Raw genomic sequence first — 71,926 nt, 5'->3', positions numbered from 1 at the left:
GGTCCCTCCCCATGGCCGGCCCCAATCAGCCCCAATGGGCCCTGTTAGGGACTGGGCAAGAAGGCCCCAATTGGCCTGGATTGCTGGCCAAGCTGAGGGACCCCACCCGTGCATGAATTCATGCACTTGGCCTCTAGTATCTATATAAGCATGCTAAACCTGAACCCTCTTATTTCATTAATCATTTAGGTATAGATTTTAAATTAAGAGACAAGAGTCCTTCATGGAAATATTTGCATATGGAAGTATACCAAGATATATTCTGTTTTGCCAAAATAAATTTCTGCAAAAACAACAACAAACACATCTGTCCCGGCAGGTGGGACTCAGTGATTGAGCATCGACCCATGAACCAACAGGTCACCAGATCATTCCTGGTCAGGGCACATGACTGGGTAGCGGGTTTAGTCTCCAATAGGGGGTGTGCAGGAGGCAGCTGAAGGATGTTTCTCTCTCATCGATGTTTCTATCTATCCCTCTTCCTTCCTCTCTCTCTAAAAATCAATAAAAAATATATATTTTTAAAAATCACCTGATTTTAATTGTCAGCTTTTTCCATAACTTATTCATGACAAATATATACTTAACAGTTTAGAAAGTTTTCATCCTTCCAGGCAGAAAGTGTCTATGTTAAGATCACAATACTGAATCTTAAGTGAACTTATGAAATTCAATAATTGCCTATTTCTTCCACTACCACCACCCCTTGCAGCCCAAGCTAAGAATTCTGGACTATTCCTGACTCCCACTCACCCATCAGATAGCCAAACTCTTATATCTATCTTAATAACAGAAGGCTCTCACTCACCCAGCCAGTTCCTCTCTACACACACAGTTCTCACTGTTCTGAGGGTCATTACTATACCCTTTGGCTGCTGGATATCCTAACTACCCTTTCCCAGGATCGAAAAACTTAGGTGATCCTTACCCTGAGAGAGATTTCTCCTCAGGGTCCCCACAGCATGGCGCAGGCCTCCCAGCTAGCACAGAATAAGCACCTCGCAAGTGATGGCTGCCACGGCTCTATTATCTGACTATATTTGACCAAGTTTTAAATGGACCTCTAGCCCCAGAGTGATTCAAGCCCCTTGAGGACAGACACTATGTCTTGCTCAGTTTAATATCCTCCAGGCATAATACATCGTTTTTGTGTGTTTTTTTTTTTGAAACATAGAGTATTCTTGACAAGTGATTGTTGAATGAGCAGCCACTGAAACACCAGTTAGAAAATGCATTCATGGTATTTAATAGCTATGTAGTTTAGCTACCTCTTTGAAGCTCAGTTTTCTAACTATAAAGCAGGAAGAATGGCAGGCTATCTGGGTTGTTATGAGAAACACATAGTACACGCGCCAGAGATGTCTGCTGGGCTGGGCCACTATTCCCTGGATTACCTTTTACAGCTCTGCTAGAGGCACATGTCTGAGAAAGGGATTATCATAAAAGGCAGATGCTTTCCTTCTGCTTCCCCTCAGTTTCTGCAAAGCCAGAGCAATAAAGTTGATATTATTTATTGAAAACATATAATGTTTAACTATATGCATTAGATAGGGGTAAGAAGACGAGGGAATGAGAGAAGAGAAGGGGAGCATTCATCAAAGCCTCTTTGGTTAGTAACACCTTCTTGCTTAGGGTGGGTGGGTTGGGGAGGATAAGAAGATTCATTTGTCCCAATAAAAGTCTTACCTTAATGACCTGACTAAAATGTTGCCTTTTAACATAATCTCGGAAAGAATGTAAATACTTCATGATAGACACACTGATGATATTAAAAGGAGACATCCATCATTCATCCTAAATATGTATATTAGGATACTAGTTCTCAAGCTTTTTAATGTAAACCTCAGGTTAAAAAAATAACTATTTTACATCATAACCCAGCACAAAATAATATTTATCATTACACAGTAATGTATTGTGTGTTTGTGCTCAATTGAGAGTTTCCTAGAGTGTTGGCTGCAACCAGGACAGAGGGAGGTAAAGGTGAGGCGATCAGGTAAGTAGAGAAAGTCTGTATAAATTACCCAGGCCCTGTGGGCTAGACGGGGCAAACGCAAATCCTAAATAAAGATTTTCATCCAATTTACCCTGGCTGGAGGGAGAGCAGCTAAAGGAGTGTTGCACACCTTGGTTGTCCTGCTCTTCACCCACTAGTTGGTTTTATGGCATTAATGGGGGACGTGGCCCATGTATTGAAAACAAAAACAAAACAAAATGTTATAAGATAACACTCTCTATAGTCCCAGGAGATACTATTCCATGATGAATCCTGTAATTATTTTGGGCAACATGGAAGTATATTGTATTGTAATCTTGTGCAAAATAAATTCATTAAATGTACATTTTTAAAATACAGAATATCTGTGATACTATATTGGCATTTTCCCATTTTTACATGCTGAAAAATATTAAAAAGAAATAAAAACAAACAAAAGCAAAGTGGCCCAGCCTCTTGACCTCTAAGAGGTCCTTCTTATACCCAATGACTTTAAACAAAGAAACTAAGTCGTCCTCTGAAAATTAAACTTGCGCATTTGACATGTCCACTGGAAGAAGGTAGATGGTCTCTGAGGCCCAGAGGAGCAAAGGTTGACTATAGCTAATTAGCAGTAACGGCATATTTACAGAACAAAATGAGGAAAGTGGGGAGCTACCAAGCCACAGAAACCCAGCAGCAGTATACTAGTATATGTGCATGCACACACACCCTTTATTTTCTTTAAAGCTACACATATTGCTGCAGGTTGAGTTCTCTGGGAAGAAGACTGAAACAGAGTTGGATATGCAGGAGATTTGTCGGGAGTTGCCCTTGTGATCAATACCTGTAGAAGGGAAAGGAGGAGATAGGACTGGGCAAAGGAAAAAGTCCAGCTGGGATACAGGCCCATCAACAGCTCAGTAGATTACAAGCTCTAGAGCTAAATGACCCAGCAGGGTTGTGCTTCATTGACCAGGCCTTTACATCCCTACCTCCTTCATTTACCAGAGGTAGGCCAGCCTCTGAAGGATACAACCTAGGTTGAGACAGTTCTCTCTTTATAGCTGACGCAAACCCTGAAGGGGTTATTGGCCACAATGGCAGAGTGAAAGAGAGCCCTCAACAACCTCCAACAGGCAATGAAATGCTTCAGCCAAAAAGGAACCACATCACTTCTACTTGCATCTTATTTGCCAAATTGGAATCAGAGCTTCACCACAGACCAGTGGGACAGGCAGGGCAGAACAACCAGGTGCTCAGGGGGCAGAGAGTTGGACATCATTGTACACTGTATTCATGACTGCTATTATAGTTTGAATTGTGTCCCTCCCCCAAATTGCTATTGAAGTCCTAACCTCCATTATCTAAGAATGTGACCTTTTCCAGAAATGAGGTCACTGCATATGTCATTAGTTGTTAAGATGAGGTAAGGCACACCCCCAATCAAAGTGAAGTCATCCTTATAAAAAGTAGAAATCTGGATACAGACATGCATGCAAGGAGAATGCCCACCATGTGAAGAGGAGGGCAGAGTGATGCTTCTATAATCCAAGAAATGCCAGAGATGGCCAGCAAACTACCAGCCGCTCAGCAAGAAGCACAGAACAGACTCTTCCTCACAGCCCTCAGAAAGAACTAACCCTGCTGCCACCTTGATTTCAGACTTCCAGCCCCCAGAAGTACGAGACAATAAATTTCTATTGTTTAAGCCCCCCGTTTTTGGTAATTTGTCATGGCAGCCCTTGCACACAAATACAACTCCCACTGAATTCCATCTCAGTGTATAGTAATACTTGTCCACGGCAAGAAAAAAAGTGTCAGTGACTCTGTTAATTTATAGTGAATTAGAGCCTGTTTGCTCATGCCCTTGTCCCCACTGAATATTATCTTCCCCAGTCACAAAGGTTGCACTGTGATAAAGCAGCATGCCTTCACTATGAAGCCATGCTAAAGAATGAGAGGACTCTAGATAAAGCGTTCCCAGATAACTATGATTTATATTATAACCATTGTATTACCACAACTTTAAGATTGTTTTGTGGTCTGGCTAGCGTGGCTTGGTGGTTGAGTGTCCAACTATGAACCAGGAAGTCACAGTTTGTTTCCAGGTTGGGGCCCAGGCCCAGGTTGTGGGCTTGATCCTCCATGTGGGGCATGCAGGAGGCAGACAATCAATGATTCTCTCTCATCATTGATGTTTCTAGCTCTCTCTCCTTCTCCCTTCCTCTCTGAAATAAAAAAACAAAAAAATTAAAGGTTGTTTTGTGTATATGACAGTTTTAAAATGATCACATAACTTCATGCCTTGTTTGAATGATAATCAGACCCAGCTACTTAGAAAGAGTCCACTGGCCTTGTGGAGGCCTCTTCAAGTTTCTGGGACTAGAAGGGAAGTGCTCTAAGAGAGAAGAGTGAAGACAGTGGAAGTAATTGGTGGAGTAACGGTAAAGGACCTTCAGTCTAGTTAGGGAAAATTTTTTTAAAATGTAGAGTCTAATAGAGACATCTATGCCTCTGTGTCTCGATGAGGTAGGTGCTCTCTATTACTGTGGGAATTAACTCACTATATAATTCGTGACTCAGTAATACATTTTCCTTCCTGCACTTAGACTGTAAACTTTACCAGGACAGGGCTGAACCTGTCTTTCAACTTTTTAGCTTTAGCACTTGTCATAGTGCTTGACCCACAGTAGATGTTAAATAAGAGTTTATAGGAGAAATGCATGAGATAAAAAAAGGGTTGATAAATCATAAATGATAAAAAATTTGAAGGGCAAGTAGATTATAAGGAAGCTAAGGAGACAGGAAAAGCATCATGAAAGAAATGAAAATTGAGACTTAGTCATAATGAATGGTGTGTGTGAGGGGGAGAGAAAAATCATAGATCAAAAAGTTGAGGCTAGTGATATGGGGGAAATGAAGCCATATCTTAAATAACACTTGTAATAATAAATGATTCAGCTGCTAAAACAATGACTGGGGATGTTGGGTGTGCAGAGGAGGTGTTGATGCCTTACCTACAAGAGGTAAAGCAACTAAGCAAGACTCCAGCCAGTTGCTGTGGACACCATTGCCAAGTGCAAGATGCTTTTGTGGGAGACATGCCCTCAGATAAAATACGAATATTTATAGGACTTCAGTAAATAGGATTAAAATAGGGGCCTGGCTTTGAGTTCCTACGGGATTATCTCACCTTGGAAAGTCTGCTCATACCTAAACTAAGGGCAGGAAGAAAAAGAATGTGCTCTATCAAAGACAAAAACAGCCAGTAACTCAGAGCTAGGTCCCCTATGCTGCTCTTTGGTGAATCTCATAGCCTATTTGTCTTTGTGGTTCCTATTAGGATAGTCCTGGAGATGATATTTCCTTCATTGATTTTCTAGCAATCAAGAAATATTTGTAAAGTACCACAGTCTTGGATGGTACTAAAATATCTTTTTAAAATTACCTAATGTAAAGCAATCACCTAATTTACAACATTTTTTAATATTTAAAATTATAACTTGTTGTGTCACAATCCCAGGGGATAACTAACAGTAAGAGCACCCAGAAGAGAAATTACTGTAGAAATAGGCATTTTATGGTGGATTGGAAGGATTGGGTCATTTATAAAGTGGCTCATTAATCGTGCAGAGACTGGCACATCATTGGTAGTCAATAAAATATTTGTTGAATGAACAAAGGCAGGCAGGGACCTTGTCAGATTTACAGGTGTATACTCAACCCTTAGGCCATTGCCTGGCACATAAAAAACATTTATATTTCTGTGGAATAATAAGTAACTCATTATAACGTACTCATTTCTTCAGCAACCCTCACATTGTCGTTTCATACAAACTTGATGTGCAGATCAGTATTAAAACCTCAACTGCTGCCCTGGCCAGTGTGCCTCAATTGGCTGGGTGTCTGCCTATGCACCAAAAAGTTGCTGTTTCAATTCCTGGTAAGGGCACATGCCCAGGTTTCAGGCTTGATCCCAGTAGGGACCTGCAGGAGATAGCCCATCGATGTTCCACTTTCACATGAATGTTTCTCTTTCACTTTCCCTTCTTCTCTCTCTAAAAATCAATAAAACCGCATTAAAACAAACAAATAAACAAACAACAACAAACCATCTCAACAAGAGGTCAGGGTTTGGTTCCAAGCCAGTGCAGCATAATAACTTTTCTACTAGAGTGTAAGCTGCATGAAACACAACTTTGAGTTAGTTGTTCCTTATTGTCTTCAATAAAAATACATTAAATAAATGACTGCTAACTTCCAGCAGTCTATTCTTTAAAAAATTTGCCAAGAAAAGCTAAGTTCCCCTACTGTAATAACAAACATATTTTCAGACATTTTAGCTCATTTCCAGCCTGTGAGAAAATGGTACCATGTGAAGAAGACATCCATGCTACTGGGCCAGCACCTCTGATTAATTTTTAATACAACTTTTATGAGTTTTCTCAGTGTTAACCACAATCCAAATGGAGGGGGGGTATAAATTTTAAACAAAACAAAACAAAAAGATTGTCTTTCAGGAATGAAAAATAAATGTAACCTGAAATCAATATTTATGAAGTTGTGATTAATTGACTGATGACCAAATGATTACAAAACGTCTGTCTGAAACATCTACTCAAATTTATTAGCTTTGACCAAAAAAAATTAAAAAACAATCTGAACTGGGTCAATGAAAGAATAATGCATTCCTAATCAATTTTTAATAGCACTTAAGATTTTATATTTTTTTAAACTTGCTTTTAAATAATTTATCATAAAAATGATTCTGATTTAAACAAGGGGTAAAAGGTGTTCCATAGCTATTTGATGGTTTTCTTAGGAAAGAAATTCAATTATGACTGACTTTTTATTACTGAATTACTTTATTAATAAAAATACATTTTGCACTTACTCAAAGGCAGTGGGCCAACAATCTCAGTGCCCAAGTGAGATCTAGGATTTAGCTCCAATTCTACCATTACCTGCTGGTTTATTTTATTTGTGCCTCAATTTCCTCATCTGTGAAATGAAAGAACTACATAAAAAAAACCCTGAAGATCCTTTCTAGTTCTAAAAGTTTAGAGCTAAGGATTTAGATTTTACCCCATCCCAGGTGCTGTGGCTGATAGAATCCTCAGGTCACAGGACTGTGCCCTCATGCTACTAAGATTTGAGAAAGAAATGAAGCAGAAAGTCAATAAGCCATGTAATCTTTGTTTTCCTGGCAACATTATTTAACAATTTTGGTGAAATGATGACTAACAGTATTTGAAAGAAAAAAAAAGGAATGTTTTTCATAGAGCAGAGGGAAGACATAGTTCCTGGTCTTAACCATCTACATTATTAAAAGCAAAGCCTGGGAATTGGCTTGGTTTCAATCTGGAGAGAGAGTCCTAATCATCTGGTATTGCAAACAGTATTATTTAGAGGCATGTGCGCACGTGTGTGTGTGTGAGTGTGTGTGTGTGTGTGTACTCATCCACAAAGCATTAGTGAACAAAGGAACTATGATCCTATTTGTGCTTACGCACACAATAATATATGAATTAAAATGTTTGGAAGAATATGCTTTAGAATGTTAGCAGTGATTACTACACAGGTTAGAGAGGTGAGGCATGAGTGTAGAGGAACTTCCTCTTATTATTTTATATATATTTAGATGGCTTAATTTTCTTACAATGAGCCTTATTATTTTTATATTTAGCAAAAAGCAATACAGTCTTCCATTATGAAGTGAAAAACAAGTAAAGACAATATTTAAAACAGTGTGGGTCTATTTTTTTCAAGGTAGTTTGTAGCTAAAGAAAATGTGGTTTGTGGAATAGGCATTTAATACCAGATACTAGATAAATCAGATACAATCTGTGACCTCAAGATACAGTCTATTGTAAGGGCAAACACATAAACAACCAACTATAATGCAATGTGACCAGCACAAAAATAGATATATGGACAGAGCACTGAAACAGCACTGAGAAGCTGTAACAATGATAGTAAACATGGAAAAAGATGTTGGAAATATTCTCCATCCTAACATTCTACTTTACACGTATGTTATGATTTTTAAAATGTATCTTTGTGACTGAAGGTAAACACAAGGATGACTAACAAGAAATGAACTTGTCCCAGTAGCAATGGAAAAGTCTTTTTTTAAAAAATTGTGTTCAACACACCTTTCTGCTGCATTGTTTCCAGGGATGGGTACCAGAGGTAGAACATTCTGAGTCCTACATCCCACTCAGAGGATGGGATTGAAAGCCCTAAAATACCACCTTAGATATCAGAAAGGTGAGAACTGGGAATGGGCAAGATGAGAACATGGAAGAACACAGTAATATGGGGAAAGGAACTAAGTAAGATGGGGAAATGGAAGGACAGTGGGTAATGATCTACAGCAGTGATGGCGAACTTATGACACGCGTGTCAGAGGTGACACACGAACTCATTTTTTTTTTGATTGATTTTTCTTTGTTAAATGGCATTTAAATATATAAAATACACATCAAAAATATGTCTTTGTGCCAAAACCGGTTTGGCTCAGTGGATAGAGCGTCGGCCTGTGGACTGAAAGGTCCCAGGTTCGATTCCGGTCAAGGGCACGTACTTGGGTTGCGGGCACATCCCCAGTAGGGGATGTGCAGGAGGCAGCTGATCGATGTTTCTCTCTCATCGATGTTTCTAACTCTCTATCTCTCTCCCTTCCTCTCTGTAAAAAATCAATAAAATATATTTTAAAAAATATGTCTTTGTTTTACTATGGTTGCAAATATCAAAAAATTTCTATATGTGACACGGCACCAGAGTTAAGTTAGGGTTTTTCAAAATGCTGACACGCCGAGCTCAAAAGTTTCGCCATCACTGATCTACAGCTTTCTCCTTCTGAAGCATGAGGTCTGCAGTCAGGAATGGGAAAGATGCATAAGCAAACATGTGAATTCCAGTCCCCATATAAATATGACTTCAAACAGCCAGGAAATAGGCGAACAGTGCCAGGCACTCTGAAAAAGTGACCATTAAACAGACAATCAATATGACTATTTTGCCCAGTTCCCCAATTCCAAGTACATGGTAGTCTCCAATTCCTAGAAAATGAAGTTACTGAGCTGTTTGGGAGAATTCTCACTGTCACCTGTGAGCCTATTTTGAACTGGACTTGGGCTTCAAGTGAATTACTAGCTGCTTCAATCTCATTATTGTTCTTTTATAGATCTGAGAGCAAGATACATTGACATCATTTCACACACACACACACTTTACCAATGAGGAAGCTAAGAAGCAGAGGTTAAATAAACTGTCTGACGCCGGTAGAGCCAGGAAAATGTTCCTGCAAGGATTTATACCCTCACAGTCCAGATCCAGAGCCTCTTTCTTTTAACCACTAGGCTGCTTCTTGTAACTTACACTGTCTTTTTCAGGAATATTAGTCAAAGATATTCCATTGGATTTGTTTCTAAATCTCTCTACTCATGGATTGCTTTTGTTTGCATAAATTGATCACATTGGCTCTTCCTCACTTAAAGTTGCAGTTAAACTCCAAATCTGTTATAGTCACGATACATGTGGGAACATTCAGACTTTTTCTTTTCCATTGGAAGGAAACGGGGATGTATAACCTCACACAATCTCGTTTGTAGTTCAACAGCACCTTTTATTTCCAACTGTGCACCTGAAAGGAAGTCTTTAAACAAGTGCTTTTGGGGAGTGTGGATGGCACACTCACTTTGCAGCCTTCTCTCCTTGCGGATGTAATAGGTGTCCCGGTTAATAATGCGGACTTTTTCACTAGATGGAGTTACACATATGTTGATATATATGCGACTTGATGTGTATGCTATTTTGTTGTACTGACAACAAGCTTCAAAACTTCATATGTCAAATTTTCTGAAGGTGTTAACATCATAGATACTTTTATGCTTAAAAATGTTTAATTTCGTGCCAAAAAAAAGAGCATTTGCGGGAAGTTTTAATTCATTATTTTGAAGAAAAGTACTGCTGAATACTTCGGGAAGCTTATGGTGAACATGCTCCATCTCAAGATACTTGTGAACGCTGGTTTAAACTGTTTAAAAGTGACGATTTCGATGTGAAAGACAAAGAATGTCCAGGGCAACCGAAAAAGTTTGAAGACCAACAATTACAAGCATTATTGGATGAAGATGTGTGTCAAACTCAAAAACAACTTGCAGAAATATTAAATGTTGCTCAGCAAACAATTTCCAATTGTTTACAAGCAATGGGAACGATTTTAAAGGAAGGAAAATGGGTGCCACATCAACTGAACGAAAGACAAATGGAAAACCGAAAAGTCATCAGTAACATGTTGCTTCAACAGCACGAAAGAAAGTCTTTTTTGCATTGAATTGTGACTGGTGGTGAAAAGTGGATTTATTTTGAGAATCCCAAACGCACAAAATCATGGGTTGAGCCAGGTCAACCATCAACATTGACTGCAAGGCCAAATCGCTCCAGAAAGAAGACAATGCTCTGCGTTTGGTGGGATCATGAAAGTGTGGTGTATTATGACCTTCTAAAACCAGGTGAAACCGTTAATACTGATCACTACCGCAACAAATAATCAATTTGAACCACGCGTTGATCGTAAAATGGCCAGAATGGGCCAGAAGATACGGCAAAGTAATTTTGCTTCATGATGATGCACCATCACACACTTCAAAACCAGTTAAAAGATCTTGCCTGGGAAGTATTAACCCACCCGCCGTATTCACCAGGCCTTGCTCCTTCAGATTACCGCTTGTTCCAATCGATGGCACACGCACTTTCTGAGCAGCGCTTCAAAACATACGAAGAAGTGGAAAACTGGGTCTGTGAATGTATTGCAGATTAATTACTAATCGGTTAATAATTCGGATTAACTATCAACCGGTTAGTAATGCGGATTAATCATTAACCGGTTAATAATGCAGATTAATTATTAACCGGTTAATAATTCGTAATAACTATTAACTGGTTAAAAATGCGGATTAACTATTAACCGATTAATAATGCGGATTTTGTAATCAAAGAAAACACGATAATTTCAAGAGAAACATCAAAAGTGCTTTATTCAAAGTAATGTCCATCGCTAGCTACACATTTCCCCCATCTTGCAGATAATTGTGGATACGTCCCAACAGAACTTTTCTTGTTTTGAGGCAGACCTTTCAGAGACCCAATTTCCCACTTCTTTGTATGTTTTGAAGTGCTGCTCAGAAAGTGCGCGTGCCATCGATGGGAACAAGCGGTAATCTGAAGGAGCAAGGTCTGGTGAATATGGTGGGCGGGTTAATACTTCCCAGGCAAGATCTTCCAACGTGTCTTTGGCTCTGACCCTTAAACTTCATTTTAGATGAAAACGAGGGGCCCACAGTGACAGCGTGTCTTCAGGGAAAGCTGCGTCTCCACAACAGCCACAGAAATGAATAAAGAGGCGATCACAGTTGGTTGTTTTCAAGTGACATCACATCATTTACGAATTACAGACAGCTGAGCGTGGCAGAAAGTTGTTTTGAACCATTAAAACGTAGAGATCGCCTTTTCTCTTCCTGTTTTGACTGCCCGGTGCACCTGCAGACTGGTTAGGGTTTTTCTTTAGATGGAAAACTCTCCCCCCTACCCCACTCTTCGGTGAAGATTGGGGCATCAAATAGCTTTTATTTCTCTTCCTCTCCTCTCACCACGATTACTTTCACTTAAACTTTCAAGATCCTCCACCCGGTTCGTAAAACGGCTTCCCTTCCATTCTCGGGAATCTAGCAGTTCCCGCACAGGAGAAAGTTTTTATTATATGTAGATATATTTTTAATGGAAGGAAGGAAGGAAAGAAGGAAGGGGAAAGCCTTGGCGGCCGCGCGTTTGGAAAGCGCGTTTTCTCTGCCTCCTCCCCGGCTGGCTGTGGCCCTGCCCGGCTGCCGTAGCGGCCTCGCGCCGCCCCCGCCGCCGCCGGGCTCCGCGGTCGGCGGGACTTCCGTGTTGGCGGGATTCTGAACGCTGCCATGGCTCAGACCGTGCAGAACGTTACACTGTCCCTCACTCTGCCCATCACGTGCCACATTTGCTTGGGGAAGGTAATGGGCGATTCCGGGCACGGCTCCGAGACGGGATCGGGGCTGCAGTCGCTCGCGGGAGCCGGGTGCGGGCTCCGAGTGCAGCGGGGACGGGGCGTGAGCCGCTGAGCTGGGTGCGGGCGCCCACCCCCCTCTCCGCCGGCGCCCGGGGGCCGCCTCCCGGGGGACCCAGGGAGCGCGCGGTGACGGACGGGTTCATCCGTGCACCTTTCGGAGGAGGAGGAGGAGGATGACAGCGGCCTGGGGTCGGGAAGGAGGGCGGCGAGGGCTCCACCGCCGCCGGCGGCCTCCCAGGCCAGCGCCGCTGGAAGGAGGCTGGGTCGGACACGGGGCGCTGCAGTGCTCTGCGCCCCTGGCAGCCCGGCCGGTGGAGCGCTTGGTGAAGTCCGAGAAAGCACATTCCTGGAGCCCTCCCTTCGGCTCCTCCGTCCCCTGCACAGCGGCAGTGTCCATGCCCCGGCCCGCGGTGCTCCTCGGGGGGCCCCGTTTCCCGGGTCCTTCTTTGGCGTCACCGGCCTGCAGCGCCCTTCGCTCCGGGTTCAGCACTTGAACAGTAACTAGCACGTGCCCCGCGTGGTGTTTGGAATGAGAGGCTCGGCCTTCCGTTCCAAGAAGGGGTTCGCCAGGACATGCAATCCCCACTCTTTATGATGCAAGAGGTGCCTGGAGCGTTTACAGAGCAAGGTGGAGAGAGTAAATCTGAATTCGACATTGGGTTTTGAATGTTCTGATGCATCCATCTATTTCCGTTTGTGCCTCGTTTTCTGTTTTTAAAAGAGCCTCTCGTCACCTCGTCCATAGATCCAGAAGGGGGAGGATACTGTGAAGACTTAGATTTCTTTCCCCACCCGAACGGTTGTCACGCCTGTGGTGTGTGTATGTGCATGTGTGTGTTTACCCCCAAGTGCAGACTGAACCTACAGGTGCAGGGTTAGCATTGAGAAGTATAGTCTGTCTCATAGAGCGAATATTTGAGGGCTGGCCAATGTGGATCAACTGCCATAGGTGTTTGGGGTTCCGTGTGAATTTACTGAGTTCAAGAAGAGTAGGAAGTCAGGCTGGGAAGCAACTGGTAACTCTTGATGCCCATCAGGATGAAATGCCAACAAAGTAGCAACTGTGCTGTGGGAGCATCACTTCTGATTGGAGAGATGAAGGGTGCTGTCTTGGAGGGTGGTATTTGAACTGGTATTTGCTACCAGTGCCTCCTACATGACTGGGAGGAGGAGGAGGAGATGGTGTCTAATTTAGTAACTCTACATTTGGGCCTTGACATGAAGTTCCCACAAGTACGTGGTAAATTCTGAGTGGATTTCCTCCAACAGTAGTCTTAAAGGCTGATAAAAAATATCCTTGGGAAATAAGTTTTACTTGGTCTTAGTTGTATAGTTATAGCGAGTTTCCATTAGTTAATAGGCTGTCTTTTGCACTTGTGTTGAAAACGGGTTCTGCCTGGCTGATTTTCCCATACCTATGCTTTCCGTGTTTAACAAAAACTATGCCTACTAGAACATAGTGATTTGCAGATTACAGGTTGCTTTTGCATGTGTTTAATTATTTCACTTACTCCTCTCACCAGGGCTGTGAGCTAGAGTAGACTGATTTCCCCATTTTTTGAAATAAGAAAACTAATGCTTAGAGTCTTTGGGATTTGAACCTCTATTGCTGCCATTTTTTAAAAATATATTTTATTGATTTTTTTACAGAGAGGAAGTGGGAAGGATAGAGAGTTAGAAACATCGATAAGAGAGAAACATCAATTCAGCTGCCTCCTGTACACCCGCTAGTGGGGATGTGCCAGCAACCAAGGTACATGCCCTTGACCGGAATCGAACCTGGGACCCTTGAGCCCACAGGCCGATGCTCTAGCCACTGAGCCAAACCAGTTAGGGCAACTGCCATTTGTCTTGAGTAGATTGCTTCCTAAAAACTCACTGTAGCTCATTCATGACAATAGAAACTTTTGGTGCCTCTTATTTCCCTGTATTAGTTAAGCTGTATTCTAAAATTACATCTATAGAATAAAAGCCAAAGCTACGGCATGACCGGTTGACCAGTCGCTGTGACATGCACTGACCACCAGGGGGGGCAGATGCTCAATGCAGGAGCTGCCCCCTGGTGGTCAGTGAGCTCCCACAGCCAACCTCTCGTGGTCTCTCCCTCCTGGCCGGCCGCCTGATGACCCCGATGAGGGCCAGTGGGCCAACCTCCCACTGTCCCTCCCGCTGGCCAACTGGCCCCCGATGGCCCTGATGGGGGCTGGACAGCCCACCTCCCGCAGCCCTGATCAGCCTCATTGCTGGCCAGGTAGAGGGACCCCACCCATGCATGAATTCGTGCACTGGGACTCTAGTTTGATAATAAAAGATTCACGATTTGTAAACAGGCATTTTTTTTTTCTGTCTACTATGGAGGCAAAAAAGTGCAGTGATTGAGGGCCTGAGTTCTATGTTCAGATTGCTTGAGTTCTAATCTAGGCTCTTCCACTTACTAGTTATGTGATCTTATATAGGACAAGTTGCGTAATCTCTTTCAGAGCCGTTACCTTATCTGTAAAATGGGAATGGTAACAATATCAATACTCATGCTGTGGTTATTGGAGGATTACATGTAGTAATTCATATGCAGTGCTTAGCATAGAGTCTGGCACATAGTAATTAATATTCAGTAAACGATCTTTACTATGGCACAGAGGCAGGCCAGCAAACTAAGGAAACCAGCCTTTTCTAGCAACTGGTTCTTCCCAGTTGCTTTGTGAGGCTAGCACTTACTAGATGATTTGCATTCCCAACAGAGTGGTACCTGTTTGTTCTGGAAATTGCCATGGGATGTTCGGGCGTTTTAACTGGTTCCCTAGGCTTTTGTATAGTTGAAGCAAATCTGATCTGCTTTTGCTACTCACCCTCCCATTCATACCTCTACTTGTGGGTTACTGGAGACAACCTGGCCTGGAGTAGCACCTTATTCCCAATGTCACTCCTTCCCTGACACAGCATCTCCAGCTGTCTCTGAGATCTGCCTGCAGGTCTGTCTTTCCCAGCCCTCTTCCAAATAAGCCTTGTGCTACCCTCACCATTTGTCCCAAAATCTTGCCATCAGCAACCTTCTCTTTTGATTGTTCAGTAGAATTAAGGGGCCATTATTTTTGGAGTGTCACTTGGTGGGGGGGTGAGGGAGGTGTATATTACCCTAAAGGAGATGGGGTTGCGGGAGACCTTAAATCTGAAGAGATAATATAGATGCTGATTGGGATGGGGGTGGGGAAGAATATCCTGGAAAGCAGCAGTGGAGATAGCCTAAGTGTGCAGGTGGGCAATGTAAGTACTCAAAATTGGAAAGTTTAGACATTTTGCATTTACTACTTCTGTCTCTACCTTAGTCTTAAAGGTGAATTCTTTCTGCCCAATAAGCAACCCTGCCAATATTGTAAGTAAGAGCTCTATGTGTGCTGAGGAAGTTAGGTACACATCCTGTGCGATTATTTATGTATAACATATTTTCTTGCCCATTTCTCCTTAATTTTTTACCATGCCTTGGACTAGTGGACCAGCAGAAATATAGGAATGATCTAGCCCAGGATATCTGTTAAGTGACATCTTGATAATGCTACCAGAATGCTAAGACGAGATTATCTCTAGATAATTCCAGATATTTATCTCTTCAATTAGAATTCAAGCTGTGAAGCCAAATTGTTGTTGCATGAAATATTTTTATTGACCGACTCTGTGTTTTGCCACCAGTGACAGCCAAATGAGTGTGGCCCACAGTTGTTTTAGTAAAAGGTGAAAAGTTACAGCTTTATAGGGTTAATCATTCTGCAGCTCGGACTGTCTCCCCTCAGGCCCATTCCGGTGGAAGAGCCCACTTTCTTACCTTGGTTTATCTTCTCTTCCTTCTCCTCCTCACTAGCCTCAGGGGCATTACCCTCGGATATCACTTCAACATGCTTACTGTACACGTGTTTGGATTGTGCATTGTCACTTACCCTTGCCATTGTCATCTTGCATTTTTATTTCATAAGAGTACTGTTCTATTGCCAGAGACCTCGTTTGAGATTAAGTTAGGTATAAACTTTAATAACATAGGCAAATTATGACTATTTATGTATCTTGGGAAGATCTTATTAAAGAACATTATCGTGTGTTTTGGTGTTGTATATAGCAGAATCTGGACTGAGGAAGATGGGTGGGCAGGAGTTGAGGGAGGGGTAGATTCTTTGTATTTTGCTCCTGTAGGTTATAGTCAAGTAAGCAGTACTAGAATTTGGTTTAATCATTCTTTCTCCTATACAGGTTTCTATACTTCTACGGTAAATTTAAATCTAGAAGTCATCATCTGATAATTATGTAGTCAAAGAAATGAATTAGTCAACTGTTTAAAAATCCAACACAATGACAGTGACAGTGCTGTTACCGGTGAGACGAGGAAAGATTTCAATCAAAAGACAAAGTGTAGAAAAACAAGCAAGAATTTACTGACCACAGTAAGAACATACTAGGACAGTGAAACAAGGACCATTGCTCCCCTGGTTGCATATCTCAAACGGTCCCTTAGAGGTTAGGGGATATGTGCCTGTGGGGAAGGACACTGGGACAAAAGGAAGGGAATGAATGGCGCTGGGCCTTGCTCTTGGAGGGAGAGCACCCTGGGACCTTCACTCTCAGGGGTTTTAAAGGCTGGGTGTTTAGGGGAGGTGCTAGGAGAGAATCAGTAGAATATTCATCAGCTTTATGCTATGTACCAAAATGAGATTTATTCTCTTAATTTTTCTGTCCTTGGGTGTGGTTGGCAAATGGCACCTAATTGGATTTCTGTGATTTGTCTCCCTCAGTAGTGTAATTTAAACTATTTACCCTCTGGTTGGGGAGAAGTGCAGACCATTTACTCTTAAGTGTCCTGTGTTTAGGAAAAATAGGATTTACGAGGTGGCTGCAAGCTGCTATTTAGCTATCTGTCTTAGTTTCCCTATTCCACTTGTCCTGAAATTTTCCTGGCTTCTTACTATTCCGTAATGGTACCAGATATTGAACAGTGAAAATGATTCTCCTGTAGGTGACATTGCTAAAGACTCTTCGCAGATAGTCAGGTAGTTTGACTGGTTGTTCTTGTGTATATTTTGATAAATTAAATGGAAAGATTAAAATTTTGCTTTTTCATAATTTCACAGTGGCCATTGACCTTTGCTTGTTGAAATGCTTTTAGGGGCATTATCTCAGCCTTTCATTTTAATATATAAAAATTTATGTTTATTTTAGAGTATTTGAGGCATTGTATCAGATGCTGTAGGGGAATACAAGGATGAGAAGGACATTGCCACTACCCCCAAAGATCCTGAAACCTAATATGGAATGCAGGATGTAAACAATTTTCTAAGTACAGCACAACACAGAAAGAAGTGAACATTAAATCAATGCATAAGGAGGACCCTTATGAGGATCAGAGAAAAAAAGACCCAGGCACTTCAAAAAAGGATTAATTGAAGGCCTTGCAGAAGAAATAGCAATTGATTTTCATATTCAAAGATGGGAGGGATTTTATTTTGATTGGGGAAACTGAAGACCAACAGGACAAATCAAGATAAGAAATGAAAGCAAAATAAGTAGGGAGCCTCCACTATTGGTATTCTTTTTGGTGAACATTAAGTAGACCGTGTGCTTGAATTGTAGGTTATGTCAAATATTAAAATAGCAGATCAAGGGAAATAGCTGTTAAAGAACCAGGCAGATTATGTTGCTCTTGAATGCTATACTTAAAACTACGAGCAGAGCGCTAACAAAATACTCAAAACGTGAGAGAATTAGTTTAAAAAACAAAAAATAGAACAGACCTACTTTTAAAGATCTCCCACTGACCAAATGAAGAACAATAGGCGTATCAAGATTAATCATGATGATAACGCATTACTGTTGAATGGTACTAAATATAATATGAACCCATGAGTCTATACTGATATAAATAAATGAATAAAGAGATGAAAAAAAAAAAAAAACTAGGAGCAGAAAAAAATCCATTGCTGTTTTGCAAAAGCACAATGAAAGTTGCTGGTCCCTATTTGAGGAAGGTAGCTCTGGCATCAGTATGAAAGGTGGCCAGAAGTGACATTTGGAAGCTTGGGAAGGGGTTACTACAATAGATCGGGGCAAAGAATGAGAACCTGAACTCATTATTAAGGTGATGATGGGAAGAAGGGATAGATGATAGGCACATAACATTTACAAGCAGATTTAGTATATTTTAACTATTATGAGATGTACTTTTATTCACCTGATTGTATCTTACAAGTGATGCCATCTTATAGTAATTAGCATTTCTCATTTATTTTGCTTATTGGTACATCTTAAAAGCTCTGGCTTCTTAGACTTGATAACTGATACCAGGATTTGGTGACAGATTGGATGTTGAGGAGAAGTAAAAAGGGTGAGTCAGAGACAGCTCTGAGTATTCTAGCCCAAGTGGTGGTAGCAGAGGACGGGGGCTGGGGCGGGGGGTAGGGGTTGGTGCCCTTAACTTAGACAAGAGGGAATGTAAGAGGAGCGATTAGTGAAGGCCTTGCAGAGGAGATAGCATTTGATTTTCTCACCTTTTAGATAGGAGTGTAGAAGGAGAGAATATGAGGGAGTCCAAGTTTGGTTTTGGACATGTTATGGTTGAGGCAGCTACAAGAACCTTACCTGGAGTTGCCTTCTGGGCAAATGGATATAGCAATATTGTTACCTTTTTGTTTCTTCTTTTTTGTTTGTTTGTTTTTGTTCGTTTTGTTTGAAGTATTGCTAACACCTGAATGAAAAGTGTACTCGGTTAAACTACAGTTTCAGAGGCAGAAAGATGCCCCTTTTAACTAAAGGGCTTACCCAAGGTCAAATAGCTAATAGACAGAACTGGAGTCAGCCCCAGGTTTATTTCTCAAGCTCTGTCACTTTACTGGGGTCTAGTTACAGAGGATTCTCAGAAGCTGTCACCATAGAAAATATGTTAACACCACGTGATACATGAGATTAAGAAAGAAATTGGACTATGTCAGATAAGATGGTTCTAGACAAAACAGAGAACGCAGCTCTACCTCCTCTAGTATTTTGACTATAAGCATTCCAGTCTCTGGTCCTCTTTCCATCATACCTACTCTCTAGCAGTACTTCAGCTTTACCCAGACCCATCCATTGACTCTATAATTCTCCCACTTTTTCACTGTCTTTACCGTTCAAGAACTCATTTCCCTTATTAACCATGGTCATTTATTATCATCAGTCCCTTGTCTCTCTCTTTCTCCTTGGCAAAACTTCAACTCATTTACTGCCTGCCTGAACCTGAGTAGCTAAAAGTTGGCAAGAAAATACACACCTATGTTTATTCATCTTTACAGTTAAAACCACAAATAGGAACTCAGTAGTGTTTGGCAATCCTGTTACATGTACCTAGTAAAGTTACTTTCTCACTTTTAAAAATAACTGCTTTATTTTTTTATTTTCTCAACTTGATGTCCTCCGTTTCTCACTTTCAGCAGGTAATCTCACCTCATATTTACTGACAGAATATAAGCAATTAGAACAGTTGCAACATGAGTTCTGTAATCTTCTATCAATAGATTTTCCAAATGCTTTGTGTTAGTTCTTCCCTTTTCTTACAATGGAAGACAGATTCTCACTCCTATATAAGCCAAAATCTCCCCCTTGTGCTTTGGGTCCCATTCTTCATACTTTTTAGGAACTTTGCTATCTCTGGCTCAGATCCCTCTCCCATGGGTAAAGAAAGGGCTTAGTCCCACAAAGACTGCCCTCCCCACTTCTTCACAAGCCAGTCAGTCACAAGTACAGAATATTACCAGTACTTCGGACTGACAGACTATAAATCAGGGCTTCCCATGACCCCCTCCATGGATTTGATTAATCTGCTAGAACAGCTCACAGAACTCAAGAAAACCCTTTTCCCTGCTAGATTATCGATTTATTACAAGGGATATTAAAGGATACAAATCAATGGCCAGATGAAGAGAGATATAGGCTGAGGTCTGAAACAAAAGGAGCTTCTGTCTGTCCTCTGGGAGCTTGGGGCCTGTCATGATGGCTCGTTCTCTGAAAAGGAGCTGACAGGCTGTTCTTTTAGGTATTTTAATTGAATTTATTGGGGTGACATTGGTTAATAAAGTTGTAAAATTATATAGGTTTCAGGTGTACAATTCTGTAACACATCTTTTGTATATTGTATAGTGTGTTCACCACCTCAAGTCAAGTCTCCTTCCATCTGTCCTTTTGGGTTTTTATGGAGGCTTAATTACTAGTCATGATTGCTGAGTCATTGGCCATTGTTGACTTACCAGCCTCAAGCCCTTTCCCCTCTCTGGAAAATAGGGGATAGGACTAAAAGTTCCATTCCTCTGTCCTCAAAGTTGGCTCCTCCTACCAGCAACCAGGCCCCACCTTTGGTTCAAAAATCACCTCATTAACATAATAAGAAGCATCTTTGTTGCTCTCATCACTTAGAAAATTCTTAGGGGTTTGGGGGCTGTGGGTCAGGAGCCATGGATGAACACCAAATATCTGAGAAATATATTTAGGTTATCTGAATGACCAAAAATATATACTTCTAATAAATCACAACACCACACTCACTCCCAGATAAGCATTTACTCCGTGCTGGTGGTAGAGTATTTTGAAAGAGTTTGAGTGCTTCATGGTCATTTATTTATTTATTTATTTTAATTAGTCCGATCAAATCAGTTGAACTGAATGAATTAGAATTGGTTTCTCCAAGAGGAAGCTTAAATCCATGCTGAAGATCTTCTCTATTTAGTTTTCTATGCTAGTGTTCATAATTAAGGGAGCATCTAAATTTTAGAAGCCAAACTAGAACCAGAAAGCACTTTGTAATGAGACTTCAATTGATTTACTGCCTGGAACGGATCACCATACATCCTGTGAATTCTCTTAAGATAGGGACCCCTTTAAAATTAACACACATATTCTGAATATTTATATATTGAGGTGGCTAGCAATTTCTCTGCGGAAAGTGGTTTGTGATGGTCTGTCTCTTCTTTCTTCCTCTACTTCATCTGTTTTTCCTTGATCCTCTCATCCCTAATGCTGAAGGACTCTACAATAGTATCTATACTAATAAAAGAGTAATATGCTAATTAGACCAGGAGACCTTCGGGACAAAGCTGGAGGCTTGGCCAGCCTGCAAACCTCCCCCAGGCCCTCACCCAGGCCGCCCCGCCCTCCCGGCCCAGGCCACCTTGCCCCCAGCAGGGACCCTCACCCCATCAGGGGGCTAGCCAGCCTGCAAACCGCCCCAGGCCCCTCTACCAGACCGCCCGCTCCCCAGCGGGGACCCCTACCCCAATGGGGGTGTGGGTGGCCTGCAGATGGCCTTCAGCCCCTCACCAGGCCGGCCACGCCCCCCAACGGAAACCCCCACCCCCACCCCGATGGGGGTGTGGCCAGCCTGCAAACAGCTCTCAGCTCCTCACCCAGGCTGGCCACACCCTGCAGCAGGGACCTCCACCCCAATGGGGGCATGCAAATGGCCCTCAGCCCTTCACTCAGGCTGGCCCTACCCCCAGTAGAGGTCCCCCCGACCCCAATGGGGGCATGACCAGCCTGAAAACCGCCCCAGCCTCTCGCCCAGGCCGGCACTGCCCCCAGGGGGGACCCCTACCCGATAGGGGTGTGGCTGGCCTGCAAACCCCCAGCGGCCCCTTACCCAGGCTGGCCCCAACCCCCAAGGGGACCCCCACCCTGGTCCAGGACCCCCTTCAGGGCAGACCAGCCAGCCCCCACCCATGCACCTGGCCTCTATACTAATAAAAGGGTAATATGCTATTTAGACCAGACGTTCTTCCAGACAAAGCCATGGAGGCAGCGCCAAGGCAGAGGCAGTTAGGGGTGATCACACCAGCAGGGGAGAGCAGTTAGGCTCAGGCCGGCAGGGGAGAGCAATTAGGGGGATCAGGCTGGCAGGGGAGAACAGTTAGGGGGATCAGGCCGGCAGGCAGGCAAGCAGTTAGGAGCCAGCGGTCCCTGATTGCGAGAGGGATCCTGGATTACAGAGGGTGCAGGTCGGGCTGAGGGATAACCCCCCCTCCCGTGCACAAATTTCGTGCACTGGGCTTCTAGTTGTTAATATTATTAGAACAAGAAAATATTATAAATGGCTATAATGTATTTTGAGTCCTGCAGTAAAAGTGCCATGTAAATCAAGTGAAAATCTAAGCATTTCTTTTTTGTCTTTATTGTTAAATTTGTGCTGGTTGAAGAATATTAAGTCATTATTCCCTCTGTCAAGTTCCCCAACTTGAATTGAATGCTAAATACTGTCTTAATAGCAGTTACGTCATCCATCAAAACCTTTGTTGAGTACCTACTGTGTACTAGGCTGTCTTTTAGGCAGTAGGGATTTAGGAACGAATGAAACTAAGGGAAGTTCTTGCTCTGATGGAGCCTCCATTCTAAAAGGGGAGGTAGACAATAAATATGTAAACAAATATGTAATATCAGATAGAAAGCTAAAGCTATTTCTTTCTTTTATCTTCCCTCCAGGGAGATAGATAATAAATATGTGAATAACCAATGCATGATGTCAGGTACAACTAAAGCAACTTTTCTCTTTATTTTCCCTCTGATAAAACAATTAAACACAGTCAAAACACCTACTTAACCCTGAGCAAACCACATGGGTTTCCTTATTTGCAAATTATATTTTCTCTTTACCTCACTGGGTTATTTAAAAACAAAGCAAAACAAAAAGAAGAAAGAGAAAATGTATGTGAAAGCCCTTTGTAAAATATATGACTATATAAATGTAAAGAATTATTATATGTACTTGTTTAAATGAAGTCAGAGATTTGTGTATTATATGTATGCCAATATCTGTCATTATTGTTTGCTGTTTAGATTATAAGCCACCCGAGAGTGGTACTCATGTCTTTTAGGGTTGTTTTAGCTTTCGTGCCTCTGGTTTGGGAGACTTTTCAGTAAGATGCTAATGCTTAATTGTTGGTTGCTGTTGCTCTCTAATATAGTAGAATCAATTGAGGGAAGTATTCAAGTATCAGATGGGTGTTTGGACTAAATGATCTTTTAAGAACCTTCTATTCCTCATTTCATAATTCTAAAATAGAATAGTTGAAGGAAAATTGTCACAGCCTTAGTGGAACAAAATTCATTTTCTTTTTGGACATGAGTGTGATTTGGAACAAAATAAAACTATTTCATAATACAGAATAGGACAAAAGTAGGCTTACAATTGTGAGTACGAGAATCACAGTTTATTCTTATATTATTATTTATTAATTATTGTAATTTCCAAATGAACAACTATAAACATACTTTTGCCCCACCCTATATGTCAGAAGTTTCAAATATCTCAGCTAGTATCTCTGTTAAACATAGATAAGAAACAATGTGGTAACAGAAGTAGCTACTCTGCTATACGCTAGAGAAGCAATTTGTTTGCTCTTAACTAAATCTATAGGGATTCTAGTTATGACTATTGCCCTGTACTAAAAGTAACGTTTCTTTTTTTTTCAAAGGTACGCCAGCCTGTCATATGCATCAACAACCATGTATTTTGTTCAATTTGTATCGATTTGTGGTTGAAGAATAATAGCCAGTGTCCAGCTTGCAGAGTCCCCATCACTCCTGAAAATCCTTGCAAAGAGATTATCGGTAAGGGCCTATTTTCTGAGCACATAGAAATGGATTTAAAACAGTCTCTAAATAGTGTCTATTTGGAGGAAGACCAAAATAGACAACTTTCAATGATGTTATTTTGCCAATATCATACTGGATGGATTGGTCATTTGTATAATCTATAAGTGGAGCAACTGAGGAGCACAAGGCATTATGAGAAATCTTAGAGCTTCATGGAACTTACATTCTGATAGGGATTGTGCACCTGGGCCAAAATATTAATAGTTTAAAGCAGCACATAAAAGGCCAGGAAAAGGCCTGGAGTGTTCAGGCAAGAAAGATCACCTAGCAACATTGAGAAAGGTTTCAAGAAGCAGGTGGCCTTTATGTTGGGATTTAAGCATTGATAAAATTTCACCTGGTAAAGATTAGGGAGGGTATTTTATGCAGAGGGAATAGCATGAACTAAAGTTTAAAGGTAGGAAAACAAAAAGCATGTTTTTGAAAATTATCAGTAGTTTGGGATTGACTACTTGAAATAAGACTAAAACGGTAAATTGAGACTTTAGTGACAAGTTAGGAACTTGCTCTCTGGGTAAGAAGAAGGGTGAGGTGCATATGATTGTTTTGAGCAAGGAAGTTGCATGATCCAAGTGCTTGAGGAAAATCACTCAGGTGATCATGTAGGTTAGGCTGTAAGGGAGAGACAGGATGTGAGACGGTCAGGTAGGAGGTTCTTGCCCAGGTGAGGGAGAATGTGAATCTGGATTAAGGGTAAAAAAGAACATTCAGTTCTGTACTAGTGCAGGTAAGAGGGAGGATAAAACTTGAACTAGAACACCCTTGAAAAATAAAACATTTAAAGAGTTGGATTTTTATTCTGCTCATATAAGTTATTTCTCTTAGATTGTAGAAATTAAAATGATTTTTATTTGATTTTGCTCCAGGAAAAATTGAAAGTGAATATATCATTAGCTATGTGTAGGAAACACCTTTCAGAAACCTTAAGAAGTCATTGTGTTAGTCCTAAAGTAGTGGAAATAGACTTAAATAAGATTTTTGCAATGGAAATGGAAGATATGAGCTAGAATATAAAAACCAGTAGGACTTTGGAACCAAGAGATCTGAAAGAGGAATCAGAGATGGCTTCAAGGTTTCTTCCGTGGGTACCTGGGTGAGGACTGGTAGAGGAATATTTCTCTGCTGTGCTGCATACTGTAGTATTAACCTCTCTGCCTCTAGTTTTTTACCTGTACTGAACTTCACCAAGGAGTCAAGTCTTTTCTTGCAAAATATGAGGTTAGATTATTAAAATAATTTAAATGTTTTTTCTAGCAGCTTCTCTTCATATCTCTTCTCCTGGCTTCTTTCATTCATATCTAAGAAATATTTCATAAGTTCTTTCAAGTAAAATAGTTCATCTATAGCATTTGGATAGAATGTCCTGAAAAAGAACACCTGTAAAATGCCTTTGCTATCATGATGCTAAGAAGAACAAAGAAGGTAACCACAGCTTAAGTGAAGAGCTCTTGGGAAGAATTCATTTAGAATGTATTTGTAATGAGTCATTATTGGCATACAATAATGCTATGATTTATTTATAATACATTGTAACTAGGTTGTTAAAATCAGTGAAATGGCACTGTAATCTTTTTAGGGTGTTACCAGTGATTAGGTATGTTGGAATGAATAAATTGATTATAATAATGTATATTATAATGTATGTGTATTATATATTATTATATATTATGATATATGGATAATATATGTATAATTATATATGAAGTATATAGATAACATTATTTATATAATCTATTGGTTAAATATAAGTATAATCATTGATTTTATCATTATTTAAGAATTGTCTGGTAGTCCAAATGTGATAATTAATAAAATAGAGCATTTACCTTTAATGAGTTTACTATAATAAGGTACACAGATAAGTGAACTCAACTGAAGTATTTCTTATGGGTTTTTTTTTGGTTTTTTTTGCATTTAACTTTTTTTTAAAAAAAATCTTTATTGCTGAGAGTATTACAGATGTCCCCCTTTTTATCCCCATTGCCCCCCTCCACCCAGTTCCCACCCCCACCCCAGGTCATCACCACCCTATTTTCTATGTCCATAGGTAATGCATATATGCATATAAGATCTTGGATTGATCTCTTTCCCTCCCCCCCCCCCTTTTCTCTGAGATTCTTCAGTCTGTTCCATGTTTCCATTTTATTAATTAGTTTATTTTGTTCATTATATTTCTTGTTTGTTTATTTTGATTTTTAGATTCAATTGTTGATAGATATGAACTTATTGCCATTTTATTGTTCATATTTTTATCTCTTCTTCTCCTTCTTCCTCTTCCTTTTCTTCTTCTTCTTCCTCTTCTTAAAGAATACCCTTCAACATTTCATATAATGCTGGTTTGGTGGTGCTGAACTCCTTTAGCTTTTTCCTGTCTGTGAAGCTCTTTGTCTGGCCTTCAATTCTAAATGATAGCTTTGCTGGGAAGAATAATCTTGGTTGTAGGTCCTTGCTGTTCATCACTTTGAATATTTCTTGCCACTCTTTTCTGGCCTGCAAAGTTTCTGTTGAGAAATTAGCTGACAGTCAACAGAGCACTCCCTTGGAGGTAGCTAACTGCTTTTCAAATTTTCTTTGTCTTTAACTTTTGGCATTTTAATTATGATGTGTCTTGGTGTGGGTCCCTTTGGGTTCCTCCTGTTTGGGACTCTGCACTGCCTGGAATTGTAAGTCTGTTCTTTCACCAGGTAGGGAAAGTTTTCTGTCATTATTTCTTCAAACAGGTTTTCAATATCTTGCTCTCTTTCTTCTCCTTCTGGCACCCCCATAATGTGTATGTTGGTACACATGGCTTGAAGTTGTCCCAGAGGCTCCTTATACTATCTTCATATTTTTGGATTCTTTTTTCTTTTTGCTCTTCTGATTGGGTGTTTTTTGTTTCCTCATATTCCAAATCCTTGATTTGATTCTCAGCTTTACTGTTGAATCCCTTTAAATTATTCTTTATTTCAGTTAGTGTATGCTTAATTTCTGACTGGTCCTTTTTCAAGTCTTTGAAATTCTCATAAAGATTCTTGTAAGTTTCACTAAGCCCCTTGAAGATCTCTTTAAGATCCTTGAGCAACCTTATAACCATTTTTTTGAACTCTGCATCCAGTAGTTTGCTTGCTTCCGTTTCTTTCATTTGTGACATGTTTCTTTGTCTCCACATTTTGGCTACTTTCCTGTGTTTATTTCTATGTATTAGGTGGATCTGGTATGTCTCCTGGACTTGGTAGTCTCAATATACTTTTTTTACTTCTCTAGTTGTAGGACTTCCCTTCAGCCAGATTTCAGGCAGTTCTGAATGATGGTGGTTCTGTATTTTAGTTGTCATTTTCATTTTGTTGTGGGAGGTGGATTGTACCCGTGTTCACCTACACTGCCATCTTGTTTCTCTCTTATGGTGTTATTTGACATTTATCTTTTCTCCAGTTTGAGATAGAGAAACGGCCAAGATGGCAGCTCCAAGTATGTCTATAAGTAAAAATTAAGCTAGGACACGATTTAAAACAATAAGAAAAAGGTTCATTTTCATTCTGCCCAAATTAGAGTGAAAAGTTAGGTATTTTTTTTTTCCACATAGGAGGGACAAGTGAAAGTGAACCTATGCTAAGCCATACAGTCCGGAAGCACCTTCGGAAAACTAGACTTGAGTTACTCCACAAAGAATATGAGGTAAATAGTAATTAAAATTTAAAATGATCACAGCATTGAATTCAAGGTAAAATTGAGCTATCTCGGGCCTTGGACTTCTTAGAGTAAACAGCCAATGAAATCTTACTTAAATGTCAATTTAAAAATATCGTATTTGATGAGTTCTTTTTTCCTTTTCTATTTCAAAGGGAGGAAAAGAATATATAGAAGCATTTTCTTTTTTAACTTTGTTTTAATTTAAAATCTGTCCTCAATAGACACATCATTTTGTAAGTATTTGCTCTCTCAAGAAGTTGGGAGATAAAAGAAACCCTCTTATGAAAGTCAGTCTTCCAGCCCCCACAAGGCATTATGAATGCTCTGGTGATCGGTGACTGTAGTCCTCATTCTGTTTTTGTTTCTTTTGATAAATTCACTGGTATGTTTATTCACATATGTATGTTTCTGTTTATATTTGTTTATTCATTAATATATTAATTCAAATAGTGATTTTCTTATTTTATAATGCTATTTAACATGAAGTGTATTGTGATTTAAAATAGTAAATAGTACTATGTTAATTCTAAAATGTATTCTCACATACTTAATGAATATTTATCATACTTAGGTACTCATCAAATTAATCCTTTAGGAGATCCCTGGAATATTGAGCTACTTATAGTTTATTTTCTAACAGCAGAATTTCTCATGGTCTTAGTTTAAGAAGTAATACCTGTTTTAGATGAATAACTGGTATTACAGAAAAGAGTTCTAGTCCAAATGTTTAGCAGTTGGATTTAAGATTATAAGCAGTTCCAGATGGCGAAATCTAATACTTAGAATAGCCACAGTGGTTATTGAAGAACCAGAATGTAGAAAATAAAAATTAACTACAGGTATTATTCTGAAATGGAAAGTGGGATGCAATAGCTTATAGTTTCAACTCCTACTTCAAATACAGAAGCAAAAATATAAACATCAAACAAAACTATAGTAGATCACCTTCATCAATACTGTATTTTTTTAATTTCCTTTAGTAAAGCAATTTTCTTCTGAGGAATCTATTTCCTTGTTGAATTCATGTGACTTTTGTTTCCTGGATATCTTAAATAGAACAAAAGATTTGACATTTTTATTTTCTAAAACCACAAACTATCATTGAATCTAAATGAAATCAGTGGAAATGCTAATTGTTTTTTACTGGAATGCCAGGTTTTATCTAAGTCGAAATACATTTTGAGAATTTCAACTGTGATTTTCTGCATCCAAAACTATTCGTATCAGATAAATTATGTATCAATAAAGAATTTGTGTATCTACAGAATTCTGAGTATAAAATTTAAAAACCCATTGGCCTCAGGTTAGTATATGTATGTGCTTAGTGTTTGTGTCTACCTAATGGCTATGCAATGCTTTTCAGGATGAAATAGATTGTCTGCAGAAAGAGGTAGAAGAGCTTAAGAATAAAAATCTCAGCTTGGAGTCACAGATCAAGACTATTCTAGATCCTTTAACCTTGATGCAGGGCAATCAAAATGAAGATAAACATCCAGTTGCAGATAATTCAAGTAAAATTGACCCAGAAACTGTAGCAGAGTGGAAGAAAAAACTTAGAACAGCTAATGAAATCTATGAAAAAGTGAAAGATGATGTGGATAAGTTAAAGGAGGTAAGTTGTGACCTTTTAAAAATTTTAATATATGTAGCTTTTAACTTTCTATTATAGTTTTTGTTTAAATTCTATAATATTGTAAGTACCTTCAGAAGTATAAATAGCCATATTATCTTGACTCATCATTAGATGGTTTGTGAGGAAAGGACAAAAATCCCTGAATGAGCATTAATAAGGAATAGGAAAACTTTTTCTCCTTAAATGTCATTAGCTGCCAAGAAATATAAGGTGGTTCCATTTGTGACTATAATTGGAGACTCTAGTGCTTTTATATGAGTTTGCATCTTCTTGTAGGAGAGTGACATCAATTTAAAGGATGTGTTTCTATTTCCCCTCTTTGTAGTTTACCTTAACTTTTTTAAAGCCTATGTCAGTGACTGCTCTGTATGCATAAAAACAAACACATATCCATTTCCCTACCTAAAAATGAAAGACTTGGATTATATCTTTTCTAGCACTACCACTCTCTGATATTTAATATTGTAAATAGTTAAAGGCATAATGACTAATATCAAGAGAGCTATGAGTAGCCTCTTTAGACTACTTTATGCAAAAGAATATTGTGCCTTATGAGGTAGGTTCATTTTTTTTCAAATTATTATTCCATCCACCCAACAAGTAGAGAAAGAGCCAAACCTCTAGGATTTTCCAGTCTAGGAAAGGAGATGAGATGCATGCAATCATCACTAGAGGTTATAATGAAGTGCTATTGAGCTTTGTTGGCCAAAGGGACCATCCTTTAGCTTGACTTCAAGTTTATCCACAATGGAGTCCTTTGTGCTGAATAGACATGGTTTTGTGATATCCAGATCCATAGCGACCCATTTAAAGTATCTACATTCCCTTAAAACACTATTACTGTGCTGAGTTACCAAATCCCACCTCCTAAAATCATTAATGGGCTCTATATGATATTTTAAAGTAGTACCACATACTCGTCCTCAGATCTTTAGCGAGGTTAAGTAGCAGAAAAATATCTGCAGCTTAGTGTAAATACTAAACTATTTTCACACACACATATACACAAGAAATGTTATTTGGGCTCAGCAAAGGCCCAGATAAGAGAAACAAGGGAACTCTATGCTTTTAGAGAAAAACAAAAACAAACAAAACTACTACATAATGGCACTGAGTTTATTACAGGCTTAGGGGAAGTGTGTAGTTCTTTGGAATTGAGAGCTAACGTTACTAGCATGTTGATTTGTCTAAGCGGACACAAAAAGGACAGACAACTGGGAAGTTAGACTGTTTATCAATTACCATGTCTCCTTTAACTTCCTTTCCTCTTCTTGAGTCATCAGTAAGTTCTATATAATCTCATTTATAGTTATTAAACTTTATTTAAGTTTTTGGCAATCAGTGTTTCTTAGATCATGAGGCTTGGTATGAAAACTTCACTCTAGGCTCCTAAGAGTGGTGTAGGGGATATATGTAAGAGAAATTTACATAAAACACAGTTTTTCTTTGCTTTTTAAAGGCCACATGTTAATTCACTACTCAAAGCTATCCTGAGACCTCAGAATTATGTGGGATATTTAGTAAGCCCATTTTTGGATGCCTAGTGATGGTATTAGAAGTACTAGGCAATAAACTGGGGCATAAATGAATTTAAAAACATGGACTACAGGGGAAAAACTTAAATGTGAAGTATAAAATTATATACTATAAATCAAAAATGAGTACAAAAAAATTCAGAATAAAGGACTATTTAGAATGAGTGAAATGGGCTCTTTTTTTTTTTTTTTTTTGATGTTTTCAGGACAGAATGAGTTTTGAACCTTTATGAGGCTAGTTTCATTACCCGGTCAGTGTTGAGAACACAAAATAGCTGAAGACTTCATTACTCTCTTAGATGCAAAAAATAGGCAGAACTTTACCCTGTGTAATCTTTACCCTCCTAACCCTTCTGAATTTGAAAATATCTCCTGATATTTGAGGAACTAGCCAGCTTATAAAGAGAGCCATAGGCTGGCGAGAGACCTTAATATATAATGATACAATACTGAGGGGATGGAGAAAAGAAATCTCAAATGAGTTTCTAATTTAAGCTTATCAACATCATCAAAAAGCATTCACTAAGTGCCTCCTCCTCTTATGGTGCTGTGCTTGAGAGCTTCATTCATTGTCTGTGTCTCTGAGGAAGTAAATGACTTTCCTTATATCTTTAGAGAGGCAGTAATGGTGTTTATCAGTAACTTAAAGAATTAACCCTCCACAATCCTCGTTGTTTTACAACCATAAAGACAAGCAGTTACTCAGAGCCCAAAAGGAACCTGGATGAATCTAAGAGAGTTAGGCTTGTGCCCAACAGAATGTTCTCTGCCTTGCTTCTCTTATCATTCTCTTAGGGTATTTGTATGTGGGTAGGCAAGTAATATAGTCAGAACTTCTGGAAATTGGTCAAAAACATTGGTCAAATTTTTGAAATCTGTTTTTAAGTCTTCTTAGTTTAAACCTTTTTGTTGACAACAGTTCTTATGACCTGTTCACTTTGAATGTGAATGTTCTAGTCTAACAAAGAATTTCTCCTGTAGGTTCATGAGGTTGATTTCTACTCCAGGGAGTCTTATTTTTCTATGAAATTAATAAATGCAAAGACTAGGGAATTTAAGGGGAGTAACTTTTAAGAAACCTCTACAATCTAGCACACTTCTTTTTAGGCTGTCCAGAATCAATATTGGGTCTCTAGGTCAAGCATGTCAAACTCAAAGGCCAAATAAACAAGGTTTAAGTTTATGTGGGCCGCAAAAAACAAAAGCTTCAATTTTCGTAGAAACGTAGGGTTATTTCAATAGAGACATGCTGAATACAAAGGGCTGAAATAAATGAGTAATTGTTAACATAAAATAATAGAACATTTTAATAAAAATTAATATTTTTTTCTTGAACATTAACTTACCAGAAACTGAGTAACTGCACAAATTAATAAGCGTAACACAAATAAAGCTATTTTTCTTGTTCTCCAAAAGCGAAGTATTTCCTGTTGTGCACACCAAACAAGTCAATATAAGAGTAATGACGTGGTAATTAGCTGCTAAAATATTTGCTGCTAGTATTAGTGGAGAGAAATGGTGCACCTGTGTGGTAAGGCGTGTAAGGGAAATGAATGCAACACGATAATAGTAACCAGTCATTAGCGAACATTGTAGTTCATTATTAATAATTATGTATAACAGGATATTGTAAATATTAAGTTATGAAATTTTTATTAAAATGTTTCTTACATACCATTATATTGGCTAGGTCACAAAAATATTCGTTGTGGTCTGAATGTGGCCCATGGGCCATGAGTTTGACATGCTTGCTCTAGATTTTCTAGCAATTAATGTTTTGTTAAGCAGTTTTTAGGTATCAGAATTTAAAAAAGAAAACCATACTTTGGTTTTTTATTGTTTAATCAAGAGATCCATAGAATTGATTAGAAAATATTAACTCAATTTTGAGAGTCTCAGAAGTTGTGAGCCAGAGCATTTGGGGAAGCCTTTTGAAGAAAGAAAGCAAATCTAATCAGATTAGATTTGTTACCACTGAAAAACTATTGTTAAGTAGCAACCAAAAATCAATATTATAGCTCAAGAATTAACTCTTAGCATTAGTTTTGTGAATAATTGCATATCGTATAATGTTACCATGCTTAGAATATTCACTTATGTGAAAAAGGAAAAAAAATCACCATTAGTATAGTCCTTTAATGACTCGTAACTAACATAGCTCCGTTTATTTCCCTGGATAGGAGATTTGCAAAGTGCTTGGGGAATATGGATTTAAAATGCTTGGTTGTATTCACAATTTCATAAGTCATTCCCAGTGGTGATTTTAAGTTTCCGAAGGCCATGTTCCAGCATTCAGTTTTCTGCTATTATCACTCTAAAAAATACTGGTGGCTCATGTTATAAATTTTACAAGGCATTTTTATTTTAGCTTATACTTAATTATTTTTAATTTTTTTAAGGCAAATAAAAAACTAAAATTGGAAAATGGTGGCCTAGTGAGGGAGAATTTACGACTGAAGGCTGAAGTTGATAACAGATCACCACAGAAGTATGTATTTTATTCATAGAGCAATGTTTCAAATTATGTAAATGTTTTAGAATAAGCTGTTATTGTCTGTCACATGTGTTTTTCATTGAAGCATATAGGTTTAAGTAGAATGTCTTGCCTCTAAAAGTCAAGTGTATGGTTATGTTATTGGTAAAATCTTAGTTTCAGTTAAAGCTAATTTTGAATGAAGGATTTCATTTTTATCCTTTTTCCTTATGTGATTAGCAAAAGGGTTGTTTTGTGACCTAAAACCGATGAACTTATACTTGGTTTCACATGTAACTGTTTAATAGAACTAACAAAGAATAGGGAGATTAACATAATGTCCTTTAGAAGTTTTCTGAAATGTTCTTAATAGTAAATATTCGTCTAGCGCTTTCTCTTTGCGAGGTACAATAACCTATGATGTACAACTGATATTATTCTCCATTTACGGATGAAGAAACAGAGGCATAGAGAGGGTAAATTAATTTATCTAAACCTGCACAGCTAGTATGTTATGTAAACAGAATTTGAACCCAGGTAGTCCAACTCCAGAATCCGTGCTCTGTTCCATTACTTGAAAACCATTACACTTTTACATTACCCATTACACTACAAAATCTATCCGAAATAGAATTTAAGGTATTAATAGTTGGATTTTGGACTGATTTGAACTAAACAATTAAGTGATTTCATTCTTCCTTTGTGATGGGATAGTTTTCATTCCATTCCACAATCTCAGAGATTATAAAGTGTTGACCCACTTAACCCTTAGTTTGTCTGTTTAAAATGATAAGGAAGAGTTGAGACTTAAGAGTTAAAGATGGAGAAAAGATGGGGGATACAGCACTTAGGTTTTTCTTCTTCTAGAAAAAAAGAAAAAAGACAAGTGAGAAGAGAATATGGTCCCCATCCCTCTCTGAGGTATGGCATATCAGAACTCCATACTTTCTTTCCATCTAACCACTAGTCTTCCTTTCTTCCTAGTGGAAAAAGACAAGGCAGAATGAAAATTTTTCCTACCAGAAATAGCTCTCTGCTTGTCTTTTGAAAAGGAGAAAATGTTGCCTTCAGTAAAACAAAATGTAATATCAGGAAATGGTAGAAGTAAACCATAATTGCTCAAAACAGAGATAACTAACCAATAGAAAAGAAACATAGCTTTTACTTTTAAATAGTTCCTTCCCCTGTGCTCTGCAGCCTCACTTTGCTTTCATTTCAGATAATGACAAATTAGTGAAATAAGCTTAGGAAGTGTTGCTGTTATGTGGTGGTTTTGAGTCTCTGCTCTTCTCATTTATTGGCAGCTCGCCTTGCCAGTCATAGTAATTCTTGTCCATTAGCCATTTCCCACAGCGTGCTGAATGGAACTAAAGCTATTTTGTTTGTAGCTTTTATTTCTTGAAAGGTTGCCCACCAGATTTCAGATTTAATGCCAGCCACCAAGATGTGTGTTTTTAAATATCCATGGCTCCATCCTGATAAGTAACTGAAGAATCTCACCTGAAGAAACCTGGACTCAATTCTAATAAGCAGCCATACTTCTGAATCCCATATAATTCTGGATTTGCTATCTTTAACTTCCATTCCTTCCCTTCAGGGTAAGGGGCCACTTTCACTTTAAAAATGATTTGAACTAACCCTCATTCCAGATCAATTTACAATGCATTGAGGTATTAAATGCATTGCATTTGACTTATAGCCTTGTTTACTCTGCATCACCAAACCCTAGTGGGATTCAGAGGAAGCTGACCACAGCTGAAAATATCCAGATCTGGTTCACCTGAGGAGAGCTTCTGTTTATATTGAAAATAATATGAAAATTCAAGAGTTTAAAACTACATGCAAGCAAATAAACACCATCCATTCCATTTTGTTCCCTTGATTATGAAGCACCTTGACCAGTTATTTTTCTCTTGTCTACGTGGTTAGATGCCAGTATAAATTTAGAAAATGGCAGGTGGGTTATAGTAATGAGCGTCTTTATCAAAGAAGCAGGACTTGAGCCGAACTTTGAAGAATGGAGATTTCAGTGAGGAGGAGAACCTTCTGGGCCAGAAAAAACAGCTTGAGCTGAGAGAATCTTTATGTGGTCCCTTCAACTCCAGACCCTTCTCTCCAGTAGCAGCCAAACATCATGCTCAAGAAAAATGGTAGCCTCCCTCTCGAAGTCACTAGAGCAGAAGTCCTTTATGTAATTCACACATCTGTCCATTGTGACCGTCACCATCCTAGTGAATAACTGATTAGCACGACCCTTCTGCATCCACCACTCTGTGCTCTAGGCAGAAAGGCCTGGTCTCGGCCTCTTATTTTGTGTGGAGTGCCAGGAGTGTCACAACTCCACATGGCAAGAAACAACAAGAATGATGAGAGGAAGTTGAAGGGAGACTAAAAGTATTGCATTTCTTATACCATTGAGTTCTCTTGGCTTTCAATTACTATTCCTAAACTATGCCAGGAAATGGGATATATTTGTCCTTGATAGAGTTAGAAGTTCCTTGGTGACTTTTTAGCTTGGAGAGGTATGAGGAATTGACTTGTAAAGTATTTAAAAGTTCCATGCCCTCTCTCTGTGTTCTCTCTGTTTAGTTGTGCCATTTTTATGTTCTAGGTGTGCTAAGCAGGGTTTGTGCCATCTTGCCAGCTATTATGAGGCTTTAGCAGAGCAGCTATTTTTGCTGTCAGCTATTAACTCACCTTAATAGCATAGGGTATAAAGATCCATATATAAAACTTCACAGGTCATTTGTATCAAACTTGGTTATAATTGGATTAATGGCTTACTTTCTATAAATATGGATTCAGGAATGTTATGTTCTTATAATTGTGTCTTTAGTGAGATCTATGGGTTTGATAATGACTCCTTACGTGCAGCAGCCCTTTTATTGCACAGCAACCCCAAGACTGTCATTATGAACCAATCTTCTTCACCCAGCTCCTGAGGGAAGATAAAGGCTACAGGTACCGTCTGGACAGTGAGCAGTATTTCCTGTTTTTAGTATATGAAAGAAGTGCTCTAAGAGGAATGAATAGACTTCACAGATTACAATCTGAGCTTTTCTCCCATTTATGCTGTATTTATGTTTGCTGTATTTATGTTCCTTGTGTAATCTCATCTATTCCCATGGCTTTAATAATAATATCTACCTGTATGTGAGAGGTTACAAAATAAAATTTATATCTTTGGCCTTGCCCATTCTTCTGAACTGTGGATTCTTGTTTCTATCTGTCTACTTTATACTTTCACCTGAATTCCTATACCTTATGTTTAGAGCAAAGAGGTTAAATACAGTCATGTGCTACATAACATTTCAGTCAACGTTGGACTACATATACAGCAGTGGTTCCGTAAGATTATAATGGAACTGAAAAATTCCTATTGCCTAATGATGTTGTAGCTATTGTAACATTGTAGTGGTAACACATTACTCATGTTTGTGGTGATACTAGTATAAATAAACCTGTGCTGTCAGTTGTATAAAAGTATAGCACATACAATTACAGTAGTGGACTATACCATCTAGGTTTGTGTAAGTGCACCTAATGATGCATTTCTCAGAGCATATATTCATCATTAAGTAGCAAATGACACTTTGGTAGTCCCCTCTTATTCACGGTTTTACTTTCTGTGGTTTACTTTCACAGTTTTAGTTGCTCCTATGGTCAGCAGCAATCAAAAAATATTAAATGGAAAGTTCCAGAAATAAACAATTCATAAGTTTTAAATTGGGCACTGTTCTTAGTAGCATGATGAAATCTCATGCTGTCTGCTTCCTCCTACCCAGGATGTGAATCATCCTTTGGTCCAGTGTATCCATGCTGCATATGCTACCTGCCCTTTACTCATTTAGTCATCTCAATTATCAGATCAACAGTGGCAGTGTACTAGTAACAATGCTTGCATTCAAGTAACCCTTATTTTATTTGATAGTGGCCCCAAAGCCATTCACATACATTTTCTTACAGTATATTGTTATAACTGTTTCATTTTATTAGTAGTTATTGTTTATCTCTTACTGTGCCTAATTTATAAATTAAACTTTATCATAAGTAAGTATGTATGGAAAAAAATAGTGTATATATAGGGTTTGGTACTATCCTCGGTTTCAGACCTCCACCAGGGGTCTTAGAACCTATCCCTCATGGATAAAGGAGGTACTAGTGTAAATGTTTAGCACTGGAAACAGACTACCTATATTCATTTTTTTGCTTTCACTCTGCCCCTTCTTCCCCTACCCACTTCATTTTCACCATACTCAAAATTGTCTTTTTATAAAGTATAAATCAAATTATTTAAATCTCCTACCTAAAGCTATTCAGTGCTTTCCTAAAATAAAAATTCAGATCCTGTACAAGCTAGTCTGTACTTACTGTTTCACTTCATCTTATTTTCATTTCTCCTACTCATCCTGCTCCAGCCATAATGGCCTTCTGTTTCTAAAACATGCTGGACTTTTTTTTTCTGCTTAGAATGTTCGGCTTCCAGATCTTTATGTATGTGGCTCTCTCTTCTGTTATCAGATTCAGAGGCCTTTCCTGATCATTCAGTCAAAAGCAGCCCTCTGCTTCAGCACCTTCTATTTCCTTACTCAGTCTTATATTGATAATAGCAATAATCATGGCGTAGGGTCGCAGTATAGTGTGTGATTATGAACTCCAGAGCAGGCTCCCTAGGAATGAACTCAGGTTTTGTTTACTTAGTAGCTCTGGGATGTAGGGGAGGATATTTAACCTTTCTGTACTTCAGTTTTTGTCTTACGTGAAATGAGGACAGTAACTTCCTAGTTGTAATGAGAGTTAAATGAATTTAAACTTGAAATGCACTTAGAGTCCATGATTAATGCTCAACCAGTGTTATAGTATTACTAGAGGCCCGGTGCATAAAATTCGTGCACACGGGGAGGGGGGTCCCCTCAGTCCAGCCTGCACCCTCTCCAATCCAGGACCCCTTGGGGGATGTCTGACTGCCGGACATCCCTGCAGTCGGACATCCCTCTCACAGTCCTGGACCACTGGCTCCTAATAGCTCACCTGCCTGCCTGCCTGCCTGCCTGCCTGCCTGGTCGCCCCTAACTGCCCCCAACCCCTGCTGGCCTGATTGTCCCTCACTGCTCCCTGCTGCTGGCCAGGTCGCTCCTAACTCCCTCCCCCCCTGGCCTGGTCACCCCTTACTGCCCCCCTGCTGTCCTGGTTACCCCCAACTGCACCCCTCTGCCGGCCTGGTCACCCCCAACTGCCCACCCCGCCAGCCTAGTCACCCCTCACTGCCCCCCCTGACAGCCTAATCACCCCCAACTGCCCCCCTCTGCCAGCCTGGTCACCCCTAACTGCCCCCCCCACCAACCTGGTCACCCCCAACTGCCCCCCCTGCCGGCCTGGTCGCCCCCAACTGCCCCCCCTGCCAACCTGGTTGCCCCTCACAACCCCCCTGCCAGCCTGGTTGCTCCACGAAGCCTGCATGTTTAGTCGTTTGGTTGTCCCTTACCCCCCCCGCCAGCCTGGTTGCCCCACGCAGCCTGCTGTTCAGTTGTTTGGTCATCCCTCACTAAGCCCCCTGCCAGCCTGGTCATAGGGAGCCATCTTGTGAGGGTGTGAAGGTTAATTTGCATATTACCTCTTTATTATATAGGATCTTTGGCATAATATGTAGCACAAAGAACTGGTAGAAGTGTGTGTGTGTAAATAATTGTACCCATCATCCATTCCACCCAAGATTGTTTATCCTCTTGCTTTGTTCCTATTCTCTTTAATGACTTTACTTCTCATCTGTTTGCCTAAGATAAAAATTCCAGTTTCCCTGACAGGGAATCGTACTGTGACCTTCTGGTTCATAGGTGGATGCTCAACCACTGAACCATGCTAGCTGGGCTTGCTTTCCCCATTTTAACAACCTTTCCACTGCTTGCTCTTCTTTTCCACTCTGAACCTTTGAGCATTATTGTTGCCTGAATTCTAGAATATAAATTTGATTATCTCACTCCCCTGCTTAATAAACTTTTGTGATTCCTAATTGCCCACAAGTAAAAACCCAAATTTCTTGGTATACTATGTGAGACTCCTTACCTACATGTCCTCAGCTTAGCCTTCTGGTCTCCTCTCTTTCCTCCCCCTTCTGTACTCTGCTTTGGCCATGCTGAATTTCTCGCTTGCCCCAGACTTGCCATGTGGTGACATGTCTTTGTAAATTTGCTCATGCCTTTTCCTTAGCCTTCCTTAGTCCTCCCCATTAGCTTCTCCTTTTTATTCTGCCTGGTTATTTCCTACCCATCCTTTGAGATCTATAAGGCCCTCCAAGATTTTCTTAGAGGAAACACTTTCCTCATGTTCTTCCCATTCTTCTTCTATCGTATTGTTTTAAAGATCATGTTGTATACTGACCAGTTCCATGACTGTAACACCCAGTTAATCTATCAGCTCCTTGGAGCTAAGACATTTTTAAAAATGTGTGTGTGTGTGTGTACATATATACATATTACAGGTGTGTGCATGCATGTGTCTTCTCTGGATCCTTGCAAAGGGAAGGTGTCCTTATATTCTAATACTCTATATTGCTACTTGGAGGAACTGACCAAGAATTAAGATTTTGAGCTTTCTTGAAAGTTAAAGTGTAAAGGGTTTAAGAGGGCAGTGAATCGGATTTCTGGCATTTTCTCCACATGAGGAGAGCAGAAGGATTTCCTGAAAATTTCATACACTGTACTAAAGATTGGGAGTTACAAAGGGAAAAGAGGAGGCAACCTAAGAGCTCCCCTGACTCCTAGATAAGGTTTCTTGTCTGAGTCTCCTTTCTTGAATCAGGTTTTCCTGCACTTACCTGTGTCCATGCTGACTCTGAGCTGTGGCCCCTTCCCGTTCGCAGGTCTGTTCTTCCTAAACTGTGTTTTAAGACATGCTTGTATCACTGTCACTACTCCTGGCTCTTGTTTTTTTCAGCAGCACTTATGGTCTTGCTGGCCTTGGCTGTTGTCCCTTCTTGACCTACGCTGGCCTTTTTTGTTGCTCATGATTCTGCTCTGACAAACGCCATGATTCCTGGTATTTGACCCCAGCCTGATCCAATGAGTGATTCTGCTTGCCCTTTGGTTTTCCCGGAAGGGGAACTTGTAGACTGTCAGGGGAGCCTGATGATACCCTGGGGCCAGACTGTGACAGCCGGGTGTGCTCAGGCCCCTCAGCCGCCTGAGGGGCCCTTCTCTGGATATTCAGCTAATTGGGGATGGACAGTTACTGCAGTTTTCTGTCAACTTGTCTTTATTGTATTGATAAGATATTTTAGGAGCCTGCAATGCATGCTAATGACTACGCAATAAGCTTGTCAGAAAGATTATGAACTGCAGAAGAACAAGGATAATGTCTTCTACTCCTTTTGTTTTCCTTCCTCATAGCCCCTCGGCATACCTTATCCTCAATAACTGTCATCTCAGTAATAATTACAGGATGGCTGGATCACAGTTTTTTGTTTTGTTTTATTTTGTTTCAGATTATTCCTCTTGCTGAGAGAGACTTTTAACTATAGGGAAAAATATATAGATAGTTATTAGTCCAGAGATTTTAAAGTTTGCTTTTTTCATTCAATAATAGTTGTACTCTTTTATAATATTAGTAGTTTGTTGTTAAGGATATTTTTATTTTGGGAAAAAGTATTCATCTTAGAATTATAAAAAAAATATGAAATAGCATGTCTTAACGTTTTCTCCTTCCATGAATGATTAGTATTCCCACTGATGTCATGTAAACTTCAAGGCTGATCTTCTTGGGCAGAAAATTAGGGCATTTCTGCATGGAATTGTAATGACATATATTTATCAATTAGAATGAAATTTATTCCATAGTAAAAGAGGAATCCACCCTCATAGGCAATGAGTATGTTTACATGGGTCAGCTCTTTTTGGAGATTTACCCCAAAGGGGAATCTTTTCCTCTTCAATTTACATATGCTGCCCAACACTCCAGTTGTTTCTGTTAAGAATTTCTAGATATCTCAGCAAGAATTTTCAACACTGCAATTTTTAACTACAAATGCCTAGTTAAATAAAATACACACACAAATCTTCCCTTAAAATTGTGTTAATAATATGAGCTATTTTTAAACCCTGCTCTCCATTTGCTACAAAAGCAAATTCTACCTTAATTTTTTTTAAATATGTTTTTATTGATTTGAGAGAGGGGAAGGGAGAGGGATGGAGACAGAAAGATCGAAGAGAGAAACGTCAATCAGCTGCCTCCTGTGCACCCTCTACTGAGGATGGAGTCTGCAACCCAGGCATGTGCCCTGGTGGGGAATTGAACCAGTAACCTCTTGGATCATAGGGTCAACACTCAACTACTGTGCCACACCAGTTAGGCTCTACCTTAATTTTTAAATAGAATTTTTGGGAGGTAGAAGAAAAATGTCTCCAAGGGCCTCAGTTCTTTTCTAGTTCCATTGTCCATGTGATCTTTGTCTATAAGGGGGAAATTGTGGCTTTTTAAAATTCTTATAAATATAGAAGCACTTTATATTTTGTGAATAAACCAAGATGAAACATAACATAGCTTGTATTTTTTCTATTCCTCAATATTAGACCCCGAAACAAGTACCTATGTGATGTTTAAGCACTAAAATTTCGTATTTAAATTTTTCCTTATTTCACATAAGTAGCATTGTTTCCTTTTAGTTGAAGATGCCTGTTGATTTGTGCATGAGTTAGACGAGATGATCATATATACTTTTTATATTTAGTACACTGAAAATGGAGCTTTTGGTTCATAGTTCTGGTTCAAATTTAGTTTTCATGTGTGTGGTTAAAACAGACACTCCCTTTGGTTGTCATTTGCCTGGAGGATCTGTCTGGTCTATCATTCCTGCAAGGCTACTTTACCTTGAAAAATGATCTTTGGAAGTTTCAAAATACTCTTGAGTTGTGTCTAAAAACACTAGTTGGTGTTTGATAAATATCCATTTTGTGTATTCATATCTTATTTTCCTACATCTTGTTTTTTTTTTTTAATTTTCTCTCCATGTTTCTCTTAGCAAATGTATGTATTAATAAATATCACAACAATGATAGTCCCTTGACTGTTTAAACAGACTTTCTGCTCAATAAACCTAGCTTGCATTCTACACTATTCCACAGCATAAATAGGTACTGATATTACTTAAGAAAGGAGCTCCTGTTCATACTGCATAACCTTGAACAAGAGACAACCTTTAAAACTTCTCATTTCTCATCTTCAAAATAACAGATTTTGCCCAGTTGGTATGGCTTAGTGGTTGAACATCAACCTATGAACCAGGAGGTCATGGTTCCATTCCCAGACAGGGCACAAGCCTGGGTGTGGGCTTGATCCCCAATAGGGGGTGTGCAGGAGGCAGCTGATCAATGATTCTCCTTATTGATGTTTCTCTCTCTCTCTCTGTCCCTTCCTCTCTGAAATTAATGAAAAAATATTTTATTAAATAAGAGCAAATTTTGCTTCATAAAGTTGACATGATAATAAAATTAAGTAAGATATGTGTCAAGCATATGGCAGTATATTTGATATAAGTCAATAAGTTGTGGCTGCTGCTGTTGTTACTGTCATCATCATTGTCAATAGTTGCTTCACTGCTGTTAAAGGTTTATCTTTACACATACTCTTGGTTCCATCCCAAAAGTTCACTTTCCTTTTTCTTTTTCTTTTCATTATAGGCCAGGGAATAAAAACTTTGTCTTGCATCTTCAGGAGGGAAGACTATAAGAAAGTCTTCCTGTTCTCTTTCAGTATGCCTCATATTATTTAATACAAGAGGCCCAGTGCACAAATTCGTGCACAGGTGGGGTCCCTTGGTGTGGCCTGCAGGGATTGGGCCGAAACTGGCAGTCTAACACCGCCTGCCGCTCCTGCCTGCTGTTCCCGCTTATGCCTCTCCTGCTTATCCCGTCCCGCTGTGCCTGTTGTGGGCTCACACCCAGTCGGTCCTGATCGGGAGAGGCTTGCGCTGCCATAGCAGTGCTCGCCAGCCATGAGCCCTGCCTCTGGCGCCCATCCCGAAGGGGATGGGGGAGGGCCCTTGGATCAGAATCCATCCTGCTGATGTTCGCATTGTTTGTCGGGAGCCACCTGGTGGCCACTTTTATATCGTTTCTTCCTGGTGGAGCATCTAAGGAGGGGAAGCGGCCGCAGTGCCTGAGGCAGACTTCCAGGAGGCCCGTGGCGCTGTTGGGATCGTACTGGTGGCACTGGTCCATTGGTGCCTGGCTTGTTCTCTGGAGATTGAACCTACAGGACTACTGAGGGAATGAATCGCTGCTGCCGGGCTGGTGGGCCACAGGGACGGCTAAGCGGCACTCCCACTGTGGGAGCGCACTGACCACCAGGAGGCAGCTCCTGCGTTGAGCATCTGCCCCCTGGTGGTCAGTGTGCGTCATAGCGACTGGTCATTCAGTCATTTAGTCACTTAGGCTTTAATTTATATATACACACACACACACACACACACACACACACACACACACACACATATACTAGAGGCCCGGTGCACAAATTCGTGCACAGATGGGATCCCTTGACCTGGCTGGTGATCAGGGCCGACAGGGCCATCTTGCCCAGTCTGGGGGGGAGGGACCACGGGAGGTTGGCTGTGGGAGTGCACTAACCACCAGGGGGCAACTCCTGTGTTGAGCGTCTGCCCCCGGGTGGTCAGTGCACATCATAGCTACTGGCCAGCCAACTGGTCATTCAGGCGAATGATCGTAATAGTCGCTTAGGCTTTTATATAGATAGATAGATATTTTTGTGCAACCAACTTATGTGACTAGGATTGGTCATAGACAGTACATTTATGATTTAAAAATTCTCTAGAAATGTAGCATTTTCATAACTGAATTCCTAATTTTTTAAAAAGAGAAAACCCTCTTGAAGAAGCACTGGCAAGTCATATAGGTCAGCAGTGGGTAAAAATGTATAGGCCACTTCTTAAAGTTCCCTAGTATAAAGACAGATGCCCCCCTTCTCCAACACATGTGCAAGGATGAAATAGATGTAGGTAATGTACAAACAACTCTTTGAGTTCAGGTGAGAGGAAAAGGCCTCCACCACCAAATACAGTTTTGAGCTCCCTACAGTCCTGGTCCTCTCTGTCCTCTTTCCCTAAAATATGACGCCCTGTTCACCCTATACACAATGCACAAGGCAGATCACAGCACTGGGACTTCTCCCTTTTCTTCCCACTCCTGTCCTGAAGAGCTCATTTTATAAGCTACTCACTTAAGAAAGGTATAATTAAAAAGACGAGTTTGTACATTTAAGGAATCTCTAACTGGTGGATTTTACTTGAGGAGAAAATTCTTAGGAAAGTGAAAGGAACAGTGGAAATTTCCCTTCCCTCTGAAACTCTACCTCTCTTCCATGTTTAAAATAAAGAAGATGCTTTCCTAATATCTCTCTAAAAGTCGGGGAATGAGAAGCTAGACATCTACAGCTATGTAGACAGGCAACTCTACAATAAAATCCCACTTTGTGAATGAGTCATTCTTTCTTAGGGTAAGTGTGGCAATTCTTTAAAAAAATATTTGAGAGTCACATAACTTTACTTGGTTTTCTCACATACTAACCATTACTTTGGGTAATCCTGTGCTTGTTTTAGCAGCACATATATTAATATTGGTAATCCTCACTTTACATCCTCATAAAGGACCATAAAAATGGTATTTCAAGCTAAAATTATGCAAAGCAATAATAATTAATGGGGAAGATCTCATTGTTCTATAACCTTTAACAATTTTGTCAAAACATTACAGCTCTTATTATTAGTTATAAATGTATATAGAAATGAAAAAAAATAGTAAAACTAATATTTAGGAAGCTAATGTTTATTTCTTTGGAAAAAACTTACGGAAAATAATCAATGTGCTTTCCACCTTATGGAATAACTTATATATGATGCATCTTTTCTAACACCTTAACGAACTGTCCTACTCCTAAGTTTGCATCAGCTTCCAGCACTTTATCCTTTGTGCTTTCAATGTCATGAAGTATTTCCATTTTGCTTTAATGTGAAGTTTTTTGCTAGCCTGTTACTTCCTCTAGACATCTTTATTCTTTTCATCACAACCGCTTTTCTCATTTATGTCAATAAGTTTGCCTCTCCCAAGTTCCTCGAGCATATCTAGGGGCTCTCGAATGGTGACAGGCTCAACATTCCCATGATCAGCTATTCTTCTATACTTACATTTACATTTGGTTCTAATTTCACTTCTAGAGTTAATCACCTTTCATTTCTTTAGTGCTCCTTCAACTTTGTAGGCTAATTCTGTCTTTTGATTATCCATTTCTGTAAAATGTCATGTGGCAGCACAACTACATGGTTTGCTGTTTGTGTGTGAACTGAATAACAGATCAGTGACCGGTCACTTTCAGACTTTGAAAACAATGATCTGATTGGTGATTTATCATAATGCCCATCTGCTATTTATTAGTGTTTTGTAAACTGAAAGCTAGCAGTGAAAAATTTACTTTAATTTGAACCATGTTGTTAAGTGACTGGTGTTATTTAATTAAACTGTGCCAGCTGAGATTTGTGCATATCAGAACCGTGTACAGCAAGGACATCAGCACTGAAAATCTATCAGGCTGGATCACAAAACTGGTCCAGACCCAAAGGTTTCTTTCACTTTGTTTCACAATTACTTTAGCTAGCGAGTGAGGGAAAGATATAAAATCAAAGATGCATGGAGGCGGGTAGCTCACTTTGCCGGTGTCCCTTTTGTCCCTCAAGATGATGTTTCTAAAGTTTGGTGGTCTCAGTACCGGCTGTGCTTGCTGTATTTTCCTTTTGTTGGGGATGCCTTTGAGAACTAGAGAAGCAAAATAAATTCTGGCATTTGTTCTTTTACTACATTTGCTTTCTTCTAACCTCTTTCAAACATAACCTGATCCTCCTGTGTGATGGTCTATAAGTAAATGTGGTCATGGGAACTTTTCTTTGTTGGAGGTGCCCTTGAAATAGTTATAATACCTCAAAGGTGAAACCAATAGGACTTTAATTTCTTTTCGAGTAGGGACAGGAATAATCTTATATTTCTGTAGCTTTTTGGACAAGGGGAGCCCTCAACCAGAACGTACATACACATCATTTAGCATTGCAAGATGAGAAATCCTTTGAGCTTCTCCTGGATTCTAGCAGAACGCACTTCCGATATCAGTTGCAGTTCCCATTCTGCTCTTCGATGTTTTCTCTAACATAATGAAGCCTTTGGCCATCACTGCTACTTTGAAAATCAAAGCCTTTTGGTCTCTAATGGAATGTTTATGAAAATACTCCATTTTGAAATTTGCTCAGGAAAAGGAAGTATGGTAAATGATGTTAGAAATCCCTCTGGCTTGCCTTGGCATTGATTCATTTAATGAGATGTACTCTGGAAATATCTGGAATTAGTGTGAATAAGAGTATTAAAACCCAAAGGTAAATAAGCTCTTATCCTCATTGTTTTCTTCTTGGAAGTTTAGCATCATATATGCATTCCTAATTGATATTTCTATGTGATCAAGTAAATTGCTCTTTGCCAAATTTAATATAGGTATCTAGGGTAAGCTAAAAACACCTATGTCAAAAGTCTCATCTGTTTAGCTAAGGTGAAAGTGGAAGTGTTTTGGTGTGGTTTTTTTTTTTTGGATGGAGCATTGTAGATCGGCAAGCCTGTAGTGGGAAGGAAAAAACAAAACAAAAAAAAACTATACTATTATATGTCATGCTCTGTTGCTTTTCTTGGTGTCAGTGAAAAAACAGTAGTCTTATGTATGAAACATCTAGTTTAGTAATATGGTGACTCATAAATCTTACATGTAAAAGAGGCCTAAGGACCTTTGGCTTATCCTATGGTATTGGCCCTATCTTGATGTAAGACATTAATGTGCCTTAAAATAATAAAATAACATTCATTCAAGAAATATTTAATGGAGAATTACTTCTATACCAAGAATTATTCTAGGGAGCTAGCAGTAAATATAAGATGGTCAAACTCCTCGCTTTCCTGGATTCTAATGGGGAAGAGAGAGACAGAAAACAAGTAAATTACATAGATTAATTTATCAGTTCCATGGCTTTCATTATGCATTTCTGTTCATTTGTCCATCAGCATAGGTCCCTCAGTAACATGGTAAAATGGTCTGATCACTCCAAGTATTACAGACTTGTAAAGTATTGAAATGGAATTGAGGGCAGTGACCTTTTAGAAAACAGTCAGCTCTATCGGTGACGTCTGCTTGCTTGTTCTTCTCATATGCATGCTCCCTTGCTGGCCTTTGTTGTTTGTTCTCATGGCACTTCAGCTTTCTTTTAGAAGTAACACAAAAAAATATGGTTAGGGCTATCATTTTGACTTCAACTCCAAACCATTTTTTAACTTCTTTTAAAAACATGTAGGGGCACCTCTGGCCAGGTAGCTCAGTTGGTCAGAGTGTTGTCCAGATACACCAAGGTTGCAAGTTCGATCCCCAGTCAGGGCACATACAAGAATCAACCAATGAATGCATAAATAAGTAGAACAACAAATTAATGTTTCTCTTTTTCTCTCCCTCCCTCTCTCACTTTTCCTCCCTTCCTCTCTCAAAAAAATATAAAAAAATCAATAAATTAAAAAACCACATGGTGCAAATATAGCATCTTACAATGACATTTTGTGTGAAGATGTCAAACAAAACCTGGAATAAGAAGCTTATGATATTTTGAGAAATATCTGAGTTCCCAAGGACATCCCTTTTGTAACAGACACTATTTAGTAACAATATTTGATTTGATTTTAAATCGTTTGGTATTTTTCATTTGAGGATAGCTCTATCATAAAAATTACACTTAAGAAAAAGCAAACTTTATCTTGGCACACAAATTTAAGAACGTCGCTTTGCTGTGTGCATTAAATAAACATGCTACACAATTTTTCCATTTAAAAATATGTGGATTATTTGATTATGTCAGAGTGCTTACAGTCAAGAACTCACATTATTGCTGAAGGAATTAAAGATCTTTGTCCACTTTTAAAAATTATCTTACAGAAACTACAGCTTTATCAAATACAACATTTATAAACCAAATTTTTTTTTTTTTAACAAAGAAGGAAACACTTCCATTTTTTTCACTTAACCAAATACTCATCGTGGTAAGCTTGGTCTTTAAAACAGTGAGGCTTGTTATTTTAGTTGCTTTTGTTTTCGTTATACCTATGTTTTTTTGCTTTTCTTTTTAGAGGTTGAAGGGAGTATGCTCTTTCTGAGAGTTCAGTTAATTGCAGTGAATTGATCAATATTTGGCAACAAGTCTTTTAAGGCCCTTTTTAACCTTGAGATTTTATGAATCTATATTTACCTTTGCCCTGTTTTTTTCCCTTGATGACAAGAGCCAGGATCATATCAGGGATAAACTGGAGAGAGAATTGAGCTAGTGTAGAGGACGTGATAGAGTATGTAGTGGTGACTCTAAAAGGTGCAGTTACTGTTGGTTTCTTCTCTTTTATAGTTTTTAAAAAATATTTCATACATTTTATTCATTGTAATTATTTTTATTATGGGGGGGGGGGTAGAGAAAAAATAAACCCATAAACAAAAAGCATTTGTAAAAAGTCACCTTCTTAAGTACCTTCCTCCAAGAAGATGACCCCTGAATTTTTCATGTTTCAATATATAATTAATTAAAGCAATGATTAAGAAAAGAACTTTTGTGGAGAGAAGTTATTTTTTGATGGGGTTAAAATGTAAGGCTTATGTTTATTGACTCATAGAAGCAGTATTTGTTGTTGCTGTTTTTAAAGAGAATTTTCCTTGGTGGCCAGATGGAATTTAAGGTAGACATTTTATGTCCCTTAAGGTGGGGCAGTCTATTGATTTTTATATCCTCAGCTCCAAATATACCACTAGCCCATACTACTAGGTGCTCAAAACTGGGCTGAACCCAATACCCATTCTCCTCCTCCTCCTCCTCCTCCTCCTCCTCCTTCTCCTCCTCCTCCTCCTCCTCCTCCTCTTCCTCCTCCTCTTCTTCCTCCTCCTCCACCTTCACCTCCATCTCCACCTCCACCAGAGGATTAAATAACTTCCTAACTTTTCCATTGCTTTCCTGGAGCTTATACTCTAAAGGGGAAGAGAGAGACAGAACACAAATAAATTACATGGATTAATTTATCAGTTCCTATCTTTTCCATTGATTCTCAAAGAGAGTGGAAGGGAGAGGGAGAGAAAGAAAGAAACATCGATGTGAGAGAGACACACCGACTGGTTGCCTCCCGCGGGTGCCCTGACCAGGCTGGGGATTGAGCCATTGAGCCTGCAACTGAGGTATGTACCCTTGACCAGAATCGAACTTGGGACCCTTCAGTCCGAGGGTCAGTGCTCTATGCACTGAGCCAAACCGGCAAAGACCCAATCAATACCCATTCTTAAGGCAATTGAAAATAAGATAATCCCAAGTAAAAGGAGTGAATTTTTGATGTGTTCTTTTTCAGTTACTCTCCAAAGTGTTCCTTTTCAGAAAGTGTGAAAATGTTTTTATGCGTAATATATTGTAACCACAAGCACTGACTTTATATTTCAGAGTTGGAGGAAATGAGATTGATGTTTCACATAATTGTAAAATGCCAAAAATAAGTAGAACTGAAATGAGTTAAAGCCCAGTGTTCAGAAAGGCCAAGTAAAAGCTTCAGATCAACGGTGGCTATAATTGAAAGGATCCAAATAAGTATTTAAAACCATCCCTGCTGGGACTGCTAGGATTTCTGAATTTCAAATTGGCATTTTATGTTTGACAAGGTGACATTGTATAAGAAATGTATTATAAAACACTGCTGTACGATAGGAAAATGATTGAATGTAAATATTTCAAGATGTGGACCACTGTTCAAATGTTATCATAAATCTTTGCCATTGTTTTAGGGGATAACTCTTCATGCATATATGAGATGCATTGATAGAGCTAGTTCTTAGAAGGAAAATCTTCAGCGAGTTTCTGCCTCTACTACCACTAGTCTGATTTGACCACAAAAGTACTCTTTAAATCTTTGCCATGTTATTATATGCTTATTGTTAAATAAGTGGGGAAAACCCTTTTTTTTTTTTTTTTTTTTTTTACTACATCTGGCATTGCTTTGTCCTCTTCATTGAGTGGCTGAAATATCACATGTGAAATTAGAATGGGCTGAGACAGTTGGCACTATTAAACTTTGAAAAGTAAGGCTAACTGTCCTTCTATTCCTTGCAGGTTTGGAAGGTTTACAGTAGCTGCTCTTCAGTCCAAAGTAGAACAGTATGAACGTGAAACCAATCGCCTCAAGAAAGCCCTGGAACGAAGTGATAAGTATATAGAGGAACTAGAATCTCAAGTTGCACAGCTAAAAAATTCAAGTGAAGAGAAGGAGGCTATGAATTCCATTTGCCAGAGAGCACTTTCTACAGATGGCAAGGGGTGCAAAGGCAGTGAGGAGGATATGGCATCAACGAATCAAGGTGATGGTGCCAGAAAGCAGCTTGGCTCTTCGACCCCAAGTTCTCACCTGACACAGCCTTCTAACAGTTCTGCTCGGCAGGAAAGCACCAGCAAAACAGAACTAAATTGTTCCAAGAACAAAGACGTATATCAAAAACAGGTGGAAATAATGTTAGGTGTAACTGATGCCAGTATGGATACTTATTTGGAAAGAGAATGGGGTAATAAGCCAACTGATAGTACTCCCTACAAAGATGAACTTTATGATCTTCCAGCTCCTTGCACTCCTTTGTCCCTTAGTTGCCTTCAGCTCAGTACTCCAGAAAATAGAGAGAGTTCTATGGCCAAAGCAGGAAGTTCCAAAAAGCACTCAAACCATCTCAGAAAATTGGTGTTTGATGATTTTTGTAATTCTACAAATGTTTGTAATAAAGATTCTTCAGAAGATGATAAAAGTGAAAATGAAAAGAAATCAGAATGTTTTACTTCCCCAAAGACTGGGTTTTGGGATTGTTGTTCCACAAGCTATGCCCAAAGCTTGGATTTTGAAAGCGCAGAGGGGAACACGATAGCAAATTCTGTTGGAGAGATTTCTTCAAAACTGAGTGAGAAATCAGGCTCATGTTTATCTAAGAGGTTGAATTCTATTCGCTCTTTTGAAATGAATCGGACAAGAACATCCAGCGAAGCCTCAATGGACGCAGCTTACCTTGACAAAATCTCTGAGCTGGATTCAATGATGTCTGAGTCAGACAACAGTAAGAGCCCTTGTAATAACGGTTTTAAGTCAGTGGATTTGGATGGGTTATCAAAGTCGTCTCAAGGCAGTGAATTTCTTGAGGAACCAGATAAATTGGAAGAAAGAACTAAGCCAAACCTTTCCAAAGGTTCTCTAACTTCTGATCAGTTAGAAAATGGAAATGAATGGAAACCGTCTTCTTTTTTCCTCCTCTCTCCATCTGACCAAGAAATGAGTGAAGAATTTTCACTCCATCCCAGTTCTAACTCAGGAACTAATGAACTCAAACCCCCAAGCTGTTTATTTCAGACGGAGTTTTCCGAGGGTGTTTTGTTAAGCAGTTCACATAGGCTGTTTGAAGATCAAAGGTTTGGGTCATCTTTGTTTAAGATGTCCTCAGAGATGCATGGTCTTCCTAACCACCTTCAGTCTCCTTGGTCTACTTCTTTTGTGCCTGAAAAAAAGAATAAAAATGTGAATCAATCAACAAAAAGAAAAATCCAGAGCAGCCTTTCCAATGCTAGCCCATCAAAAGCAACTAAAAGTTGACTCATTAGGAAGGTGCCATTTATGTTTTTGTCCAGAGAGGAATACAAGTTTTTAAAGTTACCTTTTTCCCCCTCATAAAAGTTCTGTACAATTTTGAATTGGTAATCTTTAGTCAACTGTCAAGTCAGAATGGTAGATTAGCCTATACCCAGAATACTTTCGTTCATTTTGAAGAGTTTCTTCATTTTCAAATGGGAATATTTTTGACCAGAAGGTTTCTTTTAAATGAATATTATATGTATCTGGTTTGGGTATATTTCAGCCGTGGGCAAGCTACGGCCCGCGGGCCAGATCCGGCCTGTTTGAAATGAATAAAACTATTGAAAAAAAAGACCGTACCCTTTTATGTAATGATGTTTACTTTGAATTTATATTAGTTCACACAAACACTCCATCCATGCTTTTGTTCCGGCCCTCCGGTCCAGTTTAAGAACCCATTGTGGCCCTCGAGTCAAAATGTTTGCCCACCCCTGGTATATTTTGTTTTGAATCTTGATTTAACTATTAGATACAATGGCCTATTAATGAGCCTCAGTTATCTTCAGAACTAGGATTTCTTAAATAAAACTCTAAGTGTTCTCTACACACTGCTCATGACACTTGAGTTTCTTTAAAAGATTTTCCTAGGGTGGACATTATTTTGCCCCCTTTTATTTATGTCTAGTAGTGGCCTTTTAAGCAAGGCCATCATGGAGAAAATAGCACTCTAACCTCAGACCAATATTAAATTACTTATTTTTTTCCCGATTTTATGTGTATGCATTTTTAATATTGTGTTTTGTTCAGTTTTTGTAAAAACATTTTGCTAGTATGAAAGAATACATTTCTATATGAAAATATTTGTTTTATGTCAGATAACTTTCCTTTGTTCATCTTTTTGTGTGTAGTGAAAAATCAAAAATTGAGCCTACTTTGGAAAGAAGGCATGGAACAGTTGGGTTTGGAGGAGCCTAAACATGGTAGCCTCATTGTTCCAGATAGACAGGTGCAAAAGCACTCACTAACGAGTTCTTGATCCACTCATGTGGATCTGCCAGGGAAGCTTTTTTGGACTGATCAAGTTCTTGTTTGCATGTTACTGTTCTTTGTAAAAACTCTATGCATGATAGCTTTCTTGCTTGCACTGTTTTTCTTAAGAAAAAGACGTTTCAATTGGCTAATGGAATATCTTCTAAGTAGGACTTTTTTTTTTTTTAATGAAGAGTGTTAGGGTGAGAATAGGTGAGCTAAAGCACAATTTATAATTTAGGCTCTGAAAAAGTTTGCTCTCTACATGTTTGGTATAGCTATATAGGCTTTTAAAAAATGGTTTACTATGCTAGTGACTTGCTTAGCTAATGTGCACTGAACATTTTATATTGATATCTTACTATTTTATGTTAATACTGCATGCTTTTCTATGTGAATTGAATAAAGGATGCCATAGCACCGTAATCCTTGATATTGTCTCAGATATTGAGTTAGCCTATAAAGATCAGTCAAACGTATCATTTTTAATGGATCTTACAATATAAACGTTGACAAACTATGACCCATGAACCAAATCTGGCCTGCACCTGTTTTTGTGAAAGGCCTATGAACTAAAACGAGTTTATATATTTTTTAATGTTTTTTTAAATGCAAGGAATATTCCATAACACAGGAAAGTGATAAGTAATTTGAATTCCAGTGTTTCTGTATACAGTCTTATTAGAACACAACTACTTATTTGCTTACATATTATCTATGGCTGCTTTTGCACTGCAGTGGCAGAGTTGAATAGTTGTAACAGAGGCCATATGTCTCACAAAGCCTAAAATACAGAAAAATGTGCTGACCCTGTCAGACTCAGGATTCAACAAAACCATAAAAGTAAAACAAATCGCTTTTATGATTTGGAGAATCATGCCCTCCACTTTTAGAACTAATAAGCCAAAATAAAATTTTTAAAGAGCTAATATAAAGCATTTTTTTTTGTTTTATCATACATATTTTCCAAAAAGTATTTATGTGTCATTTTATCTTTCTGTTATGTTAAAAGCTAATGGATACTTTCAGAGATAGTAGCATTTTAAGTACCTTTGACAATGTGGTTATACATTTGAAATTTTATTAAATGTAGAAATCTAATTTTTTTCTGAATAGAATAAATTTGGGGGTGAGCCTCTTATTCTGTCTGTAACTTTTCTGTGTCATGAATGTATCAGTTTTCAATTCAAATATATACTGACACTGTGCAATGGAATCCAGTGTGTAACCTGATTTACTAATGCCTACCGACAGAGTGTCTATATTGGACCAGAGTTTTTCCCAGCCACTTTAGAAACACTGCTCCATCCTCCCCAAAACAACATTTCATATATTAAGTTAATCAAATCTGTAAATTTCTCAGTTGAAGAGTTTTATTTTAAATACAGTCTCATTTGTCCTCTTTACCATAATCTACGTCATGACAAATATGGTGGTCTCATATTTTTTAATACATTTGTTATGTACACAGACTAAAAAACAGCCACCATCTTTTATTGAATCGAAGTAATTTGCTAACCTATCTCATAATCCTCTTTTCAAATTCTGTGAGCCAACTATTATCTCCAGTTCACAAATACATGAATTGAGGATTAGTGGTCAAATGCATCTGGAATGGGATAGAACTGTTTTGCAGCTGAACCTCTAACTCCAGAGCTTGTACTCTTCCTCCCTTCTGCATGGGAGTTCACATTTCTAGGCCAAAGAATGAATGGAGATGAAATTTCCAAGGATTCTTTTAAACATGTTTTGGAAGTATTAGTGTGTTTCTTTTTCAAATAAAATTTAATTCCTGCCTATGTTCCTGGATCTGACTCTACTACTAAGTGGAAGCTCAATGATGGGAGTGTGTATGTGCTACTTTTAAGTTTATAAACATTCACATTAACTCTGACACTTTTATGAATTTAAAGGCTATCTTAGAAAAAGATGCACTAGTGATAAAGGAAGCAGACATTTATTAGTTCATGTCTTTATAAAAACAGCATCTGTTGACTGCTCATCTTTCTAAAATGCTATACAGTGTGACATGCTAGATTTTTTCTTTACATGACCTTTAGCTTTCATCATTTAACTTTAGAAATCTACATCCCATCCAAAGCAAGTCTTTTTCCTGTTTTAATGGATCAACTGAGACCAAAACTCAAAATGGTAGACCCTTAATTTCAAATCTTTGTTTTCCTCTAATCTCTTTTTCATTTACCTTGGTTTGAAACAACTATAGGTAACACTGAAAAAGGCTAGAACTTGGATCTTGAACTCTAAGGTGTTTCAGGAACTCATTTCTGTAATACCTCAATGCTTTCAGTTTTTCAAATATATGCACTAGATTTTTTTTTTTCCCTTTGCTTTTGACCCGGTGAATATTTGAGAACATCAGATTAACAGTTTAACTTTATTGAACGTAGCCTATTAGATTAGAGGGGTTTCCCAAAGCCTCCTAAGAAGGTCTTTCATTCCTATTTGTGGGAGTCCTACAACATAGTCTTTGCCCATCACGATGTAACCTGATCCTTATAATACTTGGCAGAGAGAAAACCTTTTAAGCAATGATCTCAGAGTGCACAGTGAACATTTATTGCCTAATTCTCGGAACCCTACTCTGAGCGAGGAAGCATCTGTTAAATGCAGATTTCTTTTGAGAACTCATCTGGAACTCAGGCTAGGGTGATTTTGTTTTATATGACAGGCAGGCTAGAATACCCTGAATTGAAGCTACACTTCTTGAAAGATGGTAGGTTCCTGGGTCTGCTGTGTTTTAACAGGGAGCAGACCTCCTCTAGTAAAGGTTAGTTGGATTAGGCAAGTGTGTAGAATCATGGGCCATCCGTGACACCTATAATTTGTGGGTGGAAAGGTCCAATCCCTAAGGACAGTAATTTTACATAGGCGTTTACTGAGACTTTCTGTGAGGAGGGAGGACCTAGTTCTCCTCCATTATCATTCTTACAACATATCCATGGGTGAATGGAAAAGTGCTCCTGTTGGAGAGAGCGTGGAGCAGAGAGGAAACCAGATGGCTTCCCGTTGGTACTGTTTGTATTGGGTCGTTAAGGATGAATAGTAGTTAAGTGTGGAAGAGGGCATTTCCTGGTGGCCGCTATGCTGGATGGGACGCCTATTTAGCCTACTCCTAGAAGAGGTGCAGAAGGAACCATTCTCTAAGTCAGGGTTCCCGATTGAAAAAGACTTAAGATGCTCCAGCCTGAGCTGGCGAGTTTGTCTTTGCCCCGCCTTCTCCCTCGGAGCCTCCCTGGAGACTCCAGGCTGGCCCTCGCCGCGAGGGCCGGCGGCCGCCTGATGGCGAGACGGTGACTCCCTGGGCGCTGCCAGGCTCAGGAGGTGGCTGGACTGGCCCATCATCGGTCCATTAAGCCGAGGCTTGGCGCTCCAAAGGCCGGAAGGCGCGACCTCGCTTCACTCACAGGGTCATCTTTGTGCTGGGGTGGGGGTGGCTGGGGCGGGTGAGAGCTGGCCCGCCGACCGGGCCCTGAGCCGCCTTTCCTCCCCGTGGTCCCAGCGAGCCCAGCCTTCCCGGATTCCCGCATCCAGCACCGCTTCCCCCCTCCTCCGAACGAGTCTACCGGGAGCGCGGACACGCCCGGTGGCCCTCAGGCCGGAGTTTCCAGCGCTTCGGAGGGCGCTCTCAGTTGGTCCCGCCCCGTCCCCACCCTCAGAAATGACTGGCTCTGCGGTTTCCTTTAATTTTATGGCCACTCACGAACCTGGCGATTAAGACGCCAAACCAACAAAGAGTTTTCTTTCCACCTTAACCTTGCACACAATCCTTTAACAAATTAATTAATCCTAATGAATTAACACTTCATTTATTTAAACGCGCTACAGTCCATGAATTAAATTTTCATGCAGTGATTAAAGGCTGTTAAAATATGCATGATTTCGTTAAAATTTTATAATAAATCAGGGCAATGTGTTACATGACAAGGCAACTATTTCCCAGCCCCTCGCAAGGGGCTTTGATTTGTGCGGGCGGCGGGGAGGAGGGGCGGCGGCGCCGGCGAGCGTCGGAGCCGGGCGACGGGACCCAGCTGCTCTCACTCGGCGTGGGGACCCGCGGCTTCGCGCTTTCCGCCGCCGCTTCTGAACCCTTCGGGGATCCCGCTCCTGCAGGCAGAGCTGTGCCTGCGGAGGGCAACGGAGCCCGCCTCCCGGTCCCGGGAACCGCGCTAGCGGCTGGGCTGGGAGTCCGCTGCTGTGGATCTGCGCCAGCGGAGCTCCCTCCAACCAGGGCGCGCGGGCGTCCGGGTCGCCGCTGCGGGCGAGGCGGCGGGCAAGCGAAAGGGAACTTAGATCTTCGTCGCGTGGGGTCCTGGGCGGGCGTGTCCGTGGCAGAGCTGGTTTGTTCGTTGTTTTTATCCTGGGGAACTCGAAACCCTGGCTCTAACCAGCGCGCTCTTGCAGTGTTGAAGCTGCCTGGTCGAGGCAGGGGCGGCTCTGCGTCTCTTGGGGCCTAACCCACAGGGGCCTGTGGCCATACTTAGTGCCACCGCATTGCTCACTTGGGCAACCAAACTGGTTCTGGCAACTAGCGGGCGGGGAAGGCGTGCCCCTGTTGGGTTGGAGATGTAGTTATCTTGTGTCACCCCTAGGGCTTTCACAAGGTGGGTGGCTTTTAAGTCCACTGAGAGATTAGGCTGGAGATATATACAGCGGTGGGCAAACTGTTTTACAGTTGTTCATTTAAAAAGAATACAATAATTAATAAATAAAAATACACGGATAAACTCTGTTTCGCATACTCACAACTGTAAACCTACATTTGCCCAGCCCTGCACATAGATCCCTAGTTAGGTAGCACCGAGAGTGATAATGACCCGCAGTGAAGTTTACTGGGACGCATCATCACTCGTGCTGCAAGAGCATCATGGACATCTGGAGGGGGTGGAGGGAGGAGGAGTCAACATCCACGAAAATGTTTCCAAGGGAAGTTGCATTTGAATTAAACGGACAGAAGAAACAAAATAGTGGATTTTCCACTGGATTGCTCCAAAAAATATTCCGCGAATCCCAGCTGGAATCCAGTCTGGATGCGGGGCTGAGAGCCTTACTAGAGATCACCACCGGTCCCAATAACTCATGCCCTCGCCCCTGACCTTGGGGCAGACCGAGACCAGCGGCCCCGGATGCGGACCGGGAGGGGTAGAAAGGAAGGACAGAGGCCTCCTGGAAGCCTCCAAGCCCCAGCCTGCAAGAACGCGACTCTTTCTGGTCGCGCGCCTGGGGCTGAGCTGGGCCCTGCAGGTGGCAGAGGTGGGCGCCCAGGCCTTGCGGGCTGCGGTGGTCGGTCCGAGGGCCTTTGGCAGGGCCGGCGAGGAGCCCAGACTTCTTGCCTGGGTAGGGACCGAGTCGGAATGCGGGAGGGTAGCGCTGAGAGCCGAAGGATCAAAGGATCAAAACAGCCCAGGCGTGGCCCTGAGAAGGCGAACCGGAGTCGAAGTGGAAAGCACCTTGTCAGTCCCTCCTCTAGCTCACCCTTGGGACAGTGTCCGAGCTGGGGCGTGTGAGGACCGCCCTAGTGCAACCCCTCTTCCGAGAAACACCCCCCGCCCCCACCCCCCCCCCCCACCCCCCAGCACCACAGGCCGGCTTCTCTATGCCTGCCTCTTCCCACTGCCCAAAACAACCCAAGCCTCATCTGAAACCGGCTGACCCTGGACTCTGGGGGCTTCCCCTGCGCGCGGTGAATGCCCAGTTTCAACCTGTACAACTGCCGGAGGGACACCTGGGGTTCCGAGTCTGGGAGCAGAGCTCCCCCTTGGGCCACCGGAACCTGAGGTGGCCCCGCCTGTGGGTAGGGCCCGATCCCCGGGTTTGGGCAAGAACGTGGGTCCCTATCCCCTTCTCCTGTGCCCACACAACCTCCGCGCACTTAAGTGAACATTTCAAATGGCCAAAAAACGGTCTGAATCTGGACAAATAACTGCAACGAATGGAGGGAGAGGGAGTATGCAGGTAGCGGTTCCTGAGGCTAGCGCTAACGTCCCCCAAGCCCCTTTGGAAGGAGAAAGGCAGCCGCAGCTGCAGGCACGCTCTCCTGAAGTTGGTGTGCGTGTGTGTTGGGGGGGGTGGGGGGGCGAGAGGGAAACGGGCGCGTAGGACAGTCAAAGGCGAGGAGAAGTCACCCCCAACAGTGCGGGCTCCCACCCAGCGCCTCTGTCGCGGGTCCTCACTGGAACCAAGGAGTGTCTGCTCCCTGAGCTTGGGAAAGAGGCTCTGCCAAAGGAAATGTTAAGTGGGGCCTGCCAAAGGAGGAGGAGAAAATTAATTAATGAGGGAAAGAAATGTGTCTCTGATCCAGATGATAGACTCCCTTTCCCCGGGGGGCGGAAATTCCTTGGAAATCAATAGCTGTGCATTCATTATCCGCCCCTTGATAAAATGCAAAGCTATGAGATGGGGGAGGGGTAGTCTGTGTTGGTCATTAAACAAGGAGGAGGGGATGGGGGTGGGGACCTGCTCAGGAATCTATGCCAAGGCTCAGCCCCACGTGGGCATCTGTAGTACAGGCAGGGGGCAACTAGTTACTGCACTTGCCAAACTGGGAAAACAGTGACATATCCCTGGGCTGAGCTCTGGTCCATCACCCTTTCCTTTCACTGCCTTGGGGTAAGTAGGGGAAGGCTTGCTAAGGTCTAAGGCACACCTGCTTCTAGATCCACCACTGTGCCCCACTCACTAGCCTGGGGCTAATGCCCAGCAGGGATATGGCAGGGTAATTCTCCAACCATCACCGACACTCCACACCCCGTATTACTCTACCTCACATTGCACCTGTCACACCTGTACCATAAACACCTCTTCCTTCACCTGTAGCTGCCTCGCTGTCAGATTGCCACCTCCTGGAGGGCAGATACCCATATTTTACAACTCAGTTGATCTCCAGTGTCTTGCCTTGGCCCAGACTGGTGCCAAGCAACCATTTGAGGAAGGAAGGTAAGGTAGAAAATAAATGAGAGAGGGATGAAATAATTGATTTTGGAAATGGAACGTCTAAAGTCAAGATGTACAGCTCTGTGTGAAGACAGCACACCCCTCTGGCCAGTCTCCATCTCCTTTTTAGGGAAAAAAGAGACCTGTCCGTGATCCTCCTGCTTGCCCCCCAGGAGCCCTGGCTTGGTGAAGCCTCTCTGGCTTTAATCCTGGCCCTCCCCATCTGCCTCCTCTTCCCTCCTATTCACGCATATTGTTGTATGGGGCATTTTTACTCTGTTCAAGCACCTTGCTAAGCGCCACCGTGGACAAAGATGTGCCTTAAATGGACTTCTAATCAATTGGTTGGGGAGTGGGTTGAGAACTGTGCCCACAGTCCTCATATTTCTAGCCCCTGGAAAAGCAAGATATTCTGGGCAAAGGTCTGACCCCCCGCCCCCTCCAGGTAAGAAGGGATCCGGTGTCCAAAGAGGTAAGGCATTGAATTCCTGACCTTAATCCAGGTGCCTCTCCACTCACTGGGCTTACTGGTGCCCTCCAAGCTTTGGAGGATAAACCAAGATGAGCTTTGGGCACTCTGGGGTTCGCCTTGCTCTCTGGAGGTCCACCTGGGCCCAAAGCTGTGCTGTTTGCGTTTCTGTCTCCCTGAACCCTTCACGGCCCCTAAATGTCAGCGTTTTGCTTGGGTGGGTGCTAGTATCCCAGCGCTCGCCCGCAGCGGGGCCCTTCTTTCCCTTGAGGGAGAGCTCAGAGAACGCCTCGAAGGGTAACAGAAGGGATTAGGTTAAACCTGGACACCCGCTGCGACCACTGCGTGGGACTCTCGCTCCCTCCAGCGCTGTCCTGCTCATCGTCCATTTCTCGTAGAGATAAAGTTACATTTAGCACTCCCAGGGGACCGTGTAATGGATGGAAACGCGGCTCCTTCTCGTACCAGCAAATGAACATTCCTCTTACTCCCTTCTTGGGCTGCAAGGGGCGGGTTGGAGGTGGGGGTGGGGGCAGAGAGAAAATAACAGAAAGAAAGAAAAGGAAAGCTACGGTGATGCCTGTGGGCTCCTCTTAGAATTTGATTAGTGACTGAGTATGCTAAATACACAGGCGATTGTCCAAAGAAAAGATAAAATCAAACGCGAATGCAAATTTAGGTTTATAGAAATGAGATCTGCTCATTGGTGGGAATGCAGATCCCTTTGGTGTGTGGGAGAGACCAGGAAAATTATTTATCTGATCTCTGCCTCCCATAAGCAGCCCTTTTCGGCTCTCCAGCTCTCTCGTCCCAGATGTGATAACATCTGGGCTATTATCACTCCGGGCTAGTGCTGCTCCTTGGGGACTCAGGCACCTGAACTGTGGTCCCCTGTGAGGCCCTGGATTGGCCCTCCAGAAAAGGGCCATACAATAGGTCGGGTAATTGATTTATTCTTCTTTTTAGGTTTAGATTTTACAGTAACAAAAATAAATATTGTAAAAGCCAGGTCAGAGCTTGGGCCCGTTCTTTCAAATTGGTTTGGGTTAATATTTTAATTATATTTTTTAATAAACTGGCTTAATCCTGTCTCCTATTGAAGAAAAAATATACATGGTGAAGAAGCCAACCCGATGGGAGGAAAAGAAAGTTCTCTTTCCAACATCTTATTCCCTTTTCTCCGAGGTGATTTCCTTTTCTTGGAGTTTCCAGGATAAAGTGTGTGTGTGTGTGTGTGTGTGTGTGTGTGTGTGTGCGCGCGCGCGCTGAGGGAAGGAAAGGATCCCAACTACACCCTGTTAACTATCTTTCCTTTTGTTTACCAGAAGCCTCAGATCACCCGGAGCTCGTTTGAAATGTGGGTTTGTACACAGTTAAAGGAGACAAACAGTAAGAGAAAGGCACAATTTCATTTCAACAGCCATTCCCGGAGTAGAAAGCACACGCTCCTTGTGGCTTCTAAGTGGCTGTCACTGTCGGTGCCTGACACAGTTATAGTCACAAAAACAACAACAAAAGTATGCGGAGGAAATTAAATTATAAGGAAATCAATAGCGTCTGACTGCTTCAAACGAATGTCTGTCACCGCGATTATTCTCCAGGAAGCTATTTATAAACCTTGAAAGAAACAGGTTCTTGCAGCACAGGACAGCACCTTCTGCATTTCTGTGTTGTTATTTATACTGTATCCAGAGGAATGCGCGGGCATAATTTAACATACAAATGCCCAGCTCTATACATTATATAACAGCTTGTTAGACATCCCAGCGAGGAGGTGTGCCTAAGTAATGCGCATATATTCTGGGCTTGCGCTGGGGCGGGGGTTGAGAGAAGAGGGGAAACCGTGGGCAGCGAATGAACACCGTGATTTTCTCTGCTTAAAAGGTGCCTACCCTCAGACAATAGCTGGCCCTTTTGATCTTTTCAGACCCGTGGTGGGAAAGGTGAGGTGTGCAGTGCGCATGCCTGGTCAGCTACAGGTACAACACCTGCGCTGTCCTTGCTGGTGGTCACTATAAGAGTGGCTCCCACGCGCCGGTCGCTGCCCGGCGAGCGCGCGCGCGCGCGCGCAGTCGCACGGCGCCGCGGAGTAGGAGTGCGCGCGTCAGACAGACCGAGACAGCTGATGACTGTCAGCGCGGCGGGGCCGCGAGCTCTCGCGAGAGCTCCCCGGGCCGGCCGCGAGAAGTGGGACTCAGGTGTAAGAGGAGTGCATCCCGTCCGCGCGCGGGGCTAGAGCTCTTGGAGAAGTGGGCTCGGTGCGCGGCGCTCTGCGCGGTCCCAGGGAGCGCCGGGCGGCAGCGGCGGCCGCAGGAGCAGCAGCAGCAGCCCCCCGCGTGGCCGCCGCCTCCGCGCCGCCAGCCGCCAAGGCTGCAGCCTCCGAAGGGAGGCCAGGGGAACCGGGGTGCGGACTTTCCCGCGGACTTTCGGAGTGTTTGTGGATTTACATGCCCAGCCATCAAGATGATGTCCATGAACAGCAAGCAGCCTCACTTTGCCATGCATCCCACCCTCCCTGAGCACAAGTACCCATCGCTGCACTCCAGCTCCGAGGCCATCCGGCGGGCCTGCCTGCCCACGCCGCCGGTAAGCGCCCCACGCCCGCGGTCCCAGCCCGCGCACTCGTCCCCTCCCGGTCTCCGAGACGCTGCATGTCGGGTGCTGGTGTGTGCAAAGGTCCCGGTGCGGGGATTTGAGGGCAGGGATTCTTTTTAAAGAGAAATCCCGTTGCTTGGTACATTTTGTACAGTGGCACTTAATGTCATGTTTCTGTCGCCCCTGCCTTCATGTCGGGCGCTTGCGATCAGAGTGGGGATCGGTGGGGCCAGCACTCTCGACTTTGCTCCACTGTCGCTGTTAATGTCACGCCTCGGAAAGGCGATCTCTGCGTGTTCGGTGCGCGACACGGGTCCCAGCTGCGAGTTACATCTCCGTTTCTTCTTCTTTCCCCTCTCCTTTTTCGTCTCTCACTCTCTTTCCCGCAATGTGCTCCTGTGTTCTCCTCTCCTTACATCTGTTCTCCTCCCTACACTCTCCACCCTTCTCCTCCGTCCCCGGTCCCATCTCCAACACGTCCCCATTCCATTTTTCCCGGTCTCCACTCTCCCCGCCCCTGTTGTTGTTATTTTGGTTGCTTTGTGTTTGTTCTTTGCTTGTTGTGCCGTCTGGTTTGTGTGTGGTTTTGTTTTGTTTTGCTTTTTTGGTTTTGTGGTTTTTTTGGTTTGGTTTGTGTCGCCTGCAGCTGCAGAGCAACCTCTTCGCCAGCCTCGACGAAACGCTGCTGGCGCGGGCCGAGGCGCTGGCGGCTGTGGACATCGCCGTGTCCCAGGGCAAGAGCCACCCGTTCAAGCCGGACGCCACGTACCACACGATGAACAGCGTGCCATGCACGTCCACGTCCACCGTGCCGCTGGCGCACCACCACCACCACCACCACCACCACCAGGCGCTCGAGCCCGGGGACCTGCTGGACCACATCTCCTCCCCGTCGCTGGCGCTCATGGCCGGCGCGGGCGGCGCGGGCTCGGCGGGCGGCGGTGGTGGCGCCCACGACGGTCCGGGGGGCGGCGGTCCGGGGGGCGGCGGCGGCCCCGGCGGCGGCGGCCCCGGGGGCGGCGGCGGCGGCGGCCCGGGGGGCGGAGGCGGCGGCCCGGGCGGCGGGCTGTTGGGCGGCTCCGCACACCCGCACCCGCACATGCACGGCCTGGGCCACCTGTCGCACCCGGCGGCTGCGGCCGCCATGAACATGCCGTCGGGGCTGCCGCACCCCGGGCTGGTGGCGGCGGCGGCGCACCACGGCGCCGCGGCGGCGGCAGCGGCGGCGGCGGCGGGGCAGGTGGCGGCGGCGTCCGCGGCCGCGGCCGTGGTGGGCGCGGCCGGCCTGGCGTCCATCTGCGACTCGGACACGGACCCGCGCGAGCTCGAGGCGTTCGCGGAGCGCTTCAAGCAGCGGCGCATCAAGCTGGGCGTGACGCAGGCCGACGTGGGCTCGGCGCTGGCCAACCTCAAGATCCCGGGCGTGGGCTCGCTCAGCCAGAGCACCATCTGCAGGTTCGAGTCGCTCACGCTCTCCCACAACAACATGATCGCGCTCAAGCCCATCCTCCAGGCGTGGCTCGAGGAGGCCGAGGGCGCGCAGCGCGAGAAAATGAACAAGCCCGAGCTCTTCAACGGAGGCGAGAAGAAGCGCAAGCGGACTTCCATCGCCGCGCCCGAGAAGCGCTCCCTCGAGGCCTACTTCGCCGTGCAGCCGCGGCCCTCCTCGGAGAAGATCGCCGCCATCGCCGAGAAACTGGACCTCAAAAAGAACGTGGTGCGGGTGTGGTTTTGCAACCAGAGACAGAAGCAGAAGCGGATGAAATTCTCCGCCACTTACTGAGGGGGTGGGGCGGGTGGGCGCGGGAGGAGGGGCCGAGCAGGGAGCTGAAGGGGCCTTTCGGGGCTTTTCCCGGGCCGGGCTCCTTCCCCCCGGATCTGGCGTGTCCGTTATCCTGCCTGCGTTTGGCGAATCCGTCCTCCAGCGCTCTCTTTCGCCCCCTCCTTCCCTTATGCTCTCCTGGCCTTCACCCTCCCCCAGCCCGGAGCACTGGGGTGCTGGGTGTGGACGTCGTCGGAGAGGGAGCATTGGGGTGAGCTGGTAGCTGAGGGGGAAAGAAAGCGGAGCCTGGAGGAGGGGTTTTGAGGAACAGGATGGTTCTGGGGGTTAGGGTGGGGGGAGACTGGAAGGGTAGAGAAATGGACTGTTTTGGACCAGAGACATTTATCAAAATCTCCTGGGGACCAAGGAACTATGTACAAAAACAAACCTACCAACCACCAAAAAAAAACACACAAAAAAACACCTAAACAAATAAAAGCAAACTAAAACAAAGCAGAACAAAAGCAAATAAAATATGCGTTAGAAATTTAACTCCAGGGAGCCATATTCTGCAGCTTCAATCCCCCCCTAAGGAAGAGAAAACAAGAGCACCACCATTATTACCACTGACCCAACCCTTCACAAATGAACTGAAAAACGAAAGCCAAATGAACTGGAAGGTGAGATTGTGGGTAGCTAAGCTAGTTGTTCTGTGTATTTAATTTAATTTTCCCCTCTCAGTCTCACCTCTACCCCACCCACGTTCTCTTTGATTATTTTTTGCGTTCCAAAGAGACTGGATGGCTGCCCTCCATTGCCAGAAAGTGAGAGGGGGAACAGCTAAAGGGGGCGGGGGTATTATGGCCTGTGTAGGTGGAGTACAAGTTTTCCACGGACTCAGCCTGTACTCCTGCGGCCTGGGCCCATTCGGGTGGGGGTGTTCAGGGAGAGAGAGGCAGTATTTGAGCTGACTAAAAGGCAGAATTTATGGAGCTCCGAAAGAAATATTTTATTCTAGAAGAATAAAACAATTTTGACAAGTTCTTTTCCTTTTCATTTTTGCTCTTATATCTAAGATCTAGAAACAGACTATTTCAAAATCAGTGCCACCCCCCTCCATAGAACTTGCTTGCTTGCCCTTTCACTTTCACTTATTTTTCTGAGTGTAGTTTATTTAAAACTACCTACTGAATTTTATTTCCTATTGATTCAAATAGATTAATGGGATGGAAAACAATAGGAGAGATACTGTGTCCCTTTTACTCCACAGAACAAGACTCATTTAGCTCTTCTAGGTACCCTTTTCTTCTCTCTTGGAGAACATGAAATGGTTGAAATATTGAGAAGTTTTTGCTTTCGGTTGGAGCAGGACTTGGCTGTGGGGGAAAATCAACTAAATCCCAAATGAGAGGAAGACAGAGTTAAAGTCCTCCATTTGTTTCAAAAGGGTCTGCATGTTGGGAGGGGGGGAAGCAGAACAACTGTGTTTCATTATTATTATTATTATTCAAAAGTAATTTATTGCTGGGGATAAATGTTGGGTAGCAAGAACTTTAATTTGCACTACCAGTCTCCCAAATAGAAAACCATGTATAGTATTTCATAGTTATAATCAAGGTACTTTATGAACTGCTGATGGATTAAAAAATGAGAAAGACAGTTGAAGGTGGTTAGGTAAAATGCTTGCTTGGTGCACAAGATACTCTCTTGATCTCATGTGGGGATGGTTTATTACCATCCTTTAACAAGAACTTAAAAAATTGAAAACAAATGTGGAAAGAAAAGGGAAAAAAAAACACAAAAAAACCCTGCCATTTAACAAGACTGAAATCATGCATGACCTGAAAAGTGCAGAAAGAAACACAATTAGGTCTCACTCTGGTTAGGCATTATTTATTTAATTACATTGTATACCATTGTTTGCAGCGCAAACATCCTATGCATTTGAAACTGAGCACTAAACTGGGCTAGCTTTCTGATAGACCGTTTTGTGGATAGTGTGATTTCACAGTCTACTGCCTGTTTTCACCGAAAACACAGCATTCTTGTCGTATTCTTGTATTTAGAAAAAAAGGTAAAACAGGAAGATTATTGTAAATATTTTCTTTAATGCACACACTCACACCGTGGTTACAGACTGCCAGTGTTATACCTGTCCATGTATGTCTGCTGAGCTTTCTCCTTGGTTATGTCTGCTCTCTTACCGTTTCTCCTTCCCACTTCTATCAGAACCATTTATGTGCGCCAAAATACAACAGGGGGATGTGTCCCAGTACACTTACAAATAAAACATAACTGAAAGAAGAGCAGTTTTATGATTTGGGTGCATTTTTGTGTCTATACTAGGCCAAATCCTGGTAGAGCCGGTCAGCAAATGAAACTCAATTCAACCAAAAATACAGGGGAAAGGGTGAGAATGATGTATTTTTCTGCTGAATCAGAATTCACTTTCAGACAACTCATGTGAAAAGTGGTGCTCTGAATAAAATGAATTCTATATTAGTTGCCTGTGTTTATCAAAGTTTTCTTTACAGAAATTCTTAAACCACAGCCCGCCCCCCTTCAGAGTGGTGGAAGCTAATAAATATCCAAGCACCCCCAAAATATTTAAATCAAGGTTCAGGGACAGAGGCATTTGGAGGTTTATATGTTTTGTTCTAGCCTAAAAACATTTCTTTAAAAGTATTGTAACTAAATGACCTTTTTAGGAAGTTAATACAAAAACCATCCACTGATCTGTCCCACCCTCATAACAAATGCCTCTGTTCATTTGGAACATTTAGTGTGCCACCTACTGCTCCAGAGGAACCAGAGATTCTTTATTTTTTGGTGACCTGGGACTAGATCAGATGCCAAATGTACAAAGTTTCTTAACAGCTGGGGTTATATCTTCTGAAGTCATCCTACTTTAGCCAAATCTTTTTAATTTCACCGGCAAATCTGTGAAACAAAGCATTTGATGTTCAACAAAGAATAGTACATTGAAAAAGCTGTGATTTTAAAGTTGTTAATGTTTTAAAAAAGCACTTAGAGGTATTTTTAAAAATAGATCTCTTCCATCAAAACTGATCTTTTTCTGTTATTGACTTGAAATGTCATCAAAGTTTTTAATAAAATGCATTTGTAAAGAAAACATGTTATTTTATAGAAAAGTATGACCGATTTCATTGTTGGAGAACCAGGAATGAACAGATGAAAAGATTTACAAAGGCTGCTTTAAAAAAATCTGCCCCAAACGAAATGTTGCAAATACATTTGTATTATATAATGATGACCAATGTATGTAATAAGAACTTAAGCATTTGTTTTGTATTAAGTAAAACCCTCACCAAATGAAAAGAAGACAATATTATGTTAATAAAACAGATTATGAAAATACATGCTTTGCAGAGTTTCCTATTTTCTGTAGTAGGAAACTGTGCAAAACAAGATATGCTTTGCTATCTGGCGAGTGATTCTGTGTACCGCCGGCAGGAATAATAAGACAAGTTTAACTGTCAGTTCGTGAAGAAACAAACAAACAAGCAAACAAACAAATGTCCGCCCGAAGGAAATGCAAAGGTTTGGCACACAGCAATAGTTGGCCTTTCAAAGTTTTCTGGTTCTGAAGAGCGGAATTTTACTCTAAACGCTTTAAAGGCACCAGTCAGGTGGAAATACTTCGGTTCTTTTAAAGAACAATCTCTAAATAAGTTGGAGGGAGTGGGGAATTGTTCTCCGTTGGGCTTCTCAGGAAATCCAGGTGGTGGAGGAGTAGGAAAGGCAAAAGAAAAATAAGCATAAAATGCACCTGCCATGTTTGTGCCAACCCTTCGGTTTGGAATTTTCTCTCTTCCCCAGTCCTAGGTTCGGGTCCTGCTCCTTTCCTTCTGTAGGTCTGAGAAATGATGTCCTCAAGACACATCAACTAACTTCTGGATACATTTTTGTTTAATGCGTGTTCTGAAATTGCTCTCAATTTCTATTACCCTCTCATAATTAAACCGTAGGCAACCGCTGCCGTGATTGTATCGATTGATTTTTTTTTTTTTTTTTTTTTTACTTTCTTGAGAAAAACTATTCTGGTCCTGTTCCTACAAGTGGCTATGCCTAGAGAGGACAGGGCGCCGCCCTCACCGTAGGACTCACCTGAGCAGCTCCCGCCCTTGGCCCCAGGCTCTGTCGCCCGGGCCTCTCCCGCCAACCCTGCAGCGAAGCATTCCTGCTCCATCTTTGACTTGGACCGGTTTTTATAATCTGGGCTGTGAAGCTGGAATTGTGACTTCTGACCCTGACTAAAGCAGCGTTCCCCACCCCATTCAAAGGGCCGTGGTGGCCAGCGGGGTGGTAAAGGTGATGCCGACAGTGATTACCCCGCCTGGTTCTGCTTGTCTGTGTTGTTATTGCTGCAGCGGACTCAGCCCCACGATGGGAGCCACTCGGTCCTCGAGGGCGGTTTCAAAAGAGCCCGCAAGCTTAATTGATTTTTTAAAAATAGCAGTCAAATTCTTATTCTCACGGGAGTTGGGCACTGTTTCCACCTGCGAGATAAGCCTTGTCTCAATAATTACGTTATTTAATATTTGATCAAACCTTAGCGCCACCGTGGCTGGCGGCGCGGGGCTGGCTCACCCCTCGGGGCAGCGGGCAGGCGGCGGCCCCGGCCGGCCGGGCATCCGCAGCGGGGGCGCGCGCGGCCGCAGCCCTGGCGCTGGTTTGCTTTTGAATAATTCATGGCCTGAGACTTCTGGAAATTAATATAATGAATGATAACAAGGAGCTAATTAAAAACTTTCCTAATTGTTTCCAAGTCAGCTTGATGGGGCACAGGCAGCCCTCCCTCCCCGCCTCCCAGAAATCTGGTGGACCTGCAGGGCCGGGCTCTGGCCGGGAAGGGTCTGGGAAACTCAGACTCCGGGAGCTATTGCGGGTGCAGCCTCGGGGGGCTGCTGCTTCCCCTCCAGCCGCCGCCGTCCGTAGAGCGCCCCTCTCCCCAGCGCGACTTCGGACTCTGGGGCGGCTGGGTTGGCGGGTGCCTTTTCAAACCACCGGCAGAGCTGATTGGGTCAAAATTTGCAGCCAGGAGGGGGACCCGCCCTCCCTCAACCCGTGCAGGGTGCTTTCTCTGCTGCGGGAACACCCACCCATTCGGGGCCGTCCACGCAGGAAATCCCAGATCCCAAGAGCTCGAGCCTTGGCCGAGCGACAGCGGGGTGCTCGGTGTGCGCCTCTCCGCCGTCGCCCCGAGATTCGCGGCCCGGCCGAGGCTTAGAGCTGCCGCTGCCGCCGCAGCTCCTCACAGCTGGCGAGACGGCCACAGGCGTGCGGGCTCCGGCCGGGACTGGACCAGGCCCGGGAGGACCTGAGCGGGGCAACAGCCCGAGGCCCGGCTTTCCGGGCGCGTGCGCAGGTGTGGCAGGCGGGGCGTGGGCCGCGGGGCGCGCGGGGCGGAGGGGGCGCGCACGGAGTGCGGGGAGCGCGCCGAGCCCGCGCATGCGCGTTAGGTGCGCCGAGTCCGTCGGAGGGGTGAGCGGGGTTCGGCGGCCGCTAACGAGGCGCTCCCGGAGGTCCTCGCCCTTTCTGCAAGCGCCTCGGAGTCCGTCCTGAAAGGGAAGGGACCAGGGTCGCACAGAGGTTAAAAACACCCCGCTCCCCACAGTTTGCCTAAGCAAACAGACGCCCCAAACACCACAAAACTTTCAAAACTGGTTTACTTTTTTTTTTTTTTTTCAAAAAGAATTGGGAGCAATAATACCTTGGCTTTTGTTTTGTTGTTAAGGTGCTCACCACCAAAGCCCTGTTACGGATTTGAATTTATTAGGCAAGGGTTTTTACTCGGGACGGGAGGAGGGCTGACCACAGGGCTTTCCTCCCGAAGAAGTCCATAGAATGCTGGGTCGCAAAACCCAGACTGAAAATGTGGGTCGGAGAGAAGCTAGAAAAGCAGAGGTAGTGAGACCAGCAAACCCAAGGGTGGGAGAAAAGCGCCCGCCTCCATTCCCTGCCCCAGACCCGAAGGCACTGGAGGTTGCAAAGAAAGGGGCTAGGAAGAGGAGAAGGGAAGCTGAAAGAGTGCTTGGAAAGAGCAGCGGGAAAAAAGGGGGGTGGGGGAGGAAGAGAAACAGATTCCTTGCATTGATTAGGCAAAACGAATTGCAAACAAAAGTTTGATAAGCGACTCCTGACTTCAAGGCAGCATAACGTAAACAAACTTTTGTGGGCACGGATTTGAATTAAACAAAGTGTTGACAGTTTCTAGCCGTGGAAATTCACTTACACCAGTCTCTACCCCCGCCACCCCCCTCCCCCAGTGTTGACAATAAACATTTAATGAAGGCAGGGACCTGGACGTCTCCAGTCAGTGTCAGAATACTTGTTCCACTTCAAACACAGCGCGCGCGCTAACGCCAACATTATATAAAAAATACAAAGTGTGAGACAAATAATAGGGTTATACAGCTATCTTAAGTGGTCCGCAGCAGTTCTCCTACCCCCTGTTCTTAATAACAGAAACAAACTCATTGTAGATTATTCGCGCTTAAAAATGTTAAATACAGTTAATGCAATATTAATCGCCCTTTGGTGATATAAAATGCAATATTTTCAGGCAGCTATGGAGCTTTTCTAGAGGAAGAGCTGATGAAAAGAGTCACAGCTGAATGGTGGAGAGGAAAAGCCCGGTATTTATTGCTTTTGTTTGGCTTTTGGCTACAGAGACAGGAACCTTCTAATGGGGTAAGGACATTTATTTTATCTGCAATCTATTGCTGCGAGAGCTGGGGCGGCAGATGGGGCTGGTGCGATATTCACAGTGTAATTTAGAGCAAATCCTAATAACTAATAATGATTTATGTTAATTTTGATCACTTATGCGACTTTCCCAAAGCGTTCTGATGGAAAGGGAAAGAAAGAGAAGCAGAATGTGACAAGGAGCTCCGAGGCTGAGCTTGGAGCTCAACTAGCCTACTTAAAAAGCGTTTTATGAGTCAGCAATGGCAATAGGGGCATTTTTAAAAAGCAGGTAGGATCCATTTGATGCTAGCAGAGGTATCTCCCCGGGTCTTCCATTTCTTCTGAAAATATACCTACATGAGAGGAACCTGGACGCCTTTGAGCGGGAGACTCATCCCAATTTTAAAGAAAACAGTTATGTTTCAATAGTTCCATTTGCTTATATTCAACGAAGGGTGGGCGGGTGGGCGGGTGGGCCGGGGTTTTCCGTGTGCGGGAGGCAGGAGTGCCCGCCAGGGTCTTCCCTCCAAAGGTGTAACCTGAGCCTGAGGTTTAAAACCAGCCTTGAGTTTGGGAGCAGGCTCTCTCCTACCGCCGCCGCGCCTTATGCAAAACTTTTATTACTGGCTGCTTAAACGAGTTGCCATTTCTTAATCTTCACTTCCCATC

General features: G+C 42.1%; 2 protein-coding genes across 3 annotated transcripts; both read left to right on the top strand.

The window, feature by feature from the left end:
* The first annotated feature begins 11,897 nt into the window (after positions 1 to 11,897).
* OBI1 (ORC ubiquitin ligase 1) lies at positions 11,898 to 53,907 on the top strand. 2 transcript variants are annotated; one of them, XM_059684919.1, is made up of 6 exons: positions 11,898 to 12,024; positions 23,549 to 23,684; positions 27,292 to 27,383; positions 28,762 to 29,010; positions 32,966 to 33,054; positions 50,249 to 53,907. In XM_059684919.1, the coding sequence occupies exons 1-6, from the start codon at positions 11,953 to 11,955 to the stop codon at positions 51,759 to 51,761; spliced, it is 2,151 nt and encodes a 716-aa protein (XP_059540902.1). In that variant the 5' UTR covers positions 11,898 to 11,952; the 3' UTR covers positions 51,762 to 53,907. The 2 variants fall into 2 exon arrangements, with proteins under 2 accessions (XP_059540902.1, XP_059540903.1); XM_059684920.1 differs by lacking the exons at positions 11,898 to 12,024; positions 27,292 to 27,383 and having other exon boundaries at positions 23,552 to 23,684.
* Positions 53,908 to 62,413: 8,506 nt separating this feature from the next.
* On the top strand, positions 62,414 to 64,611 carry POU4F1 (POU class 4 homeobox 1). Its single transcript, XM_059684918.1, has 2 exons — positions 62,414 to 62,775; positions 63,431 to 64,611. The coding sequence occupies exons 1-2, from the start codon at positions 62,653 to 62,655 to the stop codon at positions 64,565 to 64,567; spliced, it is 1,260 nt and encodes a 419-aa protein (XP_059540901.1). The 5' UTR covers positions 62,414 to 62,652; the 3' UTR covers positions 64,568 to 64,611.
* The last annotated feature ends 7,315 nt before the right edge of the window (positions 64,612 to 71,926 follow it).

The sequence above is a fragment of the Myotis daubentonii genome, chromosome 2, assembly GCF_963259705.1.
Source record: "Myotis daubentonii chromosome 2, mMyoDau2.1, whole genome shotgun sequence".
Classification (NCBI taxonomy): Eukaryota; Metazoa; Chordata; class Mammalia; order Chiroptera; family Vespertilionidae; genus Myotis; species Myotis daubentonii.
Note: the sequence above shows the minus strand (reverse complement) of the source record. Positions and strands in the feature narration are given on the sequence as shown.

Excerpts from the sequence above, each read along its gene's own strand:
- OBI1 (XM_059684919.1), top strand. The coding sequence starts at position 11,953 with ATGGCTCAGACCGTGCAGAACGTTACACTGTCCCTCACTCTGCCCATC. Across the intron at positions 23,685-27,291 it reads TCCTTGCAAAGAGATTATCG|GAGGGACAAGTGAAAGTGAA; the intron begins GTAAGGGCCTAT and ends TTTTCCACATAG. Across the intron at positions 27,384-28,761 it reads TACTCCACAAAGAATATGAG|GATGAAATAGATTGTCTGCA; the intron begins GTAAATAGTAAT and ends AATGCTTTTCAG.
- POU4F1 (XM_059684918.1), top strand. The coding sequence starts at position 62,653 with ATGATGTCCATGAACAGCAAGCAGCCTCACTTTGCCATGCATCCCACC. Across the intron at positions 62,776-63,430 it reads CCTGCCTGCCCACGCCGCCG|CTGCAGAGCAACCTCTTCGC; the intron begins GTAAGCGCCCCA and ends TGTCGCCTGCAG.